Source organism: Trematomus bernacchii, unplaced genomic scaffold (assembly GCF_902827165.1).
Source record: "Trematomus bernacchii unplaced genomic scaffold, fTreBer1.1, whole genome shotgun sequence".
Lineage (NCBI taxonomy): Eukaryota > Metazoa > Chordata > Actinopteri > Perciformes > Nototheniidae > Trematomus > Trematomus bernacchii.
In genome coordinates this window covers 15,905,643-15,977,485 of record NW_022987564.1, presented here as the reverse complement: position 1 = coordinate 15,977,485, position 71,843 = coordinate 15,905,643, and the positions used below count along the sequence as shown (strand labels likewise).

Here is a 71,843-nt window from a genome sequence, read left to right as displayed (position 1 = left end):
GGTTCTTTTTATTTTTATTTTTTTTCCTGTTTTGGCCCGTTTGACCCGGTTCCTTCTGCCGGGGGCACTGCCCGGTCCCGGGTGCCCCCCCCAGGGCTCGCGTACAGCCGTTTCACCCCCCACATTGACGGATTTTGACCCCTTTGCCCGGTTCTCACCAAAGTTGAGTGTGATGATTGCTGAGTCATGATGCACTATTTTGGGGTACATTTCCCCCATTATCAACACGGACTAGAGATGTCTCGGAGATGGCTCGGAGCCCACACCCTGGTTCTATGTAACCCTGGAGGAATGTCACATGAGTCGACAGGGGACTGCTGCTGGCTAATGAAGGACTATTTTGGGGTACATTTCCCCCATTATCAACACGGACTAGAGATGTCTCGGAGATGGCTCGGAGCCCACACCCTGGTTCTATGTAACCCTGGAGGAATGTCACATGAGTCGACAGGGGACTGCTGCTGGCTAATGAAGGACTATTTTGGGGTACATTTCCCCCATTATCAACACGGACTAGAGATGTCTCGGAGATGGCTTGGAGCCCACACCCTGGTTCTATGTAACCCTGGAGGAATGTCACATGAGTCGACAGGGGACTGCTGCTGGCTAATGAAGGACTATTTTGGGGTACATTTCCCCCATTATCAACACGGACTAGAGATGGCTCGGAGATGGCTCGGAGCCCACACCCTGGTTCTATGTAACCCTGGAGGAATGTCACATGAGTCGACAGGGGACTGCTGCTGGCTAATGAAGGACTATTTTGGGGTACTTTTTTTTCATTTTCACCCAAATTTCCCTGGATGAAATATTTTTTAGTTTTTTTAGTTTTTAGCCCAGTTTTGGCCACAGCGTTGCCTGGAGGATAGGACCGAGATATGACAGACTCTCTGGCCGCCTCACAAGTCACTATTGTCGGACACTTTCTTTGCTTTACCCCGGTTCTATCACTCTTTCCTCCTTTGACCATACAACCCGTTTCCTGCTGGGGTGGTGCCTGGTTCCGGGGTACCCCAAACCCTCTCATGGTCGGGGCACCATGTATTGATGCATCGGACCCAATGTTGCCATCACCAGCCCCGCGTTGGTGCGGAAGTGGGACCATCTGACCCGGTGGTAACCCAATACTTCCCTTCGTCCATGCACCATGAATTGATGCATCGGACCCAGTGTCGCAACCACCGCTCACGCTAACGCATATAAACGGAGAACTATAACATAATTTTGATCAAAATCATTATGTGTGTTTCAGGAAGGATGTCATCTGAATGCCCGGTGTGCAGACTCTTCTATCTGGCATTGAACAAACACCTTAAGCACAAGCATGCAGTGCGGAACTTGGAGGAGAGGGGAATCCTCCTGAAAATAGCCAGTGGAAGGATAAATGTTCGGACCAAACCCTGTCCCATCGCTGGGTGTTCGTACGCTGGGAAGAGACTGGACCGTCATGTAAAACATGACCACCCTGAGTTGTCCCGACATAAGGCACATCAGGTCATGGCAAGGCTGAAGCATAGTGTGGCACTGCAGTTGCTCCATGACCTCCGTGAGACTAACCCCATCATTGGAATGGCTACATCATTGGATATAGACAATGAGGAGGAATACCCCGGGCACCCTCCACCCTTCTCCCCACATACCGAGTGTGACAACGAGGACTGCAGGCAGGTGATGCTGGAAAATGTGGCATTGAGGGCTCAGAAGGATGCCCTCAATGATGAGGTGAAGACCCTGCGCTCCAGGCTGAAAAAGGAGCTAAAACCCAGGAAGCAGAGTGCTGCTGTTCTTGAGGAAGAGGACGAATGTATACGATTTAAGGGCCTGGCAATCCCAAATACCTCCGGCATAAACACAGTAGCCTCAGGCAGCAATACCCCTGTGAAGAGCCCGGTGAAGACTGTCATGCAGTCCCCAGTAACCTCCGGTAGCGAGACCCCTGTGAGGAGCCCGGTGAAGACTGTCATGCTTGCAGTAGCCTCCGGTGGGAAGAGACCGGTCAAGAACCCTGTGAAGAGCCCAATGAAGACTGTCATGCTTGCAGTAGCCTCCGGTGGAAAGAGACCGGTCAAGAACCCTGTGAAGAGCCCAGTGAAGACTGTCATATTACCAGTTTCCTCCGGTAGCGAGACCCCTGAGAAGAGCCCGGTGAAGACTGTCATGTTTGCAGTAGCCTCCAGTAGCGAGACCCCTGTGAAGACCCCGGTGAAGACTGTCATGTTTGCAGTAGCCTCCGGTAGCGAGACCCCTGTGAAGACCCCGGTGGAAACTGTCATGTTTGCAGTAGCCTCCGGTAGCGAGACCCCTGTGAAGACCCCGGTGGAAACTGTCATGTTTGCAGTAGCCTCCGGTAGCGAGACCCCTGTGAAGACCCCGGTGGAAACTGTCATGTTTGCAGTAGCCTCCGGTAGCGAGACCCCTGTGAAGACCCCGGTGGAAACTGTCATGTTTGCAGTAGCCTCCGGTAGCGAGACCCCTGTGAAGACCCCGGTGGAAACTGTCATGTTTGCAGTAGCCTCCGGTAGCGAGACCCCTGTATGCCGGAAGACCCGTGCCTCTAAGCTGGCTAATGACTTGCCCTCTCCCTCAAATTACTGGTCCACTGGGTGTGGACGGGGGAATACCATGCGTGAAATCACGTTGCCTAGAAGCATGGAGGCGTACCTTCAGACATACTTGGATCACTGTTTGGGTGTCGCTCCGACAGTAAAACAGAAAGACAATGTTGTGTCGAAGATCAGCCGGATAAAGAACTTCATAGTATACATGGCCCATGGTGTTAACCGCCTGTCAGACTGGCTGTTCCTAAGAAACATGAAGATGATCCGTGGCTGGAGCGAGTATATTGTAAAGCCGGGCCGGGCAGTCACAACATCAGAGTTCTTCCTGAAGAATGTGCACCAGTTCATGGGGTACATGTCTGAGTCAAAGCCCCGGGGGTGCAAGCTCACCCAGTCTGATATGACCCACATAATGAGAGAGGTGAAAGCCAACATGAAACACTTGAATAAGGCAGTCACTCTACATCAGTTTAAGGTGAAGAGGAACAAACTGGATCGTCTGCCGAGCCAGGCGGAGCTTCTCGCCGCCATGGCGGCCGCTGAGAAGCGCATCCCGGAGCTCCTCGACCTGATGGCCGGCACGCCGACCTCAACCACCCAGAAGCTTCTCTATGGCTATCTCACCCTCCATTGGAGCCTCCTGTATGGCCACCGTACGGGCGTGTACGCAAACATGAAAAACAGTGAGGTCTTAGAGGCAGCCATAAGGGGAACTGCTGAGGGCTACATCATCCATGTGCAGGATCACAAGACGGCCAAGACATATGGCGAAGCACAGCTGGCGCTTACAGTAGAGGAGTTTAGCTGGGTCATGCGGTGGATGGGGATTAAAGAGGCATTGCTGGGTCCTCAGAATGAATTCTTCCTTTTCACAAGGGGGAATCGGGCCTCCAAGAACCTGAACGCTCACTTGAAGAGGGCATGGGCTGATGCTGGGCTAGAAACAGCCGTCACCTTCACAATCCTGCGCACTGCCCTGGCTGACAATATCAAGCATCACCAAGATCCAGAAAGCCGGTCGATTCTCGCCAGGTTTATGTGTCACGACGTAACCACGGCGGACCGGTTCTACGCGAATGCGCCAGGTATAAAGGAGGCATTGAGAATCCGCTCCATGTTCAGGGCGTCATCAGATGCGGCAGCAGCTGCATCATCATCAGAAGGATGTCTACCGCTGTCAGATGGGGAGACCTCCGAAGAGGGCTGCTATAACAGTACAGCTCTATCATCTTCACCTGATGGGTCATTGGAGCGGCAGCAGCAGCGGAAGCGGAAGCGGGAGGGAAAGAGGCCAATGAAGTCGGGACCGGGGCTGGTTGACACTCCTGATGATGGGGCAGGGGCCGTGGACTCAACCTGTTTGCCCTGGTGCACCGTAAGAATTAGACGCCTAATTTGGTCCCCTGAATCCCGCTAAACATTGTGAATATGTATACCGTGTATATAATTATTATTATAATCCTGTGTATACATTTTGTAAATAGTACAATATCTCCAGGGCGCATAACTGCACTTTACAAGCCAGGAAAGGTGCCAGAATCCTGGGCATACATTTTGTTAATAGTGCAACACCTCCAGGGCGCATAACTGCACTTTAAAACGTAGGTTAAGAAATTTAGTAGTACTGTTATAGTAGCAGTAGTACGTGTAAATAGTTTATGTTTTAGCCTCTCTGTACTGTCTACTGTGTTTTTTGTTCAAATAAAATAAAAAAAATAAATAAAACAATAACCTTGATGGTTACCAGGGGCAGAAAAAGTGCCACTTTCCATCAGCACCGGGGAGGCACTCTCCTTGGTGCTGAACCCTGTGATGAGCGCTCAAGTGTTGGCGGAGGAGGTGTAAGCCAGAGGAGGGTGAACAAAAGTTAAAGTGTTTGAACCTCCAGCCCAGAAGGGGGGGTGATGCCGTGAAGAAGGCCGAATATGGATGCTGATGGGCGGACACAGAAGCACCATAAAACCACCCCCTTGTAAGGTCACCAGGGGCACGAGAATACCCTCCAGCCCAGAAGGGGGGGTGATGCCGTGAAGAAGGCCGAATATGGATGCTGATGGGCGGACACAGAAGCACCATAAAACCACCCCCTTGTAAGGTCACCAGGGGCACGAGAATACCCTCCACAGAAGGGGGGGTGATGCCGTGAAGAAGGCCGAATATGGATGCTGATGGGCGGACACAGAAGCACCATAAAACCACCCCCTTGTAAGGTCACCAGGGGCACGAGGTTCTGGTGGGTGTGAATACCTGTGTTTAGTCCGTGGGGGAGTGCTTAACTGTGGGGGCCCGGGGACTCAGGGTGTGCAAGGTTATGGAGGTCCCACTGTTAGGGGCCCATGCTGGAGGTAATTAGTCCGTCCTTGGGGCTCTGTGAGCGGGCAAAAAGAGGTGATTTCCCCCTGGTCTCTGCTGGAGGTGCAGAGTCCCACTGTTAGGGGCCCATGCTGGAGGTAATTAGTCCGTCCTTCGGGGCTCTGTGAGCGGGCAATGAGAGGTGATTTTCCCGGTCTCCGCCCTGGAGGTGTGAAATAAACAGAGTCCCCCTGTTAGGGACTGGTGCTGGAGGTCTCTAGTCCGTCCTTCGGTGCTCTGTGAGCGGGCAGAGAGAGGTGATTTCCCCCTGGTCTCTGCTGGAGGTGCAGAGTCCCACTGTTAGGGGCCCATGCTGGAGGTAATTAGTCCGTCCTTGGGGCTCTGTGAGCGGGCAGAGAGAGGTGATTTTCCCCTGGTCTCTGCTGGAGCTGTGAAAGAAACAGAGTCCCACTGTTATGGGGACATGCTGGAGGTCTCGAGTCCGTCCTTCGGTGCTCTGTGAGCGGGCAGAGAGAGGTGATTTTCCCCTGGTCTCTGCTGGAGCTGTGAAAGAAACAGAGTCCCACTGTTATGGGGACATGCTGGAGGTAATTAGTCCGTCCTTGGGGCTCTGTGAGGGGGCAGAGAGAGGTGATTTCCCCCTGGTCTCTGCTGGAGGTGCAGAGTCCCACTGTTAGGGGCCCATGCTGGAGGTAATTAGTCCGTCCTTGGGGCTCTGTGAGCGGGCAGAGAGAGGTGATTTCCCCCTGGTCTCTGCTGGAGCTGTGAAAGAAACAGAGTCCCACTGTTATGGGGACATGCTGGAGGTAATTAGTCCGTCCTTGGGGCTCTGTGAGGGGGCAGAGAGAGGTGATTTCCCCCTGGTCTCTGCTGGAGGTGCAGAGTCCCACTGTTAGGGGCCCATGCTGGAGGTAATTAGTCCGTCCTTGGGGCTCTGTGAGCGGGCAGAGAGAGGTGATTTCCCCCTGGTCTCTGCTGGAGCTGTGAAAGAAACAGAGTCCCACTGTTATGGGGACATGCTGGAGGTAATTAGTCCGTCCTTGGGGCTCTGTGAGGGGGCAGAGAGAGGTGATTTCCCCCTGGTCTCTGCTGGAGGTGCAGAGTCCCACTGTTAGGGGCCCATGCTGGAGGTAATTAGTCCGTCCTTCGGGGCTCTGTGAGCGGGCAATGAGAGGTGATTTTCCCGGTCTCCGCCCTGGAGGTGTGAAATAAACAGAGTCCCACTGTTAGGGACTGGTGCTGGAGGTCTCTAGTCCGTCCTTCGGGGCTCTGTGCGCGGGCAGAGAGAGGTGATTTCCCCCTGGTCTCTCCTGGAGGTGTGAAATAAACAGAGTGCTACATTTTGTAAATAGTGCAATATCTCCAGGGCGCATAACTGCACTTTACAAGCCAGAAATAATGTTTAAATGGTCGGGGAAAGTATTTTTAAATGTCTGGAAGAGAGTTTTAGACAGTCATTTTGCACGAAATCATTTAACATAGACGCTCTCCTGAAAATGCACAGAATATGTGCTTTTTCAGGAGACCGTCAATGTTAAATGATTTCGTGCAAAATGACTGGCTAAAACCTCGGAATAAGTGTTTGAAAGGCGGGGAAAAGTTGTTTAAAATAGTCTGATACCTCCAGGGCGCATCACCAAAAATGTACAAGCCAGGGAAGATGCCTGAATCCCGGATACTTTAGGTCTGTCACTTAGGGTGACCGCACCACTCCGACGCTCCCGAGAGTGGACGTCCATTGTTTGTAAGGCACCTAAGAGGGAGGAGGGTAGCCGCTCAGCATAAGTTACCATGGAGATCTAGCCCGCTAAAAAGAGAACCAGCGTCGTAGGACCGGAAAGCCCGAGTTTTCCCTGAAGTCAGCCGGCTAAGCGAAAATCCAGCTTCGTAGTACAGGCCTCTGGTCAGATGGTTGGTTAATTTAGCCACTCTCATATTGTTGCATTAGGGTTAGGGGTTAGGGGTCAACCCTAACCAGCAGTGGCAAAGTCTTTCCATCACACAAAGTTAATTTCTGAGAAGCACAAATGCTTGTTGTACTTCTCGCCCATAAACGTTGGCTTTTTTAGGAATATATTAAAACCTCAGACACTCGACAAGTCACTTCTGAACTCAAAACGTATTTTGTGAATGAAACAAAATATGTTAACAGCAGCAACAAGGAACACATCATCATTAAAGTAACAACTATTTTCCAAGAGCAACAACAACACAATAACCTTTGTTATTTTACAACTTTGCCATCGAATAGCCCTAATGAAACGCATTTGTATGCATAAAGAACTTGTATTCTCTCTCATTTATCTACAGGCTGAGCTTCTCAGAGGTCATGCCCTTTTAATAGCTTTGCAGTTTGTGTAAGCTGTCAATCAAATGTTTTATCATACAGTTTTCTATTTCAAGGTTCAAGGTTCAAGGTTCTTTATTGTCAATCTGACATAGCTACAGAGTAATTATGCAGTTGAAAATCTTATGTCACAGGCTTCTCCAACAATGCAACATAATAACATAACATAATAACAATAAGAGCAAGAGCAATACAAAAATAATAATAGTTATAAAAATGAAATAAAGTTATGATGTGGAATAGTGCAGTATGAGTCTATATACAAGTTATTGGAATGATATATATATATTAGGTATTAGATACATACTACTGAGTAGCAGTTGAATGTTTGAAGTTGTTTCAACAGTTCAATTTTTTTAACAGTCTCACTGCCCGCGGGAAGAAACTGTCTCCGAATCTTCTTGTCCTTGCCAGGATGCTGCGGTAACGTCTGCCAGACGGCAACAGAAAGAACAGTTTGTGGCTGGGGTGATGGGGGTCTTTGATAATCCGTAGTGATTTCTTCCTGAGCCGCTGGGAGTAAAGGTCCTCCATGGATGGCAGCTCCGTCCTGGTGATGTGCTGTGCAGTTTTCACCACCCTCTGTAAAGCCTTACGATCGAGGTCGGTGCAGCTGCCGTACCAGGCCGTCATGCTGCCAGTGAGGATACTCTCTATCGTGCACCTGTAGAAGTTGCAGAGTATCCTGGAATCCATTTTGAACCTCCTCAACCTGCGGAGGAAGAAGAGCCGCTGTCGAGCTTTCTTGGTGATGGTGGTGGTGTGAAGAGACCATGTCAGGTCCTCAGTGATGTGGACCCCAAGGAACCTGAAGCTTTTGACTCTCTCCACCGTAGTCCCATTGATGGCGATGGGGGCGTGTCCCTCTCCCTGCTGCTTCCTGTAGTCCACAATCAGCTCCTTTGTTTTGCTGATGTTGAGATGGAGGTTGTTCTCCTGGCACCAAGATGTCAGGTTTTCGACCTCCTCTCTGTATGCCGTCTCGTCATCGTCTGTGATCTGGCCGATGACGGTCGTGTCATCAGCAAACTTCACGATGGTGTTGGAGCTGTGTGTGGCCACGCAGTCGTGGGTGAACAGGGAGTAGAGGAGAGGGCTGAGCACGCAGCCTTGAGGGGCACCGGTGTTGAGAATCAGGGTGGAGGATGTGATATTTCCCACCCGCACTGCCTGGGGTCTGCCCGTCAGGAAGTTCAGGATCCAGTCGCAGAGGGCGCTGTTGAGCCCGAGGTCTCTGAGCTTGATGGCCAGCTTGGAGGGCACAATGGTGTTGAATGCTGAACTGTAGTCAATGAACAGCATTCTCACATATGTGTTCCTGTTCTTCGGGTCCAGGTGTGAGAGGGCAGTGTGGAGGGTGAGGGCTATGGCGTCGTCTGTGGACCTGTTTGCTCTGTAGGCAAACTGCAGGGGGTCCAGAGATTCAGGGAGGGAGGAGGTGATGAATAATTTGACTAACCGCTCAAAGCACTTCATTATGATGGAGGTGAGTGCTACTGGGCGGTAGTCGTTGGGGCAGGTGATGATTGTCTTTTTGGGGACAGGAATGATGGTGGAGTGTTTAAGACATGTGGGGACTACAGACTGCAGCAGGGACCTGTTGAAGATGTCTGTGAACACCTCTGCCAGCTGAACTGCACACACCCTGAGAACACGGCCAGGGATGCCATCAGGTCCAGGAGCCTTGTGTGGGTTAACCCTTTTAAAGGATTTACACACATCTGCCCTATTTAAAACAAAAGGGCAGTGTAGCTCCTGGTCCCTCTGTACCTCCACAGCCTGGCTGCTCTCAAAGCGTGCAAAAAAACTGTTTAGCTCATCTGGGAGAGATGCGCACGCAGACACTCCCGCAGCACCCCCCGCTGCTCCTTTGTAGTCAGTCATTGTCCTTAGTCCCGCCCACATATTCCTAGTGTTACAGCCTTTGAAGTCAGATTCCACCTTCTCTTTGTACTGTCTCTTTGCATTTTTTATTGCTCTCCGGAGATCATACCTAGACTTCCTGTACTCCTCCAAATCTCCCGCTGTGTGCGCGAGAGTGCGCGCTTTCAGTTTGCCGCGCACCTCACCGTTTACCCAGGGCTTTTGATTTGGGAATGTCCGTACAGAAACCTTCGGTACCACGTCATCGATGCATTTCCCAATGTAGCAGATGACAGTGTCCGTGTGTGTGTTGATGTTATTGTCCTCAAACACACTCCAATCCGTAGATGCAAAGCAATCCTGCAGTGCTGAATCTGACTCCTCGCTCCATCGTTGTACTGTCCTTGTTATCGGTCTGTCCCTTTTAAGTTTCTGCTTGTAAGCAGGCAACAACAGTAGTGAGATATGGTCTGATTTGCCGAAGGGAGGGCGAGGGAGAGCCTTATATCCATTCCGGAAAGGGGAATAAACATGGTCCAGTATGTTTCCCCCGCGCGTCGGGAAGTTGATGTGTTGGTAATATTTTGGCAAAACCTTCTTCATGTTGGCGGTGTTGAAATCTCCGGCCACAACGAACGCCGCATCTGGCCGTGAAGTCTCGGTTTTATCAATAAACCCAAACAGCTGATCGAGTGCCGTGTTGTTGTCGGCGAGTGGCTGCGGCGGGATATACACTGCTGTTATCACAACAGATGTGAATTCCCTCGGCAGATGGAAGGCCCGACATGAGATCATGAGGTGCTCTAGCTGTGCGGAACAGTCCGATGAAATAATCTTCACATCTGAGCACCAGTTGTTGTTAGTCATTACACACACACCGCCTCCCTTACTTTTCCCCGAGTTTGCAGTCCGGTCCTGACGAAAAATAGAGAATCCGTCAGGGACAATAGCGGAGTCCGGGATAGCGGGGTTGAGCCAAGTCTCAGTGAGAATTAACACGTTACAGTTCTTAATGTCCCGTTGAAAAGCAATCCGGCTTCTGAGTTCATCTAGCTTATTTTCAATGGATTGAACATTAGCCAGAAGAATACTCGGAAGAGGGGGCCGATTCTCACGTTTTCTCAGTCTGACCAGCAACCCGGCCCGGCATCCCCGCTTTGTCTTCTTCTTGCGTCTCTCAGGTAGAACAGCAACAGGTAGCCATGGTGAATCTCCATTGTCTGTCGGAGGGTTAATATTGTCCACGAAGTTTCGCAATTGGAAAAGTTCCTCTCTGCTATATTGTATGGCAGAGTAGGTGCGGTCGGCTAGCATGTTGCGAACCATGTTAAAAGTAAAACGGCAAAAGTAAAAGAAATATGTACAAAATACGAAAATGGGCAAAGTTGGAGAGGAGCACAAAGACGATGCGGCCATCTTCACCGGCGCATCACGCTAGTTTTCACATCATCATCACGCTAGTTTTCACAGTTTTCATTTCACAGTTTGAACAGAAATATTTTAATATATTCATAGTTATATTTCTGTGTGGTCGTGTTTGGAATGTGCTCATTCTCATTCTGAAACATTAAACGGGACTTATTGTGCAAAATCCACTGTTTCATGTATTTTATACATAAACATGTGTCCCCTCTGTGTAAAGAGATTCTGAAAGTTTCAGGAAAAAAGATTCGCTCACTTTTTTCCTGATCCATTTATATAAAAACCTGTCTGAAAATGAACTGATCAGATTTTGGCCACTTTATGATGTCATAACGATTTTTTGGCTAGTGTAACCATTAGCCAATAACCAACCAAGGTAACCCCCCCCCACCCACCTTATCACCTGAATCTCCTCCTAGAGCACCATTGTGTTCTTTTTAACCAAATATCTCTCAGAGGGGCATGGGGAGTGGCTCCTTATTTTCATCTAAAGTAACAGACACAGAATCAGCACATTTGAAACAGGGCTGAAACAGAGGGGTTTATGGGATGCTACAATGGCTAATCTGTTTGGTATTTGGAGTCAAACACAGAGACATGTTTTGTATATCTGAGACCTATAATATATTGATGTTGAAAAACAGTATAATAGGAGACCTTTAATGTATCTGTCAGTCGTACAGCGACTGAAATGCTTTTACCACACAAAGAGCTTTGTTCCATTCCGCCATGAATACATTTGCGGTTAAAATTATATCCTGGCATCTATCGTTAAAAAGCACTAGAGAAAGGGAGAGTAGAATAACAGCATCATTTTTTTTAACCAGGCACTCAACGACTATCTGTTGGAGAACAATTATAATTATGAAGTCCCGTAATAGAGAATCTATCATCCACAAGAGTCATTTGATTTTCACACGTACTTGAAAAGAGGGACGGTGATGGTTAAAAAACATTATATGTATATCATGGTTTCTGGCTTAATAAATGTTTTACATTTCGGCCTATCCTATCCCAAAGTTCCCTCCAGATGGATTTTCTCTCTCCTGCCCTGCCTGAAACGCCTCCATTGTAGTCCTTTGTTTACTTCCATAACATAGTGACATCACTATGTAACACTTGTGCTTCGATTGGCGAGCACTCCAACAAATTGTACGTGAGGGGTGCACATCTGCAAGCAGTTGACCAATCACAACAGAGCCAGCCATCTATCCAATCAGAGCAGACTGGGCTCTGGTTTCAGACAGAGGGTGAAAAGAGGTGCTAAAACGTTCATAATAAAATGGCTACTTTTATTGTAAGAGAAATCTTAAATGTTTATTTAATGCCTGTCCCATATTTTGCATTATTAATGTATTCAGCATACTCTTGTAACCTGGTTTTCAAACACAATGTCAAGATAAACTGTAGATATCAGCATGAAATAATTGTCAGATTATCTTCAAAAACATGCATTTTCTAGGGATGTTGATAAGGTGAGGTAACAAGATAAGGCAACAGCAGTGCTGCAGAATATCCTTAGAGTAAAGTAATTACACTTTGGACTATTTTAAGGCATTTTTCTATATTTGGCACAACCCATAGTGGACTTTACTATGATGTCCTAATCTGAAACTTGCAATAACAATCAGGTGGCTGGCTGGCTTTCACTGTGCTGCCATAACCAGAATAACATGGGTCAGAGAAGGGGACAGGACCTCGATTTAGCCTGCACCGGGGTCAAGAGGCGAGCCTCAAACAGGCTTATGAAACATGCTTAGGTGGAGGATAAGGTCAATACCTTCATGTAAGCTTTCAAACATAACTGTAACCACTGTCATCTCCCTGTCTCATGGAATAATTTATTATAAACAGAACAGTCTTCAAGGTCTGGGGTTTAAAGTTCACACACATGTACAAACAATATTTAAATACTTGACAAAGAGGTACTGTATATTATGTTAAAGCTTAAAAGCTGTGTAACATGTAATGCCTTTTTAAAACGTAAATTTGAAGAATTAGACTTCAACAAGTCCTCCAACTCATACGACCAAATAGGTCGATTGTACAAGCGCTTATTACGACCAAATAGGTAGATTGTTCAAGCGCTTATTACGACCTATAATTACGTTTGAAAGTTTTCAACCTCTAGTACTCCCGTTGACTGCAAACGCTCCGGTGGGTCGTATATTCACAAATAACCCTCTCTGGAAAATCCTAAATTGTAGGATAGTTTGGCCATTAAAATGCTTTTTGATTCGATTTCTAGCGAGAAGTGTATATTGTACTTTTAGAATCCACGTCCAGTGGATGTGTAGGAGTTTGATAGATATTACGAAGATCATTTGAGGTCTCGCCAAGAGAACGTGTATATACGACGTCTTTCCAGTGGCTGGAAGCACCCCCCAGGATAGCCATAGCACCCCCTAAGCACCCCCAAGAAATGTTTTTTTTATGTGTGAAATTCATAATTTGAAAAAGGATTGATTCGAAAATAATATGCTACAGTACAGTACAAGTAGCCTACTTCTGGGTCTCTATTTTTCATTCAAGCTCTGCTCTGTGTGTGTGTGTGTGTGTGGCACGAGCCATTTTGTGTGCGTGCACGAGCGAGAGAGAGAGCGTGCACCGGTACCGGAGATCGTTGTGGTTAGCATCTGGTGCTAGCTACGCTAACGGATATAAGGAGCTTTTTCAACAACAAGGTGGAGGGAGAACTCTCTCCTGTCAGACTGAGAGGCTCAGATAACATCAGCTCAGGTGAAGTAAAGAACTCTCTCAGTGTTTAGATAGTTAACTTTAGTCTAAGTTATCTCAGTGGGTCTCAAAACGGTTTGGTCACGATTAATGTAAATAAGTATTTCTGAGGCACACGTTTATATGATCATTATAGGTATAAAAAAATAAGAGCATAAATGAAAAACAGGTATGAAATACTATATGACAGTAAAACAAGAATACAGTTTAAAAGGGGAGTGATTTGTAAAATATACATAAAGAAAAAGTAAATCTGTTTACAGTTCTGTAAGAGAGAGGTATCCATAGATCTCTTAATGTTGCTCTCAAAGTGCTCCAGATTGATGCATTTCATTTCAATATTTAAAAACAAATCTTCCCGGGGGAGCTTGCCCCCAGACCCCCCTAGAGGATGTTAGGTCCACCCCCCACTTGTAAAAAAAATAGCACTTTACCCCTGCTTACACCTACAGTACATGCCGTGAGCTGATTATCGAGTCTTCATTGTAACGGTTGCGGGTACACTGTGCGTGTGGGGAGTGTTGCAGTAGAAAATTAAACTATAGCGCCCGGGACATTAATGGGAAACCCTAAATGTTTGGGCACTCTCTATGAAACGTCAAGCTACCCCACAGCACCCCCAAAAGAAAATATCTGGCGCCGCCACTGCGTCTTTCGCCCTATTCATTTCTATGGACGGCAGCGTCCATGTAAAGTTAGCTTCAACCCTCACGGGGTGAAAACAGTATTTCCGGTCTCGAAGTTTTCATAATAAAACCGTATTCCCCTCACTGTCAAATGATTTTACAGTGATATCTGCCGTACTCATCCACTAAAAAACATCAGTGTAACCTTGTTAATTATATGACATTAATTGGTTTAAATTGTGTACACTGCTTTTATGTTTTTCCCATAGATTTTTCCCTTTCGATTCTGAGAGACACATTTCTTTTTTCAGAGGTTTTGATAGGCTAAAACATCGAACTACCCATAATCCTCAGCTATTGTTGAAGCTTGGTGCTTGGATGTTTTAGCCGCAATGCAGGTTCGGATATGGTGTTTATGCGATGTGAAATCCGAAAACATTTAAAAAAAAATTATAATAATACTTTATTCCGAGTGTGCTTGCTTTTCTCTGTGAAAGTCATCACATGACGGCATTGTAATACACGGTTCGGCTGCATTAAATATTACACATCTGCCGTAGTTCTTTATTTATAGAGCCCTGATGAGAAGACCTTTGGACAAACTGGAAGAAATGCCGCCAAAACTGGTAAATAGGCTATATTTACACCATAACGGTGCACAGCTGATAGACAGGGACTCAACTGAGTTGAGAGAATAGTCAGGGGTTTTGGGTGATGGGAGACACATCTATGGAATCAGAATTTCAATAGCTTACCATTAAATGACGGATATACCTTTCTGTCTATGATGTTTTACAAATCAGATATTAATGTGTAGAACTACAATATGTGAAATAATATAGCAATATCCTGTAAAATTATGTGAAAACATGAATAAAACTACACATCTTCAGATGTTATACACATACGTGTCCTACACTAATAATATAAAGTTATTATGGCATTGTATGCTGTGTGTTATTTGTAACATCTTCAGAAACTACCTATCCAACTCCTCACCAGTTGACTTTTACTGGTCTATACAGGTTCATGGTACAATGCATAAGCTTCAAATCGAGAGACTGAAACTGTATTTTTCTTTACCGTTCTGTTTTAATTTCACAATAAAGTTAATAGTAATATTATGTTTGATATTATTATGTTTTATTAACTAGACCACTGGGTCATGTTGTTAAGACCATCTTTTCTGTCGGTTTGGTGTTACAAATATCAAAACAATATATGTGTGGATAACAAAATAAATCCATCATAAACTAAACTGGAAATTATACTAGAATCCACTTCAAGACACTGGTACTTGCGTACCATGCTGTGAATGGATCTGGCCCTTCCTACATCCTGGACATGGTTAAACTGTACACCCCAGCACGTGCACTCCGCTCTGCATCAGCCAAACGGCTCGCTGCACCCGCACTGCAAGGGGGACCCAAGTTCCCATCAGCAAAAACACGTTGGTTTGCTATCCTGGCTCCAAAATGGTGGAATGAGCTCTCCATTGACATCACGACAGCAGAAAGCTTACACATCTTTCGGCGCAGACTGAAAACTCATCTCTTTCGACTCCACTTCGAGCAATAAAATTACTAACAAAGCACTTATATACTAATAAAGGACTGGTTTATCTAAAGCCAGTTGAGTAGCACTTGAAATGTTTTGGCTCTATGAAACCTGATGTACTTATATGATTCTGTTTTCTTCAAGTTTGTATCTTCTTGGTCGAATGCACTTATTGTAAGTCGCTTTGGATAAAAGCGTCAGCTAAATGCAATGTAATGTAATGTAATGTATCATTCCATTTCAAAGAGCGGTTTGACGCTCTGCGTAACCTTGTCGCACTGCCACTCCAACATCCAATCACAGAGCTTGAGGACTAATCACGGGGTTTGTCAAGCAAAGCGGATGTTGTAGTCCCAAACGATAGCTGAGGATTATGGGTAGTGTAGTGTCTTCGGCCATCCTAAACTCAGAAAAAACTATTTGTTTCTCCGAATCGAAGGTTAAGCATTGTACACAATTTAAACGGATAAACTGATGTTTTTTAGGGGATGAGTACTGCAGATATATCACTGTAAAATCATTTGACAGTGAGGGGAATACTTCCGGTTTTATTATGAAAACTTCGAGACCGGAAATACTGTTTTCACCCCGTGAGGGTTGACGCCAACTTTACACTGACGCTGCCGTCAATAGAAATGAATAGGGGAAAGATGTAGTATATACACGTTCTCCTGGCGAGACCTCAAATCATCTTCGTAATATCTATCAAACTATAGATCCTACACATCCGCTGGACCTGGATTCTAAAAGTACAATATACACTTCTCCCTAGAAATCAAATCAAAAAGCATTTTAATGGCCAAACTATTCTACAATTTAGGATTTTCCAGAGAGGGTTATTTGTGAATATGCGACCCTCCGGAGCGTTTGCAATCAACGGGTGCATCAACCCATATGCCGCAAATTGTTGTTTCTTACACGACCACTAGAGGTGCTAAACTTTAAAACGTTACTATAGGTCGTAATAAGCTGCTGAACAATCAACCTATTTGGTCGTTTTTTGGAGAAGGACAGGCTGAGAGACTTATATTTATTTCCAGTGGTCATGATCTATCAAAGTTAATATTCCTTTGCTTAAATGAAAGTACAGTAAGTGTTTATCCCACACAAATAAAACCATTGTTTCCTTCAACCTGGTCTCACCAGAATGCGTGACTCCACCACGACTCCTTAACACCGCAGTGCGTGGTGGAGTCACGAACTTTGCTACATTTACGTGTCGGCACCACGCAAACAACCCCAATGTAAAGTGAATGAGGCTCCTTTGTCGTGGTGCACACACGCATTTCTACAACGTCCCGCAGTGAGCTTTTATTCTATAAAACGTTTTTAAAATCTACACGTAAATGTAGCAAAGTTCGTGACTCCACCACGCACTGCGCTGTTAAGGAGTCGTGGTGGAGTCACGCATTCTGGTGAGACCAGGTTGGTTTCCTTCTACAGCTAATACAGATCTTCAGGGAGAGATCCTTTTGAGAAACACAGAAAGCTTTTTCTACACCCACATTGCAGAAAATAGACAAGAAGAAGAAAGACACACAATACCTTTTTGTGTAGCTCTCACTTTTTTGTGGAGTTGGAATAGGCTTTCATAGTTCTTACTATCAATACGTCTCTCCACCTACAGTACATGCAAAACTCGCAACCTAATGCAACACATTTAAAAGCTGGGGAGTTGTGGAAAATCTAAAGTGCTGCAGAAGGGCACAAGGTAGCTACTTTACATCTACTTAACCACTACTCAGCCAGTCTCTTTCTGTCCTATGCTTTATTCCTTAAACTATTAAATGATGGTTTGTCGTATAAGAGTTGTGCAGAGGCAGTCATTCCAATAAGTAAAACACCATTAGTTGTTTTACCAAGTTCCCCAAAATGAAAGATGTTTGTGTTCAAATAAGAAAGCCCTACTGTATAGAAGCTGTAGTAATTTCAACAGAATACAAGGAGAAAGTCAGGTAACATTACAAAGCGGAAAGAGACCAAACAAACTCTTTTAAACCATGAGTATAATTGTTCCATAACAATTTTCATTACAATGATTGTCCCCTAAACATTTATAGATAGGAAATTATAAAACAAATTATTTGTTATTTAATCTGGATGACTTGTTGGGTGGACCTCAAACTCTCTTCCTCCTGTTCGATGCCCCCCATCCTGATCACAGTAACTAATACTTCATTTCCAATGCATGGTTTGGCTTAACTTGACTCGACTCTAGGTACCAAGTCCTTTTCTCTATTTCTATTTTCAATGCACTGATCAGCTGATGCACACTGCATTAACTACTGTTACATCATCTTTAATGCCATACTTGTTGAGGCATGCTTTGCAACACTCTCTGAACGCTGTCTTCAGCAACGGTTTCTGCATTTGTTTTAATTGTACAGCAAACATCGACACAGACCAAAAATGTTTACCACATACAATCCACATGTCTTAAGAACAAGTCAAATTGAGTAGAACCTTTTTTCTCCTAAATAAGAACATGAACTGTCACACAAATTGCTGCATGCATGTACTCTGGTGGCATCATGACTATAGCTCTGTCATTCAGCCAATCGGTGACGTGGGTCTTCTCCGGATTAAATCCGTGACGGAGGGCCGGTCCAGCTCCTGGGATACACTCAAAAATGTAAATAGATGGGCGTAGTTGACCTTCAAGGTGACATGGATCCAGGCTAAAGACTCAACCCTAATCTTCAATTAAAAGGTCTTCAAAGTGATTGGAGTGACTTCAAATACAGTTTGACCCAGTTTAAACTAGGTGTTTAACAGCAAGCACTTACTGACAGTTTAAGACATTGAAATGTATTTACGGTCAATTAACACAGTTTAAATATGTTGAGTAGAAACTGAAAAAAAGTATTGAACATCTGGAGACCTATGTCAGTTTACTAGCTTTACTTAGAGCAGCTTGTATAAGTACAACAACTGTTGGTGGTCAATTCATCTTGAGACCTTTTTTTTGCTTTTTTTTTGCTTTGGCTTTCTTGCTAGGTAAAATAAATCTAATTCATTCACGGAGGACTTTTCTGCTGAAAACATGTTTAGCTTTCTTGAAAGAAGGACAAATGTCCTTTTATTGAAGTACAGAACTGCATGTTTGCATTAAAACAAGTCACTAAAAAAAGTAAGAAAGCCTGACACAAAATGGCAGTTATGAGCATGTCTGACTGAAGATACAGTTAAGAGGTGTGAGTGGATGAGAGAGAGAGATAAAGGGAGAGAGAGAGGGAGAGGAATTATCCACCCTAAAGCCAATCCCTCTCAAGCTGATAAGTGTGCTGAATGGACTAACCAGTTTGCGGACCTCAAACTTGCAGGCAGGTAAGAAACATTTGTTTTTCTTTCCTATAAAATCATTTCTTATTTCCTGTTAAGCAAGTCTCTGGATCTGGGAAACATTTATTTGAATGAATTGTAATTGCACTGCTAAAACTTGTTTCAGCAGTGCTTGTCTGGGACTCAGAAATCCTCCTAAGGTAGTTTGTTTACAGTGACCCAGATGATGTAAATAATGCTCCGGCGGACTGAATGAGATGTCAGTATAATATGTTCAAATCAGCTGCCCTTTTAAGGGAAACTTCATCTATTTTTCAATATTGTTAGTAAAACATTTATTATGTAATGCACTCATAAGTATTTTCTCAAGTGGACCAAGTTGACAGTCGCACATAAGCTGTGAGATTATGTGCTATATGTATATATTGCATATTTAGCACAGTAAAGCAGCGATAATGATTTCATTGCGCCTGGAAATACATCTGAACTTTCTCTAAAATAAAATAAAACACTGAACTTTTGGCGATCAAAGTCGTTTTTGAGAAGACACTGGCAAAAGGTAAATGCATTTGCGTTTTTTCTGAACTGTGTGTACTTTTGATGTACTTTTAAAAGGTCTTTTAATAATTGGATTCCGCGTCAGATAATCATAAACATGCATTTATTGGCATTGACTCATTTTTATAAGGTGGGTTTCTTTTTTTCCCCTTGTTGGATTACCCAAACAGGAGCAATTTTTTGTTTTATTGTTGATATTATCTGGCTAATTCAACAAATATCCCCATCTCTACATGTGCAACACCATTGTATTCAATGCCTTTTCAGTAGATTTCTAAGACATGCTGCTTAAATCTTCAGGTGTTTGACACCTCGTCGTTAAGCCTTCATGCTATCGCCATATGTGTTTTAGCTCCCGTATTAACAAGTATACTATTAACACATTATGTGTAGTACTGACACTCAGAAAGACTGTACTGTAGCACATGTTTTCATTTGAAATCCAATGCTATGGTATTTTTTCATTTTCCACCAGAATTCTTTCTCAGAATTTGCCTTAGTGTTAGCAAACAAACTGTAATGCTTGAGTTAATTTACCTTTGTTGCACTTAAAATGTTCAACCAACGATAAATTAGCAATATGGGTCACACATGCATAGTCTTTTGTTGTGGTGGCCCTAGCATCCTTTCTAGTTCCCTTTCTGTATATCCTGCTGAGCTTTTGGCCCAGTGGACGCAGAGCGGATGGACTTGGGGTCACCTGCAGTGCTGGGACCTTGCTCTGACTCCTCTTCATCAGTTGCAGCTTGGCCAGAGACAGCTTACAGGATACAAACAACATGTGACATCCATCACCCCTTACATCTGAAATCTTGACAAGTGTGGTGGCCAACCAATAATTTGCATAAAGGATGGTATAATTTCTAAGATTATTTCCAGTATTGTAGGTTCTACAACTGACCAAACTTTAAGCGCTACCATCAGTCATCAACATGCTTAGGATGAGTACTTTCTAATTCTGGGTTTGCAGAGTAAAATATGTGACTAATGCATGTTTAAGTGGCTGCTGCAACTTCACACCAAGGGCCTGTTGAACTAGAGCACTTCACAAAACGATACAATGGATAAAAACATCATGATTAGTCCCTTGTTGTGTCCAGAATGTGAAAGAAGCAAAACTCTGTGTCACTGTTAGTAAGCTGTTGACTTTTAACCCTTTTGGGATAACAACTCATTGAAGTCTCTCTGTTGAAATAGACAGTGTGGACCTGTTGAGAAACCTGAGCTGCCTGCATTAAGCCAGCATATTGTCACATTAGCCGCTACTCTTCAACAGCATCACAAGTATTCCCAACTGGATTGGCGAAGGCTTCCCCAGGCAGGAAGGTCTGCGATGTAGTCCTCACTGTGTAAACTCACGGCTGTCTTAACCTCAGGGTAAGGGCAGGGCGCTGACCTCAGCCTCACCCAAACTAGCAGCAGGATTTAGCCTGAGTTCACTTAAGGCCCTGACACACCAAGCAGTCACCAGAGAACTCGCCGACGCCGAAGCCGACTGTTGCGTCGCTGTGTTCTCCTGCGTCTTGGCCATGTGTCGCACTGGAACACACCGCAAAGACTTCAGCCGAGCATGTACAAACTGCGCATGCGTGAGTGGCAATAACTCTCCTTACCAGCAGGCGGCGGTAGTGTGTATTCGTCATTCAAAAGAGGCAACAACCGGAAGAACAGACTGCGTGATATAAACAAACAACAAATAGCGTGTGCGTTCCATTTTCACTCTCGTCCATCGAAAACATGTTTCGTGCGGTACTGGAGCTATCAGCCATTGGAGTGTTGCTTGTGGAAGACATTCTCAAGCAACCGTTTTGCTTCTCATGCACTGATTCGCTAGCTGAACAGCCAATCAGAGTGATTTCTTTGTCCGAATGCCTGTGGCCGACGCACGGCCGATTCAACATGTTGAATCGGCCGTGCGTCGGCCATGAAAGGCCAAATAAGGCGTGTCACGGCCGACGGTGCGGGACACACCAAATTGAGTTTGGGCGACAGGGCACGCTTCGTCGTCCGACTAACGAAAACGGCCGATTTCGGCCTGGTGTGTCAAGGCCTTTAGGCCAGGGGTCGGCAACCCGCGGCTCTCGAGAGAAGGAAATAAAATTAAAATATTTGTAGGACTATTTATATTTTCTTGCACGGTTGGAAATGTTTCGTATCTTGGATTTTGAGGTGATACTGTGACACATAAATAAAAAACAAAACGGTTTTAATTAGGTCAACTAAAATATGCGTCATATCCTGCTACGGTCCCGCACCAGCGCCTTTTCTTGCAGGTGAATAACCTGACCCCCGGCTCGATGAGCGAACTATGGATAAATCAAAGAAAAGTATCGGAGGAACACAGCAAACGATGCTGGCTTACCGGTATGTTTGATATGTGGAGAGGAGTTGTCAAAGGTGCTGCAGCCTTTACGTATTGGAGGAAAAACACGGAAGAGGAAGACAGCTGACGATCTTCAGTCATAATTCAATCAGTTAACTCTTTTTAGGGTGCAGCTATTAGGGCTGTCCCGAATACCATTTTTCGCGCTCCGGATATTCGGTGGGTATCTCAGCAGCGAACCGCTTCAACACGTGTATTTCGGTTTATTCACGGCATTCATTTTGTTATTCTACAGTATTGTTGTTTTATAGTTATTTTTTAATGTATAAAACCCAATTTGCATTCTTTAAAATTGAAAAGGATATTGCATTGTGTTTGTTACTTTCGTTGCAGTTGTATATGTCTTAAGTGTAATTTGGCTTGGCTTCCTATTTGTATGGACATGCTTTTATTTTGAAGGAGAGTTAGTGCTGTTGACAGGAAGTTGTTGTTGCTATGGAAACAACGTGACGGAGATTAACTGAGAAAAAGTCATATCTACATATAAAGACGGAGAAAGTAAACAATAAAGTTTATGGTTAAGTGTCAGCACCCCCCGAAGAGGCACAAGCTCTTATGTTGATATTGGAGTTTTCAATCAATTCAAATAAAAAAATATATATATATCCGAATAACGAAATTGAAACCCGAATTGTACTCCAACGAACGAATATTCGGATATTCAGGTACAGCCCTAGCAGCTATATGTTTTATTTATTTCAAAGTGGGCCCATTTGAATTATATTCCTTTTCTTCAAATGTGCAGAGGACTCCCCAAGTGCTGTGCTGATTTATTTTAAAGTAGACCTGTGTATTTTTTTTAATTCTCCTTATAAGAGTTATTTGTTTATTATTAGAGGTTAACAGTTTTCTATAATGTAATAAATAATAAATACAAAAAAACTGTAGTTTTTGTCTATGATTATAACTTTATAAACAATCAAGCTATCAAATATGTTTTGCGGCTCCAGACAAAAGAAATTGGTGGAAAAGGGGGCAAAATGGCTCTTTTGGTCAAAAAGGTTGCAGACCCCTGACTTAGGCCAAGTGCACATTTGCAATAAAGCATCACTCCACAACCATGTGCTTCCAGAGAAAAAGCTGAATTCTTACTGCTTTTTCTCAAAAAGCTGCTGTAGGCACAACATTTTAACTAGCAGTACCTTATTTATTACTTTAGATGAACTGATTTGTGTTCTGTGTATGTATGAAAATGGGAAAATGTATTTTTGATAATTAGAACGATCTAAGTTGTACAGAAATCTTATTTTATATAATAGAACATTTATTTATGTTGGCTTTATAATTGCAAATGAGTGAATTAGGATCCTCTTGATAAAGCATGTATTAATATCCCGATGTTCTATTGCTTTTTAAATAAATAATAAAATGGTAATGGTTAAGCCGAGGTTTGGGTTACAGTCAAGTCTTGATGCTTTGCTTGTTTTATGTAACTTCAGACAGTTATAGAGGGATGGCAAAGCCAGGAGGTGAGGAGACATTTGAGCGTTTTTTATTACCAGTCAGAGAACTACTGTCTGCTGCTTCTGTTACTTTTGTCTGTTCAGGCTAATGGATGTGTGAAGTGAAGTGAATGACAACACTTTGTGAAATCACAAAAGTCCCAATTACTCAAATCCAAATGTGCTAAAATAAGAAAGTGCAAAGGTGTAGTAAAAGCACTCACCAAATATGGCACTTAGCGGCTTAACAACAGAAGGCTGTTGACCCTCGTCTAGCTCTACACTGTGATTACATTTAGTTGTGGCTGTGTAGCTTTTGGGCGAGATTGGGTTCCAAAAAATATGTAAATCGTCTTTGGCCCTTTTTCACTTTTCCTGCTATATACTGAATTTTCTAATTTATTCTTTTTTATAAGAAGCGGATATTGTCATTCTTGATAGTGTTTGTTTGTCTTTCAGCTGGTTATAAACTCTTATCGGAGATAGTGGAGATATGTTACAGTGTGTTAGATTTCTCTGGTATACAGAACACTTTTAAAATATATAGAATGTATTAGCTTAGGTGCCAAAACACTGCGAAAACAACTAATCAAGGAGTAATAGCATTTATTCAGTATTATAGCCATGTTAGAGTATTTCTACCAAAGGAGTACTGCACGTTTTATAACTTAAAATGAATTATAAACTACTGTTTTATTATGCTGGTAAACCGTGTTGGATCCCTCATGTGATCATTTGTTTTAGCTTTTCTGACAATACTGAAATATGGAGGACATATGTTAAACAGGCAATATGACACCAAGTCATAAATCATCACACTAATTTGTTGCATATGGACTTCTTAAATTAGGTCATATTTCATCGCCCTCTTAGCATTGATGGACCGCACAGGGCCGTGGTAATTACCGACATGACAGAAGACGTTCTTTATGTAAGGGCATTTTTTTCATGGAAAAATGATTGAAGATGGCTTTTTCTGCCCTCACGACAAAAGATGTAGGCAATTAAACCGAAAACCAACCAAAAGTCTTCACCATTATTGGTCCTTTTGACAAACAATTGTCATAAAAATGATCACTTTTAAAAGATATTTAGAAACATGCACTAAAACTAAAAGTTCTCACAGCTATAATGCCCCCTAATTAAAGTGTGCACATCTAAAATTGTATTATTAAAAGTTCTCTCAAGCTAAAGTTCTCAGGATAAACGTACTTTAAATTGCATTTCCTCCAAACTTAACATTGTATTCAGGAAATTTCCAATAATATAAATCCTTTTATAAAACATATCATACTGAAAAGTTTTTTTTAAAACTCCTCATGATTAAGATTCTTCACAGGGGGAAAAAAAGAAATACATCTTATTATGAAATGTCTTAATGGAAAAAGTCCTATGGCCACTAAAAGTCCTCCAAATTAAAATTATTTTTAATATAAAGTTCCCGCTGTAGAATAACAACCCATACATTAGTTCCTCATAACTAAGCATTTTTAAATCTTCAAATAATTTATGGAAAAAGGTCCTCTAATTTTAAAAGCCACCATATTTGAAAGGTCATTTTACAACACAAAACATCTCCAAATTAAAGACACACAAATTATGCTGTTGATAAATAAAATACTTTCCAAAAAGATTAAATGTAAATTAATGTAAATGTTGACATTTCTGCACTCAATTAGTTTGTTTATAGAGAGTGCAGAGTGATGGTTTTATGTGAATAGAGAGACATATAAAACTGTTTATGAGTGAACACTACATATTTTGAACAACCATAATGCCTCAGACCCATTCACACACTCACATTTATTTGCAGAACATACTGAAAAGAAAGATTTAATAATGAAAATCCTCACAATAGATAAAAGGATACTTTCAGTAGTTTCACCGGAAAAGAGTCTGACTTCTGAAACAAGAGTTTGTTATACTGTTTCTCAGCAGTTCAGTTTTTATATAAGTAAGTTGGTTTAGGCCTGGAAGAAATCTCTTTGTATAAACATCATATGAAGTAGTGACACAGCTTGTTCTTTCTCATGCTGTTTGCGTGGAAAAAATACGTTTAATCTCATATAGTATGTTATCGATTAAATACAGTTATAATAAATATATCATAATGGACCAATCTATGAATTTTCTAAAATCTGCTAAAAGGAATAAAAAATTAAACGTAAGCCGCTAAATTGATCCGAAATTGTGAAAACATTAACAAATATATTCAACAAGTTCTACAAAATGAATCAAATGTATTCTCCTTTTGTTTATTGTTCCCTGAAAAAACGTTTTTTTTTAACACATTGTGCTCCTTTTTTGCCTATAGGTGAGATTAATGTCCAGCTACTGTAGGTGTTAAAACGCTCTCCCATAGTCTTTAAAGAAATTAATACTGTTAGTTCTGACACAGTGTCCTCGAGGGGCCGATGGTTTTAGTGTCACGTTGAGACTGACATGACTCACCACCATACCCAGTTTACCATCAAGCCGGGTCACCTGACAGGGGGAGGGAAGATTGACTCATGTGATGTGATGCGTGATGGAAAAGGTGAGGTTAGGGTAAGAACAGGAGGAGGAGGAGGAGGCCGCGCTGTTGGACGTACATCCAGTCATCCTGGATAATTGATCCGTGTGAGGGGGCTGGGATTGGCTTTGAAAACTGAACCATGTCCGGACACTGTACTCTATGTTAACTTGGATAAGCTCAAACAAAAGCAAGCAGGAGTTGGAAATTATTATTATTTTACCTTAAGTTTAATAAGGATTCAAAGGTGCATGCAAAATATCTTAGTTTTGGCTCCTCAAACATTGCAACATACAATATACTTAATATAAAAAAGATTCAAAGCCAATAGTATAGTGCAATCAAATATTACAAGATACTTAATGGAACAAGTAAGTTGTAAGGAAAAATATCAAATAAGATGTAATAAGATAAACAGGATATAAAATGAAATACTGTCAAAATATATAATGATGTGGATATCTCTGTATGTAGTATAAACAGATGATATAGAAAGCTAAATAATTATAATTATAGTAATAATTTAAAAAGCTGAATATTCATGCAATCTGAACATTATTCAATGTTTAAAAAACAAGATATGTGTTCTTTTTGTTGGTTGCTTCATAATGATCAGCGGCTGCTGCATGTCACGCACATGTTCTTCTTCTGCAGTGACACGTGTGGCAAGAATGACTTGACTTTTTGAGTGGGGGGCATGTTGCTCTAGCCGAACAAAGACCCTGCAGTCAATCCTTCGTTAAATAGCACTAAATCCAACCAATCCTATTAGTCCGTCATCCTTGAGAGGAGGGGGTAAGGCTCGATGTATTCCTGTGGTCAGCTCTGCCTCTACTTAGGTCAACATCCCACAGCTTAGTCCCTTTTACTTTTGGTCAACATTTAAAACAGATATCTAGATAATATTAGAGAAACTGACATTAAATAAATACAAACACGAAAAGAGTTTGAAACAACCAAAAAGGTCTGATAGGCTATTGTTCTCACTGCCCAGGAGAAAAAGCTATCAACATTATTTATATAGTGTCCTACTATCATGACCCATATATGTTTTGTATTGAATAAACACAAACCATATGGTCCACTAATGTTGTCCTTAAGTACCAGAGAGCAGGGTTCGCTGTCAGATTAAGGCTTTCATCTGTAGCGCTTGAACACCTTATTAAACTGCACCCATTGAACCAACTTGTTGTGTTTAGGGTGGATAAGAAAGGTCAATCAATGTTGGTTTGATTCTGCGATTTTAATAGTGATTATCTTATATTTATGCAACATAACAACCACGTTCCTTAAATTATTTAAATCCCAAATGAAGAGCAATCAGTTGGTCTATTTATTAAATGAGAAAAAATAGGTAATTCCTTCAGCATGTGAGATTTAAGTCATGTTATCTTGGTAAGATTGTCAGGGAAAATAAGCAGAAACTCCAAGACTGGCAACTTCCCATGACATATTTTAGCACAGCATAAAATCTCGATATTTAATTTGACACTTTCTTTCTGTACAGATTAAACAAACAAGGTATCACCTGTGCTTTGTCAATACAAGGGGGGCCTGTAGGTGGATTTTTCACCTTTTCACAAAGTCAGGCTAGCTGTTTCCTATTGTTTCCAGTCTTTATGGTTGCTGGCTGCAGATAATTCCCAGCAAAGTTGTTTTCTCCGAATTTGAGAAGCGATGCACTTGGTGTTAGGATGTGTAGATTATGACCTTAGAGTGAACGGTACCTGTGTGTTCTTCTTATTGGCTTTGCATCTTGTTCTCTGGCTGACCCTACATGCAAAACTTGCCATATGCTTTAAAACAGATGGGATGTTTAGTTACTTTTAAGCTGGAAACATTTAATAACATTGGTTGCGCTCACTTGTAATAGATAGTATTGGTGTCTTCAATAGCTGTCGTTCCTTACATTTTAAAAAATGGTGGTTATTGCGCATGCCTAATAACCTCAGCATCCCTGGTTTAAATTCGGCCTGTGGTCATCTTTATCCAGGCCATGGCCCTCTCTCTTGCTTTCCCATTTCTACACTGTCTTCTGTCAAATAAAGATTAAAGTTATAGTAAAATATAATGTTCCCCCTTAAAAATGTGAATTGACAGTCATGATAGAATACATGATTTCCTTGACCACTTACAATGAAATTGACTTTCCACTGACACATTTATAATAGCTTATACTGATATTGTCAAGAAAACTTCCGAAATGAGGCAGAATGGTGTGATTATTTAGGGTTTTTTGACTGTATGTGGAGCAGATGAGAAATAGTACTTGATGGGGACTTGCAAGTGGGAAAAGTTGAACCGAACAATATTCTGTTATTGTTAGGTAAATATGACATATTCATAGGAAGTGTCTTGAACTCATACAGTGGTTAAACGACCCAGCTATGTACAACTTCTGGATATTTAGTTTTGGTTCTTGGTTTGTTATCATGCGTTATCATTCGTCTGAGTTTGTCCTTCCCATGTTACACTCTCCCTTATTGTAATGTCTAAAAATATCCAATAAACATGCTGACCCCAGGCTCTGGCGCTGATTCATAGGGCCCTGATGTGATTGCCCACTCACCAATGTTTTAAATGAAATAAGCTTTTATTACGTGAACTGCTAAGTATGATTAATCGGCCATAATCTCATTACACTGTAGCCTGTTTATTGCCCGACCCACTACTGACCCTCCCCTTAATGTGGTCTACCTGCCTGTTATCGTCACTGAGCATAGTCTGCCAGGTCAGTTCAGGAAATGCTGACGGAGTGAATGAGCGATTTCATAATTGAAGTTGAGTTGTTATTGATGTAGATCAGCTGTCACTTACGCACTTACCTGTTTTCTATCTGGTTATATTTGTATCTATTTATAATTCGTCATGACCCAAATTCCCTTTAATCAATTTTCATTGTCTACCTCAAGTTTCAATCATCAAATGAAAGACCGCCACATCTTGACTAGTTTATCTAATGTTATCTCTAGTTGTTGTTTTTGTATGTTCTTATTGGTGGCAATATAAATGATAGATGGTTCAAATCAATCAGCAATATACTCCAACTTTTTAACCAACCAAAGTTTGACTAAGCCATTTATGATATATTACATCATAGTTTTTCTTATCTGAGTTTAATTGATTTTCTGTCCCACAGGTAAGAGCACCTTAGGATCTGATGGGCGGTTAGAAGCCGAAGTTAAAGGGATTACTCTTGGCTGTCGGACACAGAAGTTTCAAAAGGGATCACCTGGCTGGCGCCCAACACCGCTTCCCAAAAACAGCAGGACCTATCAAGATACATCGGTCCAGCTTTCACGGCTTGTAAACTTACCATGGAGCCAACAAATCTTGGGTAATACTGCATTGTTGTAGGCAAACAGCTTATGGGTTTGGCAGCACCCTTTGTGCGGTTTCAGAATACTACCATTTGAGTTTGTTTGCTTGACTTCTAAAATACATTTGGGGAGTAAGCCTGGGAGGAGATTTCATCAGTGATTTTAGGGTTGACATGAATTGCCCAACCATCTTTCAATCCAACGTTAATGACCTCCATTCATGGTGTTCTTCAAAACACAGCTAAGGCGGGGGAGGATTGTCTTTTGTCGAGGAATAAATTGGACTCAGGCCGAAAATGGCCAGAGACGTGAGTCCTCTGAGCCTCAAGCCTCTGTCTGCAAGACACCAGAAATGGCTTGGACCTTCTCTGGGGTGTATCCTCCCCTTCTTCCCTCGACGTCTTCTAATTTTCTACTACTTTCTGTCATGTGCAGTAGCAGCAACAGGAAGTTTGCCTAGTATAGAGTATGACTATGGGATTAGCCCCAAATTTGTCTGCACCCCAATTCCCCCAGAAGCAGACCCCAGCTGTTACTCCCCACCCAGTGTTCCCCATGGGCCAAGCAATAACGGCAACACTAATGGTCACAATGGCAGCAGCCGGCGAGGCATGATGTCCGACGAGGCCAAAGCCACCATCTTGCACATGCGTGAGAGCTTAGTGAGGCAAAAGGAGACCATCCTGGACCAGCGAGAGACCATCAGGGAGCTGACCGCCAAGCTCACCTTGTGCGAGAGCTTTGGTGGTCACCATGGCACAGATCACCATGAAAACCGTCACGACAACCATCACGATACTCATGACAACCATCATGATGACCACCATGATGATCACCATGGGCCTCACAGCACCCACCACACGCCTTCATCGTCACACCATGGGACGTATCACCCTAGTGATCACCACTACCCCCATGGCAGATCAGACCCGCACAGATCAGACCCCCACAGCAGGAAGGGTTCGTCGTATGGAAAACACAGCTCCTTCTCCCCTGAACAGACGGGCAAGACACTGCAGACATTGAAGGAAAGACTTGAAAGTTTGCAGGTGAGTGCAAAGATCTGAAATGCATGCTTTGCAATTCAAAGAGGTATTTTTTGCATCACAGGTAGGAAATAAACACAGAAATTAGTTAGCTACCTTTTGGATAGTCGGGTTTATATATATATATATATATATATATAAGGTTGCCTCTTGTGTAGAGTTTTAAAGTTTTCGATTCTGTTTACAATGTCAACCAGAAGTAAATAAATGGGTGTCATCTGCAAACAAAACAAACTTTAGCATTATAGACATGTCGCTAATATAATTTATCTTAACATATTTACCAAAAAAACTACTTTGGACCCCTTATGTAATGGGCAACAAAGAGTTGAATCAGTTAAAAAGTTAATCAACTACATAGGCATAGGTTTGCAGCAAGGTCAAGTTTATTCTTATTTATTTATGTATTTTTGATTAACCTTACGTTGGTGCTCCAGGGTTCTGCTCTTTCTCAAGTTGCTTCCTACATACGTTGTTAAATATATATTTTTTAATTAGTCAAATAGTTTTTTCCCTTAACTATACAAAAATGCTGAAGGGCTAGCAAGGCACAGCGATCTTCTAAATGTATTCATATGGCTGTAATTAAAGCCGTGATGCTTCAGGTGAAAAGGGTAAACATTCTGTGTGAGCTCCGGAAGGAGGACTTACTCCACCTGCGCTATACAAACATGTTTGAGATGCTTGGTAATTTGTAAGCCAGGAGAGGCTGAGAAGTCTGCAGGGAAGCCTATCAAAGGTTTGACTTAATTGGGGTCATATCTTGCGTCATTAAGGGTCAAAGGCTCAGTTGCTGAATAAGCTGTAAGTGCCTGCTGCTGCCAAAATACTGTAAAGAGGAAGTGTTTCATCAAGGCATGGTAACCCATTGGATACTGTTAGAGTACAATGCATTCAATTTTGTGGTGGCATAGTTTTTAAATTGTTAGTTTCACTTTAAGTGGATAATCTGTAGTTTTGGAAAAATCTAACATTTTTAGTAAGATTGAGAAGTTGGGGGAAAACCTCTGAAACACACATGAAGACCAATCCATGATAGTCATTGTCAGACCACTAAAGAAAATATCACAGCTGTTTGTCTGTTGTCTCTGAGCCATGTTCTCCCATAGGACTTCCGACTCTTGATCTCCCTGCTGGATATCAGTAGCAAGAACTCAAACAGGAGGCTAATCTAAATTAATTAGCCCTCACCCCTGACTTTAAACAACTACTGTATCCAACTATCACGTGTTGGAGTGAGACCAGTAAAGCTCAGAAAAGGAATAGGGAAGGTTCTGAGAAATTGTTATCTCTACATGAACTTACTGTTGATTCATCCTTGTTCATTCGCATGAGGTTAAGTATTTGTTTTTTTTGGCAAAACCAGGCTAAGTAAGTTAACTTTAAGTCGTTTTAAATGGTCACAGGCCAAAACCACTGTTTCAGACATCTAAAAAAACGTTTACAGACAGAAGAACTTTAGTAGCGGTTTCCATTTCTCTCTAAGAATTGGTATTTTTATTGTAAACATCGCACAGTTTACAAAAGAAAGTGGTACATTCTCAATAATTTGAGTTTCAGCACCTATAACAAGGGATGCATGTGGTTCTGTCTTGCTTAGTTTACAACATTTAATGATGCTGGTGGCATACAGCGAGACTAAACCCCTACTGCCCGCTGGCCTGTGAAATCCATGTTTTCAGTGCAAGTGGTCTCATGGAAAGTGTTGCCAGAAATCCCCTTCAATCTTCCTGAGAAGGTGTAAGACAAAACAGAAGCCGAGCCACGATTTAGCTTTCGTCACTCCCCCCTCTAACAGGATGTCTACACCTCTAGCCTCTGGCTATGCGCCGAAGGGCGCTAGCCAACCTCCCATTCAATTAGTTTCATCCTGCCTGACGAGGCTTTTAATCATTGCGTGCGCTGGCAGGGAACAAAGCCGGATTCGTTGGTGATGAAGACAAGGATGAGCAAAGGAGAAGAGGGAGGGACAGAAACTATTTTCCTGCAAGTTATTCCATATTTCTACTTTCAAAAGCAAATAACTCAATTTATTGCAAACATATTTTCTTCTTTATTTCCTTCAAACTGAGAGCCAATTATTGATGCATGAGAGTTTATCCTTCACCTTGGAAAATAGTGGTAAACAAAACAATTACAGCCCATCGTCCTCTACCTTTCTTTTTTATCCAACATTTTCATCAGCATATCATGTTTGCTCAGTTGTCTTGTCACTTGTAGGATATCTACATTGTGGCTTGAAATTCAACAATAAGAGTTCAAATTCCAAGAATAACTTTGTCAAATGTACAATGTTTGTGTTCAGACCAAGATGTTGTGTACTGTATGTGACAGTGGTCTGTTTAATAAGGTATTTCCTCTGATACATTATCTTCTTCTCTTGTTACTTCCTTAGAGAAAGTTCATATTAATGATGATGATGTTAAAGAGGGAGGGGAGGATTTGATCTATGGTGGAAGCTTTCCTTATCACTCTCTTGCAATATTTAAAAAACACTGACTTGTAATGTGAAACTGCTTTACTTTAGTTTTATAATAACGCGGTCAAAATGTTTCTGATATCAGAAGACCTCTGTGGATAATTTAGCCCCTACTATAAACGAATAACAAAAGAAGGAATCCTAACTGGGACAATCTGACTGCAATTAGAGCCATAGTAGAGATCTTCACCTGCGTCCAGCATGTCTTTGCATCATGATACAACTATTGACGTGAGTGACATAGGACATCAAACAAACAAAGTTAAAAGACATTACTGCTGTATATTCCTGTGGTAGAAATGGTATTTTGCATTAAATAAATCCCCCAATTCTGGGGGGTTTACAGCTGAGTAAGAAAGTAGAATTTGTGGATGAAAAAAGGTTAAAATTGTGCCGAAAAGGCTCAACAAACAGTTTTTTAACTGTCTGATTCGAAATACATCAGATGTGGGGCCTTTTTGCATCCACTGTATGCACAGAGTCAGATATTCTGACTTGTGTGTTTGTACTTCTGCAGGCCAGGAACTCCTCCAGCTCCTACTCCAGCTCCCTGAGAGAACTCCTCCAGCGGAAGATCACCGCCCTGGAAGAGCAGCTGAACAGCTACTACAGGGATCACCATGACGATCGCCATGATGACCACCACGACGACAATCACGGCAGCAGCCACACCGAAGACCACCATGATGACCATCATGGTGTCACTGGTCACCATGGAACTGGTCACAATGACAACCACCACGATGACCACCAAGGCCCTGGTCACCGTAATGACCACCACGATGAACACCATGGTACTGGTCACCGTGACGACCACCACAATGACCACCGTGGGACTGGTCCTCGTGATAACCACCATGACGACCACCACAATGACAACCGTGGGACTGGTCCCCGTGATAACCACCATGATGACCGTCATGGTACCGGTCACTCTGACCACGGCAGCCATCCTTACAACCAACATGGTAGCCACCGGAACAGTCCTCGCACTGGTCCCCATCATCGCCATAACAACCACCACAACAGGCGATCGAACACTCGGCAGCCTGGGAACTATGGCTCCCATCGCAGCACCCACCATGGTGACCACCATAATGACCAATATAATGATCACCACAATGATCACCACGGACCTGGTTACCACGATGATTACCACGATGATCACCACGATGATCACCACGATGATCACCATGACTATCATCTCGGACCTGGTTACCACGATGACCACCACGCGCCTGGTTACCACGATGACCATCATGAGTATCACCACAGACCTGGTTACCACCACGATGATCACCATGAGGATCTCCATGATAACCACCACGGCACCAACCATCACGACGACCATTATGATACTGATCATAACCCTCCGCAGCTGCCCTCCAGCAGCAAAGAGACAACTCTGCGGGGCGCAGGCCACAGCAAGCTGGAGGCAGTGCTCAACAAACTACACCATGGCAACACTGATCTTGGTACATACACGCACACACACACTGTACAGTTTAGGCTCTGTTTTAGTCATTGCTTGATAAATATAAATAGTAAGACAAGTATACTGTATAGTCAATGAGTAACGAAAACTGCTATAGAAATCTGCCTGGAGCGGTTACTTCATGAAACAGATGTTCAAATGAAACCAAGCGCTGGTAGGAGAAAGGTACATGTAGTCCTAACTGGATCTAAATGTTGCACCTTCTGTCTCACCAGGAAATAGCAAAAAGCTAAAGAGCCCCAGCGCTTTCATGCTCGACTTTCCCATGAAGACAAACTACATGTATGCTAGGATGAAGCGGGCGGTGGTCAACGAAGTCTTCGCCATGACCATCTGCCTGTGGCTGAAGGCAGGAGAAGGGCCTGGCCTCGGTACTCCCTTCTCCTACGCTGTGCCTGGACAAGCCAACGAGCTTGTGCTCATCAAATGGGGCACCAACCCAATGGAGTTGCTAATCAACGACAAGGTAAAAGCAACAACATATAAATCCTGAACAGTTGGAAGGACAGAAAATGTTGAGAACCCTACACTTAGAAACTCTTTGTAACTTCTAACATTACATTCCAAAGCAACAAAGTGCAATAAACCACAAAGATAAAAACTCAGAACAACAAGAAAATGCACTCATATTTGCTGGGTCATTTGTTTCAAATGGGCTTTGTTGCATGGTTCGGTTTAATGCCTAAGGTAATAGTGAAACAGATGAGGTTTCAGTTTGCGATGGAGGATATGTAGACTTGCTGTGCTCCTGATGTCAGTGCGGAGCTTGTGCCCCCATTTTGGAGCCAGGATAGCAATCAGGCGTATTTTAGTTGAGGGGTACCTGGGTCCATCTCGCAGTGAGGGAGTAGCAGGCCGATTGGTTGAATATTGGAGCGAAGTGCATGTGGTTGAGTGTAGGGCAGGAGTGTCAAACTCAAGGCCTGGGGGCCAAATCCGGCCTGTGACTTCATTTTCTATGGCCCCACAAGAGCTTGCAAAGAATATAATATGTTTATTATACGTTTACAGGCCGATTTACAGAAGCACGTTGCCCATAAACTACATGTCCCACAATGCATCTCAAATCTTACATTTTTCTCAGAATTTGACTTTTTTTTCTTCAAAATATGCCTTTTTTCTTATTAGTTGCCTTTTTCTCAGAATTTGCCTTTTTTTCAAAATGTTACTTTTTTTAAATGTCAGAATTTGGCTTTTCTTTTTAAATCATTTTGTGACATTCTCACTGAAAAGACTTGCAATTATTTGCCCTAGATTTCTTCTTTCAGACGTAGTTAATTATGAAGTTATTACCCTATCCGAAAAGAATCCAATGCAGAGGCAATAATGTAATATAATACGTTATTTTATATATATTAAATATTTATATATGTATTTTTATATAGTCTTAAAGTTACAACCGGCCCTTTGAATGCAACCATAATGTTAATGTGGCCCGCGATGAAATTGAGTTTGACACCCCTGGTGTAGGGTTTAACTGCATGTAGGAAGGACTGGATCCCTTCACAGCACGGTATGCCAGTACCAGTGACTTGAAGCAGATTCGGGCAGCCAGTGGTAGCCATTGAAGGAAGCGGAGAAGCATTGTAGCAAATTAAAGTTCACGCCTGTTTGTGGCGGGTGGTCCCTAATGATTCTGCTAGAGAAAACACTGGTGCTGCATTTTGGGATTAAAAATGTAGGACCAACAAGTTCTTATGATTGGATCTTCCGCTTCTTTAAGCTTTATGAGACCTGCGTATATAGTATATAGTTCTCACACATTCGTGCCCCGGGGTGTTACTAATCTGTGAGGTGTGATAGTCACAGCTCAGACAGAGAGGACAGAATCACCTCACCAGGGGAGTTCAGAGCTACAAGGACAGGGCAGCAGAATAGTTTCCTGCTTTCAGTCATTAGCCGCTTTCACACCAAGTACTTTGCCGTACTTAGTGCCGTGCACTAAGTACACCGGAATAAGTTCCCTGAGGGAAGATTACGCAAATGAGCCGCTGACGTCACTTCGTCTTCTTCTGCTTTGGGTTTACTGGCAGGCCGCAAACAACTTCACGGTGTATACTGCCGCCCGAAGTCCCCGGCCGGAAGTCCCCGGAGTTGGGGACTTTGTGTTGCCATAAGTTATTCTCTCTCCGTTGGTGCCCCGCGCACCAACAGACAGAGCTAATGCTAATGCTAATAATGCTAATGCCACAAATCCAATGGCGGCTTCACAAAACTTTTCAGAGTTTTACGGGGCGTGGTTTGTAATTCGCCCAGCCAATAGAAATTGGTACTTTTTTGGTACCACCTCTCTAGCAGGCACTAAAAATGTGGGTAAAAGTTCCCGGCACTAAGTACTCTTTTTGGTGTGAACGCAACATAAGGGGTACTAACGGAACTAAACGGGAAAAGTACGGGGAAAAGTACTCCGGTGTGAACGCGCATAATGGTTACTCAGGCCAACTTGTCAGTAGGCAGTGGAAGGGAGATGTAAAAGATGTCTAAGTGAATAAAACAATGTATGACACAAGGTGAAATAGAAGTTTTAAGCACGTTTAGCATTGTCGCTCTATTGCTGAGTCTCAATTAATATACTATTGTGCTTTTATAAACTTGCAATTTTGAGTGCACCTTAAGTACCCAGATGGTGGACTTATAATGGTCAAGTGTAGTGTACAATACTGGACACATCTAACCCTCAACAATCACCATCTTAGCTACGTTACAGGTGTTACCACCCACACATGTGAATGATATGGTGGACAAAGCACTATAGAAAAAAAATGTAGACATTGTTAGTGTTTTTTTTTTACTTATAATATACGTACAACTACTGTCTTGGAAATAATCCACCATTCTGATTCTGATTCATTCATTTAATTGGATTATATGAGCGGTCTGTAATGATTAAGCACCGTTAGTGAAAACATTAGCCCGCTAGTTAGCTAATTTATTTTCATGAGGGCACAGCTACAGTTTGTGATTTGAGTCAACAGCAGTGTTCGAATTACCCATTTGCTTTCGGGGGAGCCCTATTTTTCAATGCACATCCTGCTACTAAATAGGTCACACGCACGCTCTGTTGACTGGCGCAGCAGCGCAGATGCGATCAATTGCTATAAAAACACTCTGCTACTAGACGTTATTACTGCCAAAGCACAATAACATTTCAGAGAAAATAAATAACAACATGAGGCTACCGTTTCAAAACCAATTGATAGCCATTAGCCAACATTTATTTATTTTTTATGAAAAGCCATGGATACCTTTCATTCCACTCACTCCATCTTTTCTGTGTCCAGTTTCATGTGGCAGGTCATGGGCATCGTCAGGTTCGCTAGTGCAGGTGGCACCGGCGGCTGTGGCCGTTGTTGAAGCCTCTTCAGGCTCCGCATCGGCAGGCCTCTCCCTCGGTGTGGAGCTGTCAAACTCGACCCTAACGCCGCTTACAGCCGGCCAACTAAAAGTTGTTCCGTTCACGTTGTCATTTTTAGACTCCTTCGCTTCTTTGCTTGTGAATACAAAAGCTGCGAGGCTTGGCTGTTTTCGTTTTGTCATATTTTTTTATTACAAAGCCAGAGTTAAACAAATATCAATAATGAACATTTCAACATAACCATAGCAACGTAGCGTAAAGAATGCAGCGCCGCCACGTACAGATGGCAACACCCAGAAATATTCACAAATATAAAACAAATATTCAGAAACTGTAATGAACAATGACTATTATTTATTTCAAGAACTTTTATTTACAGAAACTCAACATTTCTAATCTGTGACACAAATATGCACAATTTTTTTGGGCTCCCCCTATTTATCTCAAAGTCAGCCTTCAGGGGAGCTCCCTCCCTCTTCAGGGGAGCTCCCTCCCTCTTTAGGGGAGCCAAGCTCCCCCTGGCTCCCCCCATTTCGAACAGTGGTCAACAGTATCCATTCAAAATTCCTGCAGTGCCATGTTGTACATGGTGAACTTGCACTGTGTATAAAGGGAAGTATCACAATTAGGCCCTGTATGAATATTTTGCTAAAAGAAGCCTACATGAAAGAATTATAACATGACATGGGTTATAATCAGGGGTGCACATAACTGGTACGCAGGTACGCATGCGCGGCAACAATCTGAAATGCGTACCGTCACTTGTGTCACAAAGCGCATTTGCGTACCGACGTAAATGTGAAGCTTTTCCAGAAGGCGGTTAGTTCACCGGACGACAGAGTCGGTCTCCGTGTGCACAGACAGGGCTGCTGTTAACGTCGGTCTGTACAGCAGCCCTGCGCTAAAACAGCTGATCACAACGTTCACACGCGCCGCGGTCACGAAGCTCTGTACTCCACTGACGCCACCCCCCCCCCCCCCCCCCCCCCGTTAACAATCGTGAAGCGCTGTACTCCACTGACGTACAACCTACAAACTAAAGTTAACTAAATTATGAAATTATTCTATTGGGCTTTTTATCTTTTATTCCCGGATAAGCTGATATCGGAGGACAGCTTTTCTTTCCTTCCTTGCCCTAGTTCTGTTTGCTGTGAGCTAAACAAACAAATCAGCAAAGCAAGTAATCTGATTACTGTAATTGATTGGCCTAATTTTCTGTAGGAGTGACATTACAAGGAGGGATACACTGTCATGTTTGCTTCCCAATCAGATAAATGACACAATATGCAGATGAATCTCTGTCTGCAATTGATTGTAATAGTTAATGAGGATGAAAAGTGAAGATGAAGAGTTATTTTATGGGGCTCATCCAATAAAGGTTCGTCATGGAAATTAGTTTTCACAATGATTTAGTGATGTTTACCAAAAGACTCCTACAGATGGAAGAAGAGGAACGTTCCCTGTCCTCACCTTTAATGGCATGTTTGTCTCTGTTTACCTGTGTTTTTAGGCAGTGACGTTGCCCATAAGCATGACGGATGGGAAATGGCATCATTTATGCGTAACGTGGACGACACGTGATGGTGTCTGGGAGGCCTACCAGGACGGGGTGAAGAAAGGCTCGGGGCAAAACCTGTCAGGCTGGCAACCCATCAAATCAGGAGGGACCTTCATCCTGGGCCAGGAGCAGGTAAGACATACGGTATGCTTTTCTAGAAAAGATCCAGTATGTACAAACACAGCTGAATCTTTTTTTTTTTTACCTTTTCTTTTTGTTACCTTGTATTGCCTATACACACAGAGGCGGGGGGTTTTGAGTCAATAATTTGCACTTCAATATGAATACTTTCTTAAAAAACGTTAGAATTCTGCATTAGTATTCTTCTAACCCAAAAAGCAACTTTCTTCTACTGGAAAAAGGTCTATTTTTCTTTATCTTTTGCATTACGAATGAAGGCATCGGCCAATCACGTTGCACATTGCGGATGTCGTTTTAACATAACATTAATTATAGTATTGTAGGATAGTGTTATAATTTGATATTTGTTATCATTTTCAATCTTGACCTGCTCCTTGCTTGTCCTCACAGGACACGATGGGAGGCCGCTTTGACATCACTCAATCCTTCATGGGAGGGATGTCTGATCTCCAGTTCTGGTCCAGAGTTTTGACGTCTAATGAGATCCACACCCAGGCGACCTGCGCAGGGCACCTAGTTGGTGATGTGATGTCCTGGTCCGAGGAATCAGTGGAGCTTCACGGAGGGCTCGCCAAGCTCCCCTTTGAACCCTGCCATTAACAACTATCACTGGACCCCAACACAGAGAGATAGCATCATCATCCTGACATTTTCCGTTTCATGCCCATACCACATATTTGAGTGGGAAAATGTTATTTTGTCATGGATCAAAGATGGGGGAATGATTTTTCTCCTCGCTTGCAAGCTGAGCCTTGGGCAAGAGGCAGAGCAGGAGGAGTTATTTTGCTTGTCCTATATATTTTTGCCATTCCTGTCCGATCTTTCTGCCTTCTCCACCTACACCCTCTTTTCTTCGCTCTGAGGCTTCAGCTAGACAACTTTGAAAGCTCCAAAGTGCGCAGGGCTTTGGATTTGCCGGCTGTGTGGTCATGACTATAGGTGCTCTGAAGGATCCAGAACACATAATAGGATTGCTTCCATCAGAACAGGTCCAAAGGTTTCTTGTGGCCATCGGCTCACCCGCACTAGCTTGGTTTCTTTTTTGCTATGTGAGCAACACAGACTGTACAGGAGGTGAAAGAGTGGCTTAAGGGCGCAGGATACAAATAAAGCCACACTGAGAGATGATTGGTGATGATTCATACACGTTCCTCGAGTACTGACATCCAATATCTGCTCAATGATTTGTGGAGAAAAAAGAGAAATGCTGTTGCAGGACTTTTTTACAATCGTCAAACTAAGCTTCTGTATTATTTTGATATTGCACGTTGAGAAGTTGGCGGATTGTTTTTTATTAGTATTTCATATTGAAAACTTAAAAAAAAAAAAAAAAGTATTTCATTTGTTACGTGTGCTCCATAACCGTAAGATTGCAGTACTGAGTATGATGTTTTAAACTTTAAGAAAAAAAAAGATCACTATGTCTGTAAGTGGATCTATGTCTCCGTTACATAAGAGCACTGGGCTCAATGTCAGACATGACATGGTGTGGCCAGGACTCACATGACCGCACCAACTCAGTTTAAAATGTCCCTTAAGATGTCACCGCGGTAATTCTGTTGTCCCCTGGCTACCGGTGGCTTACAGCAGGATTTACATGTGGACAACCTTTCTGATCCTGCCTATTTCCGACCAGCTCATGGCAGCCACACACACACACACACACTCGCAAAAGCTCAGAAAAAAATAAAGAGGTGAAAGGAGACATTATGGATTTCTGTTTGTAGCTGCAACTTAAAAAAAAAATAACAAAAGAGGTTTTTGTCCATGTAAATTATATCGGATAATCTGTTTTTAATTATTAAAATAATTAATTTTGGCATTCCTCACATTGTAAATAAGTACATAGCAATTTCTTAAGGCAGTGTTAACCCTGTGGTTATTTTAAGGTACATTTTTGGGTGTTTATTATGTGTTTATCATCCTATTTTCTCTGAGTTAAACTCAGAGAGTATGAGCTCTCTTTATTGATAGTAGAAAGGGGTATCTGTTGTTGCCATGGTAATAGAATCTCTCAGCATCAGGTCCACATCATCGCACACAGCTGTACATATCTGCAAAATGTTTTCTTCCACTGTAATGCCAAGACGAGCAGCACTTTAAAACCTTGCTCCTGTTTTTGTTCTACAGACTTCAGTTTATACACCTCCTGCTTCAACTGTGTAGTTCGTAAGCTGCTTTTTAACAAATAAGATATACAACTTTATGCATGAAGACTTGCTGATTCTCGCCTTTGGTGTAAACTTGAATATCAATTAGGTTTCTTTTTTTGTTATGTTTATTTGTGTGTCTTTGGCTGTAAATATTCAAAGTATTACAGTGTGTTCAGTCTACACTCCCTCCCTCATGTTTAAGCCAAAACTATAAAATAACTATAAAAGAATAAATAATATGCGCTGTAAATAATGTCAAATACTTGTAAAAATGTCAGGATTTTGAATAAAATATTTCAAATATTTCTGAATTGGAAACGGTCTACAAACTAATTTATTTTTCAAATTTCGCACTGACAATATCAAGTAGCAATTATGGTAAACACAGCCATGATTAAAAACCAAAATAAGTGCCACTCCAGGTGATAAGTGTAAGGGTAAATATGAATGTATCAGTATAACATCTTCGAATTAAAGTATTTGTCGATTTAGCTTTTTGTGCATGTACATGCCTTGATTGGACTCCTTTGTTTACATTATGAAAGCATTGTGTAACACTGGCGCTTCTATTGGCTATAAACCAACACATTGTAATAAATAGGCTAAGGGGCGGGACAAGTCTAAGTGGTTAACCAATCCCAACAACGCTGGCCAGCGTGAAAAAAGCATATGGTGAAAAGAGGTGGAGGCAGTATAAGGAAAATACAGGACTTTTTGAACATTAAAGGTCTCCTATTATACTGTTTTTCATCAATATATTATAGGTCTCGGATATATACGAAACATGTCTCTGAAGTGTTTGGCTCTAAATACCAAACAGATCACCCATTGTAGCATCCCATAATCCCCTCTGTTTCAGCCCTGTTTCAAAAGTGCTGATTCTCTGTCTTTTACTTTAGATGAAAATAAGGAGCCACTCCCCATGCCCCTCTGAGAGATATTTGGTTAAAAAACCCACAATGGAGCTCTAGGAGGAGATTCAGGTGATAAGGTGGGGGGTGTTACCTTGGTAGGCCAAGCCAAAAAATCGTTATGACATCATAAAGTGGCCAAAATCTGATCAGCTCATTTTCAGAGAGGTTTTTATATAAATGGATCAGGACAAAAAGTGAGCAAATCTTTTTTCCTGAAACCTTCAGAATCTCTTTACACAGAGGGGACACATGTTTATGTATAACATTCATGAAAAAGTGGATTTTGCATAATAGGTGACCTTTAAAGGATGTAAACATGTCACAGTAGAGGCACATAATACAAAAATGAACCTGAAAATGAGCATCATAGGGCCCCTTTAAATAATCAGCAACATGATGGAAGGACTTCCATGGTAGAGAGTTAAACTGAACATCAGCTGCTGAACTCTTCAGTTGTTTGGTTATCAGACAGTTGTGCTTTGCATATGGCTGGAGTGCAGCCAGTACTATCATGTGAGATAATTTTACATTATGGAACACTGGGCTGTTCTTTTGTTCCTGCTTCTGAGGAACAAAGGCTTGGAGGTATTAAAACAACATAAGGGAAACTGTTAACCCGGAGCTATTGTGCATACATGCATTCACTAAAATCAAACTATCATGCCGCCGGTTGCTGATGAAACCATGAAAGTCAACAATGGATCTGCTCTGCTGGAGGTGAAACCAAAGGAAGCATCTACAGAAAAAAGTAATTTCTTTATAATTTTTTGGCAAAGTGTTTCTTGCTGCACTAACATGTATGCATTTCAAGTTCAAATGTGTATAATTTAAATATATACATACATTTAAATATTTCTTAACACAGCCAAATACTTTATCTTAAAGGAACTTTGGAGTGCTTACAAACTCAGTGTTTTGTATTCATACTGTTATCCTTTGAAAATGGTTAAGTTTAAGAAGAATAATGCTGTTGATCCATAAAATAATCAGCTACTCGTGTAATAAACGTTTTCATTTTCTCTTTTAAAATGCAGTTATAAACAGTGATATTGATATAGGGACCGCTGCAGAATATCATGCAATCTAATGCAATCTAGTCCATCAGAACACCTTCTGTCTTGAAATCCATTGTTAGGCTTAAAATATGTCTTATTTTGTCTCAGGCTGGTTGAGTCGGTACAGACAGCTGGCTCATTACTTCTCTCTGCTCTGCTTTCTGCTCATCATGGTCACTCTCCTGCTGACTCTCAGCTGTGAGTATTTCATCACAGTTTGACTTTTAATACTGACCCCATGAGTAGGCACAATTTCTATAACTTATGTTAATTTGTCATATTAATCAAATTAATCCAGTGTTATCTATATAGCCCAAATTACACATTTGTCTCAGTTGGTTACAGTATGTTTGCGACCGCCTTTGTTTTTAGACCCTGTGGTGTTTAAGCATTTATGTGAAATGAATTGATCTTGTTCAAGGCTTGTCCTCTGCCTTGTCTCATTTGTTTAGGTTTTCCTTTGGATGTCTTGACAATGTTGGATATATTTGATACGTTAAACTATAACAGCAGCCATGACCTGATAATGTCTTCATCTTTGCTTTAAAGAAGTCCAGAACATTCTTTACTGTTGTGCCAGCAGATGTCATTTTGTCATAAATGTAGACTGAATGTCTTCGTTTTGAAGGTTTGAGCGGATCGACTCTTTATGATTCTTCTGAATGGTGCTTTATTTAATTTTACCTCCGTCAGTCAGCTTTGTTTCCTCTCAGACACATCCTTTACTATCCTGTATCCATGGAAACAGGTGATGGGACATTGTGTAACCTAAGTAATTTTCTGTCTTTCTGGTTTGTGTGTGTGTGTGTTTGGTATCGCAGTGGTTCAGATCACCTTCACCTTCCAGTCACAGTCGGCCCTGCAGGAAAACAAACTGAAATATTTGACGCACAGACTGGAGGAGCTGAACCAGTCCTATCGCCTCCTGTTCTCCCAGTATCCCGCTCTGAACCAGTACTGCTCAGTCAGCAACTCCAGCACCGGGGGTAAAGGTGTGTGTGTGTGTGTGTGTGTGTGTGTGTGTGTGTGTGTGTGTGTGTGTGTGTGTGTGTGTGTGTGTGTGTGTGTGTGTGTGTGTGTGTGTGTGTGTGTGTGTGTGTGTGTGTGTGTGTGTGTGCGCGTGTGCGTGTGCGTGTGTGCGTGTGCGTGTGCGCGTGGGCGTGCGCGTGTGTGTGTGCGTGTGGAACATTATCTCAAATGTTTTGGGTGCCAGTCATGTGACTTTCTACTGAGTCACTGTGACTTGACAAAGAAAAGTGACTGTCAATAAGGGTGTGTGTGTGTGTGTGTGTGTGTGTGTGTGTGTGTGTGTGTGTGTGTGTGTGTGTGTGTGTGTGTGTGTGTGTGTGTGTGTGTGTGTGTGTGTGTGTGTGTGTGTGTGTGTGTGTGTGTGTGACTCCAGGGTCAGGGTAGGAGAGTGAGGACATATTTAGAAAGTAAATACACATTTACAATATACAATATTTACGGGTTAGGTTAAGTTTAGACATATTGAAATGGTAGGGTCAGGTTTCGAACTAAAGACTGCATTTTGTCAAATATTCAATGTTGTCGCTTTATTAAAAATCCATAAATTTGGCGGTCAATCACGGAAATTATAGAATTTCCTTATTTAATCCAGAACCAGGGTTGCTTTTGGCTTTATTATGTATTATATTAATTAACATGAGAACCAAAACACACCATTAGGTATTTTTTTTTTTAACTTTGTCTATTTGCATCTCTATACTGTATGTCTCCTAACTTCACCAGAGTTAAACCATTTGCATATTTAATATTAGTAATAAGTCATCAGCTATAAGAATTCATGGTGATACTGTATTATTCAAATAGTTTTTCTATTCACCTGTGGTTTCTCCCCCTAAAACAACAATTTGCATGATTATTACAAAACTGCATAACATGATAGTACTTTTTTGATGTATTAGAAAAATGTTTATCACTACCAGAGCTATAAGAGATGTGGGTTCTGTTAGCATATTTCTGTCAGCTGAAACACTTCTTTTTTTTAACAGACTTACTAATTTGTACTATTTTGAATGGTCTCTTTTCTTTATTTTACCTAAATATTTCAGCATCTACTGTATTTGTCTATTTTCTGTTCTTTAAATGTGTTTCTTTTTTCATATTGTCATTTCTGTTGTCAAAGGGCCATTTTGAGCTTGAAAATGTAAACACATACTGATGTTTTTTTGTATTCTTGTTATTGTTTCTTCTTGTTTTTTCACCCAGAGACAGTGTGCACACCATGTCCAGCCGGCTGGACGCCTAATGGAGGAAAATGTTTCCTGTTCAGTCAGGACAGAGCTGACTGGATCAGCAGCCAGTACCGCTGCATGGCACTGGGGGGGGCTGTGGCCAAAGTGCAGACAGAGGAGGAGCAGGTGCACACACACACACACACACACACACACACACACACACACACACACACACACACACACACACACACACACACACACACACACACACACACACACACACACACACACACACACACACACACACACACACACACACACACACACACACACACACACACACACATACCTACTGTCCTATCATTTTCTACTTCCTGAATCATTGAACCCACTCTGATTGCTTCCAAATACATATTCAATCAATTCAGTGAATTATAATAATGGGTTTTACTGCAAACAGCCTTCTATTCTTAGTATGTATGTGTCTTTCCTGGAACTTCATTGATGATATATTCTGCGTGTGTCCACTTGTAAACATTTGAGATGCTTTCCTTGACATTTTAGCTGTAAGGACACACATTTCACACACCATCAGGGAGAGAAGTTAAGAATAGATTTAAGACTGCTATGAAATATGGAGACGTCTGCAGGAGCAGTCGCAGCTTAAGGTCATCTCAAGTTTTGTCTTTCACTGTTTATGTAACACAGTTTATGTCCTTGATGTTGTTCCCAATAAGGGTGGTGAAATGATGTTTGTAGAAAAGGGGTGATACATTGAAACCTTTCCTGACAAATGGATGACATTTCCTGACATGTTTCTCAGGTGTTTCTGTGGGGGAAGGCCCAGAGTCTGAGCCAGGGAGACTCGTACTGGCTGGGCCTCAGGGGGGGAGGTGGTGACGGGGGCTGGCAGTGGAGTGACGGCTCCCGGGTGGAGAAGGGAGCAGGGTGAGTGATGGCAGACAGGAAGAGGAGGGGGGTTGACCGGGGACAGACGGGGCTCCTGAGGTTAAGGGACACCCTGCCCCACCCTGATCTCTATTCCTGCAACTCAAGAGTTTGGTCACAGGTTGCTGGTTCACCAATAAGGACACACAAGTGATTCCATGTAAAGTTGTTTAACATTTCCTGAGTGAAATACATAGAAATAGGTACAAAAAAATTAACTTCATTCAGTTTGCTCAGGCCTGTATGAAAAACGTTCCTCGTAATTTCAACTTTTTAATAAAAACACGGGAAAAATGAAGTTACAAATAAGATGTAAATAGTAAATTGCACAATAAAATAGACAATAAGGGGGTCTAAATAGGAAGAAAAAGCATAGAATATGTGTTAGGAAATACATTTAAACAGAAAATGTAACAACAAAACATAATTATTTTTTGTAAAGATTGTTTGATTTGGTATTATGTTGGATATATTGTTATATGTAGCATACTGTTTGAAATTTAAAAGGAGTTTGAAGATTTTTGAACTTACTCTTCGATATTAATCATGAATTCTGATCAGAGTTATCCAAGTATTTTCTCATTTTGCATATGTGTAATCAGATTTCCCCTAATAAAGACAGTGGGTGGTTGTATTCATTTTATGATGCATTTTCTTATGGAGGAGTAGTGGTTGCCATGGTAACAGATTAAAGACTGTTTTTGTGTTTTTTTCCCCCTCTGCTTCTCCCTGCAGGTTTTGGGAGCGTGAGCCCGATAACGCAGACAGCAGAGAGCTGTGTGGACGCCTCACCCCGAGAGACGACTACAGGAAGAGCTGGTTCACCTACAAGTGCTCCAACCTACTGAGGAGGGTCTGTGAGAGGAGACAAGCTACTCTACAGTGAGAGGAGAGGGGAGGATAGGAGAGGAGAGGAGAGGAGAGGAGAGGAGAGGAGAGGAGAGGAGAGGAGAGGAGAGGAGAGGAGAAGAGAGGAGAAGACAAGACAAGACCATGTTGATGGTGATTATTATTAGAATATATAACTCAATACAAACATGTCTAAATTAAATCACACTTTTCTTTAACACACAGTAACAATAATGCTGGTAAGAAATCTCCCCAAAAATGCAAAAATAAATATATTTCTGTCCTGTTATTTATCATAAGATAAGTTTTGAATAAAATCGTTACTGTAATGTTAGTGTCTTCTGCTGTTTTTATGATGTTTATTTTAGATGTTTTTAGTTATTATTATTAACCGTTTTGACCACTTTTTCTATTTTATGTATTTGTGCTCATGGCAGAGGATGTTAAAAAAGTATATATGTCTTATAGGTTAATTTTGTATAAAGTGTATGTAGGCTATGTCTGTAAAGCCAGAGAAAAATAAACTATAATGTTCAATATTTAAGCACATGAGGTTTTATGTATGCCTCACACCATTTTTATGCTGCATTTGAATGTGTGTATAACCATTTTGTGTTACAATTATGCTACATTCATCATTTCAAACATCATAATGGCCATCATTAACTGCAGGTATAATCTGTCATACTTTGCTGCTGTTTCCATAGTGCAGTTGTACTTCCTCACTGTGTCCACAAGATGGCGGCGTTGCTCTTTTTAAACACACTTGAAGCGTCATTTCTGTTTCCCAGCATGCACTGCGAGTGATCAGTCCTTCAGACCTAAGGACACAGCGATTATAGCGGAATTTCTCTTTGAAAGGTACACTGCATTTCATATAAATAACTTGCTTTTTACCTCACTAGTACGTTGTTAATAATTGCATTTTAATGTAATTTTTCTTTGTCATTTATGTGTTTGTCCGGGCAAATGGCGGAGATGTGAATAGCGTCCATAGTAACACCTGACCAGGCTTGTCGTTAATGTATCTATATTTATCTCCAACGGTTAACGTCAGCAAACAGTCTTATTATTGTAAATATTGTTTTTATTTTAAATGTAATTGATGTATTACCTGCATTATTGTTATACTTCCCTTAAAAAAGCTAATTGTTAGCTCATACATGCCCTGAATAAATACTGACCGGTGGCTATAACGCTAGCCAAACAATGATTCACTGTTGTATCATGCAAGTGATACCCAACTCCTTTTGAATAAATGTGAATTTGAATATTTCTATCGTTAGTGATAAAAACATACGCACAACTGAAGGTTTCTAACTAGTCACTAGGGTCGTCTGTTTAATTCGGCATCCAAAACAGATACCAATACAAGCATAACATTAGCAAATGTACCATTTTGTGCGGTGTGCTATCCACTGCCCTGCACAGTGTGTTGTGAGGATAAAATGCCTATACAGCAGACCCACTGTCTTTCTGCTATGTCTACTCAATTTGGTCCACTGTTTTTCTTATTGTGTCCAGTCAGTGTGGTTTCAGTCTTGTGTCACATCCTGTTGGTCCTCTGCAGAGATCCAGCAGCCTGAAGATGTCTGACAACATCGATGAGAAGATCAAGAACTACAGGACGGCTCCTTTCGACGCCCGCTTCCCCAACACTAACCAGACCCGCAACTGTTACCAAAACTATCTGGGTAAATAAGATAATGCATTTACTTCACATCCCTACATCTAGTTCATAATGACTGTACCCTATCAATGCTGCTAAAGATTGATGTTATCCCTCAGGCTGTAGTTTTTCAAACCTACTGATGTAAACTGTATCTGCATGTTTCCTTATCACACACATACTGGGGAGTTCCTTTGTTTTGTCTCATGCTAAATCCAGCTCAAACCTTAAACCAAACCATGTGAACATGGACACAGATTAAATCTGCCTATGTTTTTATTTAACTTGGCTATAAGGTTTTATGTGAATGTATTTCCTTATCCTCAACCTCACCTTATTGTTTGATGAATGTGTGGATATAAACTCAGATTTCTAACTGCATAAGCTCAAACTGAAAAAGGTTATTTCTGACATTGTTTGCTTTATTCATTAATTGTAATCCCTTATCTTTTCACCTAAAGGCTTTTTATGTCACATTTACTAAGTATTTCCAATATTCAGTGTGGCGCTTAGGACCCCAAAACAGAGACTGACACAAATAAAGTTTCAATGTGTTTAATAAAGAAAGCTAGTCCAAGGCAGGTACTGAAGACAGGGAGCTGGCTGGCTGCAGAAAGGTCCAAAAACAAAGCAGAGGGAAAACGTCCCAGGCAAAAACTCAAAGATTTGCTCAAAAACTGCAAAGTGAACAAAACTAGACTCAAGGCTGCAGAAAGGCACTCTGGATCGTCGAACAGCATTTAATTCTCTGGCAGAGTAGTGAGGTGAGGGCCAGGCTCTTAAAGAGCAGGTTGATTACAGGTGTGCCTCATCTGCAGCCAGGAGAATACCAGCCACGCCCCCTGTCACACACCAGCCCTGCAGAGAAGGAGAGACAGTAGTGAGGGGTAAAAGGAGCAAACAACAGGAAACAACACAACAACAAAAAACCCATGCATAAACATAACAATTCAGTACATGTAAGATATTTTTTATTTTGTCCTAAGATGTATTGGGTTATTATAATCATTTGTATACGTTGTCATTAGTATAAATTGGTGTCTATCTTTCTTTCTGCCAAAATATCTTATTTTAAAGTGATGTGTTGAGGATAAGAAACTTAGCCTACTGCATCTGCTTGAACTTTGCGTCAAAAACAAGAACAACACTGAATACATTGAACAGTTCCTGCTTTTTAAAGGTGAGTTTAATGTTTTAATCTGCGGAAAAACGAACTGCACCCTCTGTTGATGTAGCAGCAAACTAAAGAGGTGCTACACTTTTATCTCTGTCTCAGACCACCTCAAATATCATTTGTATCTTCATTTAGATTCTTCTCACAGCTCTCTTTCAAAGCTCTTTAACAATTGAGATGTTTGTTCATCTGTAGTACTCATCCCATGCTGATTTTCAGATTTAAAGTACCTGTAGACGCTGTTTTGTGAATCTATTGTGAAACTGAACTACGCAAACATTGAGACTTAAAGGAATTATAATAATACGACCGCAATATGTCGTTCATTCGAATAGAATTTCCTATCAAAAATGTGTTTATTCTTTTGATAAAAAAAAACTGTCAGACTAATGGCTCACCCGAAGTAGCAGCAATGTCAGGGTGTTTATTTCCTGATTTGATTTTCTTCTTCTCTGTGTTCTCTGCAGATTTCCACAGATGTAACAAAGCTCTGTCCGCCAAAGACCAGGACACGGCTCCCTGCGACTGGTACCAGAGGGTCTACAAGAGCCTCTGCCCCGTGAGCTGGGTGCGTTTAAAACTGTTCTTAATGTCAGGAATAAGTTCCCATGTTCACCATAAACATAACATCTTAGTGCTTTCTCTGTTTTGTGCTTTTCTCTTACTCTATGCTGCAGGTTACGAAATGGGACGATCAGTTGGAGGCGGGAAATTTTGCTGGAAAGATCTGAACAATCCTCTGTCTTCATCCAAGTATAATGTGAAAATGCTTAAATGCTGTTTCTGTACAGAAGCGACTAAATAAATTATATAATGTTACTGTGAACCTTGCTGTCCTGCTTTATTTCATCATCCATGTTATACTAAAACTACGGAAATTCGAGCCTTGAATATGTGAGCTCAGTTTAAAATAATAGATGTCTCTTCAGGGGTGTGTTTTATGTTGAAAGGTGAGAGCTGTGTAACATGTACAGTAATAGGTCCCATTGTCTCCACAGTACATTTAAATTGTCAGATATTAAATAACAACGTTGTCTTTGAAACCACTTATATTCCCTCTGGTAAAAAAAACAAGATATTTTTTAAATATAAGAGTTATATATAAGTTGACAACATTCCTTTTTTAAAGATTGAAAGTCACAATATGGAGAAACATCATGGCAATATTATGAAAGTAAAAATTGAGTTTGGTGTAAAGAGATAATAAAATAAATAATATATAGAAAATGTTGAATCTTTCAAACCTCAAAGCTTTAGACCACTTTCAAAAGGACAAATGTGAGATTCAACTTGTCATTGTGCCAAGTAATCATAATTAGAGGACAAAATGCAGTTAAGGATCTAATCAGGAGTGCAAAAATCTACAAAGTAGAAATTAAAATTAGAAAAAATAAACTAGAAAATATAGTTTAGAAACTGTTCAGTATAAATATTGAGGTACCGAATTTTCCAAACTCATTCTGACTTGACTGAAATATGCCACATTAATTGCAGCATCATGTTATACAAACCTCCATGATGCAACATCAGCTGACTGTTATTTTCTGTGTCACGAGCAAATCATGGGACCAGGGAAACTGCAGTGTGCATTATTGGATATATCCGTTTATATTTCGCATTGTTATAGATATTTGCCCTGTCTGCTGGCTGCTCTCAAACCATTACTGTCTGCACATACTGTCAAATTAAATGTTTTTAAAAATGTGATTATTCCTACACCTGGAGCATCATCTAAGCTGTACCGCATGACCCGTTGCCTCAGTAACGGGCCGCGTTGCATCAGCATCCGCAGCGTCAGCATCGCCCAGCAGCTACTGTCAAGGTCGCCGGCGAGATGCATCATGGGAAGGAAAGGAGGACACCAGAGCACGTGGAAAGAAAGGGAGAGAGGGGGGCCACAATTATCCCCTCACGACCCTCGGGAGACCCTTTACCACGCATGCGCCCAGGCTTTCGACCAAGTAACCGAACAAAGGCAGCCCCCATAATAGGACATTGGACTCACGGGATGCGGCGATGATGCACGGATTTCTCAACGTAAAAGCGGAGGGGCGGGGCAACGTCACAGCATCCGATCATTCCAGTTTTTCATAGGTTGATGGAGTAGGCCTAAACGAAAATATATAATGAAAACATTTGCGTGCGGTTACGTGCGGTTCTCCTCGCAGCCCACCGTGTGAGACGAATTCTAAAAAGAGGGAGGCACTGCTGCAGCCCAGCGAGGGTATCTTTGTCTGCTAGTCACGAGAGGTGAGTGTCACTTTAATATCCCTTTTTGTCCGTTTCTTCCAGGATCTGGGGTTCTTTTTTGTGTAAAGAATGTACCAAATATGTTCAAGTAGAGGTTAGTTTTCATCCCCATCTATTTCCTGTCCTTTATAGCTTGAAATCTGCCCTGTACAAAATGCAAGTTATTGATTATTAGTGTGTGGTTCCCTGATGGGAAAGCGGTCGTGACTTGCCTGCCAGAGCCGGCTGGTACCACGGACAGCGCCTAACGAGGTGTGTTTCTTTTCCTGCAGCTGACAGCTCCGGCGGGCGGGTCCTGCGCAGCCTATAACCACGACCTGAAGATCTCTGCATCCTTCAGTTGGAGTAAAACACATTCTCGGTGATCATCCAGCTACAATCAGAAGATGGAGGGGCAGGCAAGTGTTTTTCTTTCTTCATACTTGAGACTCACAAAAAGGAGGGGATCTTTTTCCAGGGTGCATTTGTATGTCTCCATTTTTGTTTCTCCATTAAAAAAAGAAAGAAGTATTTGAACTGCAACTCCTGTCTGTCTTTACAAAGACTTGTGATTTGTGAATAATGCACGTGTGAGGAGTGTTTCTAATATAAAGTGAGTGTCTAAGCAGATCAGTGTGGGCGGTGTGAGCCGTATGTATGTATGCTACAATAACTCTGTGAGTCACCAGGAGCACTGCAGAGTTGTGTTAAGTCTGTATAAGAGACACATCTAAGGCTGTACGTTTGTGATGGATTTCAGTACGCATGCCTGCCTTTTTTATAATTTGTGTCTACTGTATATGTTCAGTATAGTGTGAGAAACAACATAGGTATGTAGCCTATGTATGTTTGGATCTGCATACAAGAGGCAAAAGAGGAAAGTAATTTCATTTTCTTTGTTTGGGGTTCAGATTTAGGCTATGTTTGAGATTAAGAATATTTTCATTATCTGATCAATAAATCACGGATCAAGCTTATACTGTATGTAACAATGGAAGTTTAAAACTCACATTTCTAGATTATATAATCGTTTTTACAATGCTAAACATCACATAAACATTTTGATGATAATATACATTATTGTAAAGGCCTAGACTGCTGTTTCTAGAACTGCAGAAGAAGTAGAAAATAGAGCAGAATGCAATGCAGCACCAAGACGCACCTCACTACTGAAAACGAACCTGTTACTATTCTTAAACTCGTACACAGACACACGCATTATGTTCCTCTGGGGCTGGCTGAAAAGGAGCTGTAGAAATATCCATTTAGAGGTAGAAGTAGATAAGAAAGATCGAACCTGAATTGATCTCTGTGAATGACTCTGATGCTGCGTGTGCTTTTGTGATAGATGCCTATGATTCGTTTTGTTTCTTGAATGTATTCATTCCATCCTGCTTTTTGTTTATTTGCTTCTCCCAGCTGTACGCATGTCACCTTGAAAAAGATATCTGGATCTCAGCATGATTACCTGATAAAATGTTGATCAAGTATAACAAAGAAGTGTATGAGGCCCTGTACAGAGAAGTGTGCTATTAGATTGACTGATAAAATAACGCTGTTTGTAAATTCTTGGGTCGTACAAATTCACACAATCTTTTATAAGTTAAGCAAACATTTAAACTTTTTTTTAACATCAAATGTAACTTAAAAGTGATGGTGAAAATGCTGTGAAAGTCAGGTTAAGTCTGTAAAAAAAACCAGGAGCATAGTGTTCCACAGAAGCAACGGCTAATGCTAAATTGCACACACAACCTTTGACGTTCCTCTGAAAATAGTCTAATATAGTTGCACAAATGTATGCCATTGGATTTGTGTGTGCGTGTATATTCCCGTGTCGTGCTCTGACTCGGCATCCTGCTCTTATCCCTCGTGTCAAACATTGACGAGCTCATCAATACACGACCCTCATGCTAAAATCCCGATTGAAACGTTTTTGAATCATCCCATCAAAACAGCTCGATGCATTCTCCCTTCCTCCTGGTTTCACTCCAAAGTTGAGTTGAAACGGGGCTGTCTGGATGTAGGTCACTGTGTGTGTGTGTGTTTCCACATGTATTATTGCAGCCCACTAGTGTTACTTTGGTTTATGAGATTAGCATTGTGCACGAGCGCCTTCGGTGCCTTGGTTACTTTCAGCCTGTGTCAATAATAATGTCACCTCCCGGCTGTTGCTATGGAAATGAAGAAAGGACGAGAGGGGGGTAGGGAGCGATATGGACACCACTGGGTGGATGGAGAGAAAACAAAGACAGAGATATCTTAATGGAGGCAAGGAGAAAGAAGCTAATATATTTAGGATGTGGAGTTTGAGAAGGACATTTGGATGAGTTATCTTTTTATATATTTATATTACGTTTTTTTTGTTGTACTTGAGACAACTTTAGGGTTGTGATTGTTTTAAAATGTTTTCTATTTGCACACAAACATACATTTATAGGCCTCACACGAGCAGGTTGGATCGATCGTGTGGTCTCATTATGTCATCATGGCACTGGTTACTATAGTAACGCAGCATCTGTGGGTGCTGCAACAGGCTGCTAACACAGAAGTTTGTCTGGAGCTTAATACAGACCAATGTAGAACAATATCAGCTAGTAATCCTGTTCGATTTAAATGGTGTTCCTGCTCTCCCTTAAACATTTCATATTTGTCATGTTTGGAGCAATGATAATAACATGTGGAAATCCAAATCAAAGAAGACAGATTAAGCTGAACATTGACAAGGAAGAAAAATAATTAATTTTGATAAGATTAAAGAGGATTTTAGCTGTAGCCAAAATATTATTTTATAACTGCATTGCATCATTTACACTCTGTTTGTGGAACATTATCTCAGATGTTTTGGGTGCCAGTCATGTGACTTTCTACTGAGTCACTGTGACTGTGTGTGTGTGTGTGTGTGTGTGTGTGTGTGTGTGCAATGAGTTGCATTTGGTGTCTGGTGACGCCCTGGGAGCTTTTTCCGTGCTGTCTCCTTTAATTCACTTTTAACTTGAGTGATGTTGATGAGTTTGGGTGGAGGGTGGAGGGTGAAGAATCAGTTCAAAGTGTCTCAGTGAAACATTTGAAATTCATCACATGTACAAATACAATTTCATAGTTTAGTATTGGACACCAATTTCTCTACCCTAATGCCAACTCTTTGTTATTGACTTTCATTCATTCAGCCTGACAGTGAAAGGTACAATCCACAGATTGTATTCATCATGAGGAAAACAACTCTGGTGAAGAAGTTGTATAATGTCTTCTGTGGCTCTGGTAGGAATTCCAATTGCAAAATCAGGAAGTTGCCATTTCAGTGTGCGTTTAGAATGACACAGGCATTTAGCAGACTAGCAATTTTTTTTTAAAAGATGGCGTATTATTAGACCATTTAATTTGTTTAATTATTCACGTTTTGAATGTGAGGGGCAGGCACATTATTTTCCTACACACTGGCCTGGGATTTGTGAATGAAGTATTGTTTTAATGTTAACACAGTGTTTCCCCTATATACATTCATGAATGTATGCACGCCGCTGCTACGGGGCGCCAGCCAGGTACCAAAACAAATATATATATATATTTTAATTCTTTTTTATTTTTATTCATTAAAATAATAATACGTGGCGCTCGCGTCATCGCCACGGAGGAGCACACAGCCTCTGTGAGTGAGCGAGACAGAGAGAGAGCGAGAGAGCTAGAGAGAGCACACCTTTATCTATTTAATATAATTGTAAAAAATAAAGTAAGAAATCATTCCAATGTGTACTATAAGACAGTAAAAACAAAAAAACAGTTTAAAAGGGGAGTGATTAGTAAAATATGCATAAATAAAAAGAAAGAATGCTAACTAGGTAACATAAGATAAGAATAAACTAGTTTAAATGATTTGTTATTTGTGATCATATTCTAAAGATGTTTGGATTATTGAAAAGTATACAGCTCTCTTTCATCTTGTTGAGAGCTGTATCCATAAATTCATTTTGTGCTCAAAGTGCACCAGATTGATGCATTTCACTTCAACATTTAAAAACAAATCGTCACAGGGGTGCATGCCCCCGGACCCCCCTAGGGGATGTGAGGTCCACCACCAAATAAAGCAGGTTAAAATAATTAAATTGCATACATTTTATTTAGTACATGAAGTATTTGTGTTACTGTATGTTCAATAAAGGTGATTTAGCAAAATACACCTGTAGAGCCTCAAGAGCCTTTCTTGTGCTGGCAAACACATAGAAACATATTGGCGGGGCGCACTTCGCACGCACACACACTAAAAGATTCCACGCGCTCACATTTTGCTGGGCCCGCGTGCCTTAGCACCGCTGCTATGACTCCATCCTAGGGGAAACACTGTAACATTTTAGTTATTTTAAAAGATGAGTTGTGCATTACCATGAGCGCAACAAATATAAAATAATAAAATAAAGGGAGTGGAATATCAGAATCAGAAATCCTTTATTTCTCCGCAACAGGGGATATTTACATGATTAAAACAGCAGAAAGTGCATATCTTATATAACTTATATACATGGATCCATACAACAATTTAAAACTATGTTGTGTTTTTTCACATTACTTATTTGAAGGAACAGTAGATCAGTTCAGAGCCAGTATGTGATGATTCATTAACATTATTATCAATTAACCTATGAAATAAAATATACACATTTTAAAGACAAAAGTTTCTATTTGGTCTCATTGATACTGAGATACAAAATATGAGCAGACTAATCCACATAAATCCATGTGCAGACAAACCCAGATACATCTAGAGCTTTGAGTCATTGAAGGCTCACAAGATTTATTGTTTGCTCATAAATGTCACCTAAATCTTCAGGGAACGTCTGCAAACCAAGGAAGGCAACAACACAGTGAAAAAGCTTTTTGGCCAAAGGGTAGATTTCATTTCCTAAAAGACTCTTGATTTGACTGAGTAAGTCAACGATTCACTCAATTGCGTACAGCCAAATGCAGGACTGGGTGGATGTTTGCTTTAATGTACCCTTGAAGGTTTTATGAGCATGCAATATTCAGTGAGCACACTGCCTCTCACTTCACTTCATAAAGTAAGAACTATCATTTTCTACTATATAAGACTTCAATGTTCCGATTTAAGTAAACGCTAAGAAACATGTTTTTTCCCCTTCTACGTCATCCATCCATTACCTAAAGGTGTCGTCATTCATCTAATGGCTCGTTGTTTTAATACAAGGCTTAAACACAGTTTCTTAGATGTTTATACAGAGAAAATGAATCTGATATTTGAAATCTGAAATATGCCAATAGGCGCTTTCACAACGCAGTACTTTTCCCACAAAGGTTAATCAGAACTTAGTTCATGAGAACTCTTTAGTTCTCATGAACTAAGTACAGATCGCGTTCACACCGGAATAAGTCCCTGAGGGAGGATTAGGCAAATGAAGCCGCTGACGTCACTTCTTCTTCTTCTGCTTTGGGTTTACTGGCAGGCCGCAAACAACTTCACGGCGTATACTGCCACCCGGAGTCCCCGGAGTTGGGGACTGGCTTCAGTAGAAGCTGCTGGGATTCCCAGCAGCTTCTACTGAAGCCTTCCGAGTAAATCGCCAGAACGCCGACACCTCCTCATCTCCACCGCTCCCATGTTTTCTTTTGTGTTGCCATAAGTTAGTCTCTCTGCGTTTGTGCGCTGGGCTAATGCTAATGCTAATAATGCTAATGCGAGGATAATAAAATGGCGGTTTTACGGGGTGTGGTTTGCATTCCGCCCAGCCAATCAGAAATAGGAACCTTTTTCTCCCACGAAAGTCCTTGCTCTCTAGCAGGGACGGAAAAGGGGGTAAAAAGGTTCTCATGAACTCATTTTAAAGTGGGAAAAGTACTGCGGTGTGAACGCTCCTAATGTCAAATTGCTCTTTTTAATCGTTCCACTTTGACCTTCAGATACATTCCCATACATATTTCTCTCTCTTTCTCTGATTGGTCCAGTGTGGCCAACACCCATCTGGCTACAGTGAATCTTGAGAAGTGCAGTCCATGCTAATATTATGTGACCTCGCTCCGATTATTTTGTACCAAGGGCGGTGTGTCACCTGAGGCCTCCAGGTCTCTACACTGTCTCATATAACAGCGGCACATTCTGCCCCGTCAGCAGCGAGTGTCTTTATGTACTGACTGCTTTGTAACAGACATCAGCAGAAACAAAGACACAATGGAGTTATTTCCAATGCTGAGATCCAGCTTAACCTCCCCGGAATTTCATATGTGGGATCAATTGTGAAGCGTTTATAAGCTTTGACCTTTTTTGACCTCTAATTGCTGTCCAGTAATGACATTAGAAAAAGTGCTGAACCAAAAGTGAAGATTTATGTTATTGCGATGCCTTAAGTGACCCTGTAGATGGAACATGGATTGTTTTACTACCTTAAGTAGTACAATAAGTGCCCTTGGAAACACAAATCTTTGTCAAGGCTGATTCGAGTAAGAAATGCCTGTATCTGCCCCTTGATTCTGATCTGCTCCAAAATTGAATGGGTTCTTCCGTTGCACATGCCTTACCCTTCAACTTAATATCATGAAATATAGTTTATATATATATAAGTACGAAAATGGACACTCTATTGGAGGAGTATTGAAAAACATTTTCGAATAGACATGATGTTATGATGGTCTCTTATGTGACGCTGATCCCATCAGTGCGCATTTGGCAACTTAAACAAATCCCAAAAGTTCATTGTAAGTTCCTTCATGAATGCATCGTGCCTCGGACGTTTCTATTGTCATGACGCCAGTGACGGCTCCTTTAATAGAATACTCACCCTGATTTCATTACTGAGATGAATCGATGGCATTATGGGAGCTCACACAGGAGCAGATGGACGGCTTCACTATTGAATTTGATCTGCATTTAGCCGATTATGTTGAAGAAACTCATAAAAACAATTGATCACAGTTAGTGTGTAGGGCAAAATAAACCATTATAACATCATATATAACACGTTTAGTACATTTTAGGTATTATTTTTAGGTTTTTAAATACATTTTCTTGAAGTACACTAATGTTTACAGGAGTTACACTGAGAACCGGTGTGTCATAGTGATTGCAGTACAAATATGATGAGTAATCTTGTGTGGCTGCATGTGTGGTGTGTTTATGGGCGCTCTGAGCTAGAGCTTACTGATACTGATATTATTGTTGGTGCGTCACTGACCTGCCTGCCATCAGCACCACCACTTTACTGCATCTGTATACCAGCTGCAATTATAGGAAAATGTATTTATAATCTCGGCTGACTCCGACTAATTTTGTCTCCTTCCTTCACCCTACCTCTTTTTTCCACATCTGTCACACTTTTCTGTTTCCTTTCTCCTACCTTCTTCTTTTCCTCTTCTTCCCGACATTTTCTCCTCCTGTTCTCCCTCTTCTTCCTCACAGAAAGAAAAGCAAGTCACAGGTTACCTCCTGTTCTCTCTCGGCACCGCTGTCATCGGCTCTCTGCAGTTTGGTTACAACACAGGAGTCATCAATGCTCCAGAGCAGGTTGGTGATTAAATGGTGACATCAGGGTGTGTTTGTTGCCCAGATCTAAGACTCCCTGTGTGAAGCTGCACACAGTTAGCACATCAGCTTCCCCAGCTGGGAACCATTTGTAAAGCTCATTTTCTGCTAATCATGTGATTTTATGCTCCAAAACTCTGGAGTTCAACAACCCAGCTAGTGTGTGGTTCTTGACACTATACTGTAGCAAACCAAAGAGATAATTGACAAATGTGGAGAAACACTAGAGATCTGCCATTTGAGCAACTCTAAACTGGATTATTAGAGAACAAATACAGGGGTAAAGATTAAGATTTTCAGAACTACCAGTATACAACGTTTAGATTTGTTTTAGGACCATGATATGTACTTTGTTACTTTGTTTGCTAGTTTGAAAGTTGAGTTGCTCCTTTGAAAATGTTTCATCATATCTGTCCATTGAGTGTATATGTTTGTAAGCTTAAGATACAGGCTAGCCGTTTTCTTATCGCTTTCATGCTAAGCTAATCGACCTCTGGCAACCTTGGTGTGTTTCTTTCCTTAAATACATCCAATATTTTTCTATTCATTAATCTGTCCCTGCCATCAGAAACTACGATCTTTCTTCAACGATACCTGGGTCGAGCGTTATGGCGAGCCCATCACCCCCGGGGTCTGTACCATCGTCTGGAGTGTCTCCGTCGCCATCTTCAGTGTGGGCGGTATGGTGGGCTCCTTCAGCGTGGGCGTCATGGCGAACCGGTTTGGCAGGTAGGAATGACTTTTCAACTATATAAGCAGCTTGTGTGAAAACTTTGGTAATGAGAAACTTAACCTGTTCTTGTCACATTGTAAGTGTAATGCACAGGTAGAAATGGTCATTTTTAAGGGTTTTTGTACATATTCAATGACAATTTGAACACTTTGGGTGTATTGATCGTCCTTTAATGGCTTTGTTTATTTCCTGTGTTTATTTCCTGTGTTTATTTCCTGTGTACTGTCAAAAGCCATTAGTCCTAATGGAGTTTATGAAGCGCGTCTGTTTTGAGCCCACTGCTTGGCCCTAATGTTCCCCAGAGTTGTTCCTTAATTGCGTAATGTCCATCTGAATCTCACCCTGAGCATCAAATCACAATGCTTTTGCCTTTCTATGGTGAGACTGTTGTTTTGATGACTGCCATAAATGGGTTTTCCACACATCTTTTGAAATGTGGTATTCATTTGGCCTGTTGTTTCCACAAATAAAATGGTATGATTTGTAGAAATAAGTCTTTAGCTTTAAAGGGAAAACCACTTCCTTCCAATTAGCTAAGCTAAGCATAAATACTTAAACCTAGCCTGTTCATGTATCTTCGTTTCTGTTTGTGTGAGACTAAACAAAAGCAGCATAGTGTGTTAATAAGTATGATTTTGATGAATTGGTAAACTTTTAAAAATATATATTTTAGTTTAACCTTGGAGATTCATGCTAGCTGTTCCTCTGTGCAGAAGCTAGCCGCCTCTCACTTTAGCTCCACACTTAAAACCAGACGTGCAATTTCAATTGGTGTTTTCATCTACTTATCCGAAAAGGTGCAAATAAACATAATTCCAGACATTTAAGGTATGTATAACTAGTGCTAGCTACTATGATGTAGCTATAAACAAAAACGAAACTCAAACCACAATTTACGAAAAAACGCTTAACAGAAAACACAAGAAAAACCGGCGATTTCATGATATCTTTTATCTTGACACTCAAAGTCATTCACAAATAAACCCACATGTGTTTGACCTGCAATTTGGACCAAGAACTATCTGTCGATGAACTAATTAGATGGGAGAGCATCTGACCTTCACAAACCCTTGTGCAGGTCAATCAGCTCTGACACCCTTATGGTAATCCCTCAGATAATCAATAAACTTGTCAATCTTCCTTAACCGCAAACCTCTCAATTATGTAACTTTTTTTTTTCTTTTTTTTTCTATTATATTTTTTCTATTTTGTATTATATCATAACTTAGTACTTTTCAATGCATGTAACATTAAGCTGTCTGTGGCTCTTTCTTTTCTGCTGTAACTTCGCACATTTCCCCTCTGTGGGACTAATAAAGGTATTCTGATTCTGCTCACCCCACCAACAACCTCCCTTCCTCTATTGTCATTCAAATCACTAAGCTACAAACATTTAAATTGCCATGCTGTTAGAAGAACTGTTAGCTAAGCAAAGCTAATGCTCTCTCTCCTCCTCCTCTTATTCCCCAGGCGTCGCTCCATGTTCCTGGTGAACGTTCTAGCGGTGATCGGCGGCCTCCTCATGGGCTTCTCCACCATCTGCTCCTCCTATGAGATGGTGATCGCCGGTCGCCTGGTCATCGGCCTGTTCTGCGGGCTCTTTACCGGTCTGACTCCCATGTACGTGGGCGAGGTGTCACCAACTCCACTACGAGGGGCCTTCGGGACTCTTCACCAGCTCGGTGTGGTAGTGGGCATCCTCATCGCTCAGGTCAGCAGGAGGTTTCCTAACATACATCACATTTATAGGAACACTTAATTGACATTAAAAAACAAACGTATTTTGCCTCTTACATTTAGGGCTATTTAAGTAGTTGAAATATTGGCCGTAGAGATGTCTGTCTTCTCCTGAATATAATGGAACTATACTTTTCAAATTAGATTTGAGAAAAGAAGATCCTTCTGCACGGTGATATGGTTGGAACGTTTGGTTTAGTAGAACAAAACTAGTTCCTATATGAAACTGCTCACAACAACGTACGTGGATCATCTTGAGTGACCAAGTCACAATTTCTGGAAAGAAACATTGCATGCTTTTTGTGCTTTGAGCATCACAAGCCAAGTGCCATCTAGTTTCTTTATATTTGATAAAAGGCAGACATCTTTAAAGCTGATATACTCAACACCCAGCAAGATGCACAAAATCTAAATATTGAATGGCCTACAGTATAAGCTGTTTAGTTATCTTCGAAATCTTAATATGTAAGCAACTTATCTGTGTGTTTGTCAATACGTTTAACAGTGTTGCCTGCTAATCGATTATTTAGCTATGCTGAAATTCTGACCCAGCTTTTGTGCCCCTTGGTGTTTAGGTATTCGGGCTGGAGGGTCTGCTGGGCTCATCCAAGCTGTGGCCCCTGCTGCTGTCCCTCACTGTGGTCCCTGCTGTGGTGCAGTGCATCCTGCTGCCCTTCTGCCCTGAGAGCCCTCGCTTCCTGCTCATCAACCTTAAACAGGAGGAGCAGGCACGCAAAGGTACGCACTAATACTGACTATCAGCTTACAATATCACTTTTTTTTACAAATGACACCAATGTCTATATTAACAAATATGTTACACCACTGCCGATACTGCTGGAACTACTGAAAATACTGTTAAAACAGTTTTAGAGAAAATGTATTTAATCTAAAAAAGAAGGTTGATGACATTCAAAGCTTTGTTAAAAAATCTGCTGATAAAAGTGAGAAAAGCACGACAGAAGGATCGATTCAATATAGAGATAGTATTAGTTGCAGGCAGGGGTGAATTGAGGTGAGTCTGGGCGATGTTTATCCTGCAGGAAGAAGAGTCCTTGAGCAGGCAGAAGGTTTTGGCATCTGTTCAACACGCAGGCTGCCAGGGTCGTCTCTCAGGCGCTGACCCTCTTCCTCTTCACACCTCTCCTCTGACACAAACACAAACAAACACGAGGCTCCACTCATGAGAGCTGCATCATAGTGACTGCCTGCAGTTTGTGGTGCTTTCAACTAACCTAATGCAGTTCTGTGACATAATACATTTCCTTAAAGTCAACCTTTCAGTTGTTTCAATGCAGCAAATTCGTTTTTTAGCTCCCGGTGAAGATAAATAACCTTGTTTAAGTTTCTCCTAACAACTGAACCAATTGCTTATATTATATTATTATAATTATGATGCATTATTATCACTTTAATGTTCATGTTGCAGCTGGGGAAAGAGGGGGTTATTGTACATACTCGAATGTCAGTTCACCTATAATAAGCTCTATACTAATAATAATAAGCTGGTATTAATTAATTATATTTTGTATTATTAATCCAAATCCGTGAAGTAACAAGTTCAATATTTCTCTCAGAATTGTAGTTAAGTAGAAGTGTTTAGAAGTACATATACAGTATATACTGTGTATGAAAATACTTAAATACAATGTAATGACCTTCATGGTTGTCAGAAGATTCTCACATGCGAACAGAGCATTTTTATATTCTCAGCCTAAATGTGGAAGACAAAGACACATTGTGATTGTGTTGTGTTGACAGCGCTGGTGCGTCTGCGTGGCAGTGAGGATGTGAGTAAAGACATGCAGGAGATGAAGGAGGAGAGCGCCAAGATGGCCATGGAGAAGAAGGTCACCATCCCAGAGCTGTTCCGCTCCGCAGCGTACCGCCAGCCGCTGCTCATCGCCATCATGCTGCAGCTCTCCCAGCAGCTGTCAGGGATAAACGCTGTGAGAGAGACACACACACACACACACACACACACACACACACACACACACACACACACACACATTTTTGTTCTTTTTAATTCACTTAATCAAATCCAGTTGTACACTACTTTCTGTACATATAAGTTAAACAAAATCTATATTTGAATACAGAAATCACCTGTTAAGCATTTATACTAATGTACTTAAGTGCAATTTTTAAGTGCCATTTTCTGCTACCTTTTACTTCAACCTTTAATATCTTAAGGATCTTAAATTACTCAAATCAGAACCACCTTTGCAAGCTTCAACTTAAAGCCATGAAAACTTTAAAACATCAATATTTGTATTCCAATAATATATACATTATTATAAAATGATATGCATGAAATCAGAACAGTCCCTACAGTACTTCTGCAGTAATTCTAACGATTACCAAACACATTTTCCAGCATGAATCATCTTTAACCAGACGAGGACTTTTATTTTGAATTAACTTACGAGGATTCCACCCCACCCCTTACTCGAATGCTGATTTGATCATTTAATAATTTCAAACTAAACTAGAGAACAAGATGCAACATTGACCAATTACTGTGTGTAACATTTTGTAACATGTTTTACTTCAAGTTATTTTATCTTAAAGTTCTTACTGCAAGAAAAATGTGTGGATCCTTATTTGCAATGTGATAATATGATTGAACTTGGACTGTAATTGGACAGGTTCATCTATGGTAAATAACTACTCTTCTCTGTGTCTCTTAGGTGTTCTACTACTCGACAGGCATCTTTGAGTCAGCCGGTGTGAAGCAGCCCATCTACGCCACCATCGGAGCCGGCATCGTCAACACCATCTTCACTGTCGTTTCTGTGAGTGACAGATTCAGTGTGTATGTCCCTGCATGTTTCAGAGTGTGTGTTCAGAGAGACATCACTGCCTCCTGTGTGTGTCCTGCAGCTCTTCCTGGTGGAGAAGGCGGGACGGAGGACTCTGCACCTCCTGGGATTGGCTGGAATGGCAATCAGCGCCGTACTGATGACCGTCTCCCTCCTGCTGGTGAGTGCAGCACCGTCACAGGGGGGTATCAAAATCACAAATAATCGTAATGTGTTGTTACCTCACAGTTGATCCAATCTGAAAAAGATATACTGTTTATATACAAATTATATATTTTTTGAAAGCTAGAAATCTCTTAGAATAAGAAAAACTTACGTTTAAGATTATTTTGAACACATGGTAAGGTCATTACAATATAATTGAAGTATTTAACTTAACATAAATCTAAATAAAACAACGTCCACCTTACAAATAAAATCACCACCTTTCTGAAATAATTCCTTTAACTCGCATAAACCTTTTTTATTCCTTGTTCGCACTGTTCAGCTCCCACCCAACATAATTATACATAAAAACATCCTATACCATTTGCATTACATTGCAGTGAAATATGTTGGCGTCACTAATTCAGTTGGTTAGACAGAACCCTGAACATAACTCCTTAACTTAACATAAGCTTAGAAATAGCCTTTAAAATTAGTAGCAATTTCAGTTGTTTTTCCTAATGATCACTACCTCATATGGTATGTCATTGTTCTTCTGCCTCCCTTCCTCTCCCTCTGTCTGAGCAGAAGCACTATGCTGTGATGAGCTACATGGCCATCGTGGCCGTCATGATGTTCGTGGCATTTTTTGAGCTGGGCCCCGGTCCAATCCCATGGTTCATTGTGGCCGAGCTGTTCTCCCAGGGGCCCCGCCCCGCCGCCATGGCTGTGGCCGGCTGCTGCAACTGGACGGCCAACTTCCTGGTTGGAATGAGCTTCCCCAAGCTAGTGGTAAGGGAGGGGCGGCCAACCCAGTTTGAACTGGTTTGGCTTTGTTTTAAACTAGGGTTATCATGATATAAGTATTGACAATAACTGTGATGTATAAAAAATGTCATCTTCAAAGCATGTTAATAATATACATATAATGATTTAATGTTAGTAATCCACAGCCTCTTAACTGTTTGCCATTATTTCCCATTTTGTATGTCCTTCAGAATATCCTTTTCTCTTTTCTTGGATTTAGCTCTTTCCTTCTCTATTTTTAAAAATATTTCTAAAGATCATACTCACTATTACCATGAGAATTTAACATTTTAAATCCAGTATTTCTCTAAAACTCTGCCTCTCCTCTCTTCTCCCCATTTAGGAATGGTGCGGGCCTTGGGTCTTCCTCATTTTCACCGGATTCCTCATCCTCTTTTTCATCTTCACCTTCATTAAAGTCCCGGAGACGAGGGGCAAGACCTTCGACGAAATCGCCCGCGAATTTGGCGGTCCGCCTCCAAACCTCTCCACTCCTGAGGGCCACCCTGCCAGCGCCAGCACCGCCACCACGGTGCCCGCCTCCCCGGTGAAGGAGAAGGTCCCGCTGGTGGAGGCTCCGGCAGCAACCCCATCACTTGCAGCTGAAAACACACCTCTTGAGGATAAATCTAAATCCACAGTGCAGGAGAGTATGTAGAGCGGCTTTAGATACGAGTTTTAATGAGTAAGGGGGTTCCAAATCAAGGAAGAATCACAGAGATTTAAAAAGTGCTGTAATTAAATATCACACCTTCGATCGGTAAAAACGATACAATGTTATAATACAGAAGGACAGCATCATCAACTTATAGGCTTTGACCTGTAAAAGGGTCATGCTTTCTGCTTCTTATTTTTCTGTGACATTTCCTAGAATATCTTCTTTGAAATACTCCCTTCCTTAACCGTGAAAGGGAAGCAGTCACTTTACAACACTGCAGATGAAATTAATAACTGTACATTCCTAGGAATTATTCATTAAAAAGGGTGAGTCTTTTTCAAGACAGCTGTGCGTCTAGTCAGGACGACACTTATCGAACACGGCAAACGTGGGCTGTGTAAAAGTAAGTTGTCTCTAAAAGTTGTTACCTTATGGTGTCCTGAAAAGATCCAGGTACATGTCCATCACTGCGGACTAGCAATATACCTTAGTAGTTTAGTTACTTTTGTCCATACTGTATTTTGTCTGTTAATTTGTGTTAATATTTTTGGGAAGCCTTCCAAAAATCACAGGTCTAAGAAGGGATTATTCAACCTTATGCTCTGCCTGCAGCTCCATACTGTACTACGAGCTGACAGGCTGGAGAACTTTTTAGCAATGCCAAAGTATTGAAACTATTTGCCAGCTGGTGAACACATGTAACCTCATATGTGTTGGCAGCATCCACAGGTCTCTAGTGTATTTATTCTGAATAGTAAATTGGTATTTGTAAACTGTAATCCAAAAGTTGATTGAACTTTTTTAAGATCAGAGCTTCCCTTGCTATCTCTCATGGTTTAACCAGGCTCAGTCTTGGATTGTGGTTATTGTAGGTGCTGCATTTATACCAAATACACAAAATGTACTCTTAACCAGATAATTTTGTTTAAGAAAACCCGTTAAATTCTGATTGACAAGCCAATACTGTATACATCGCAAATAGATCTTTACTTGTTAAATCTTTTTGGACTGTGACCTGTGGATAAAAACATTTAAGCTGATTTGTTTTACACAATTAGATTCCAATAGGGTAATGTGCAATGTATATTTTGTTGAAGAAAGATATAATATTTATTACGTTAGAAATTGATTTTTCTATAAAGTATATAATAGAAATACACTAAAGCTAATTTAGAATCGTAATGCTTTCCAACTAGGACCTTTGGGATTAAAGCGAAATATTGCGCTACTGTACATCACATAAAGTAAAATGATGTCAATCTTATGTGTTAGATGCACTTTGTTAACCTGAGAAGCAGCAAAGCGAGCATTAGAGCCACAATCAATAATGTAGAAAAGTACAAAAGAAAACCATATTTACCTGGCCTAGCTGTTATTAAATTAAATACTGTAAGAGTGATATACAATGTGCAATTAATAACGAAACTGCAGCTGTAACAATCTAGAGGCTGATCATGAAGAGAGGAAACTAAAGGGAAAGTGCTAATAATGTTTAAGCATAAGGTAATAATATGTTACTGGAAGACCCACTTGTCATTGAAATTCAGTTCCTAATATGGTTAATTAATATGATTTTTTTATTTCTCTTTTTCCACAAAAGAAATCACTACTCCCTTGTTGTGTTCACCAGTCACATGTTATGACTGACAGCACGACATTAAGTTAGTGGAGTTTCAAGGAAAGGTGCTAATGTTTTCACAGATGAATTCACAGATTGAAGTTTTAGTTTCTCTATTTCTTTGAAGAAATAAGAAAATATAGGTGTTTTAAAAAATATATATTATTAAAAGAAGAGAGGTAACAAGAAAAGTTATCTCAAATATTTCCAACTTCTGGCATTTAAGAAAAATAAAAAAATGAAATCTGTCTTCAGAGCAAACTGGAAATTGTTTAAGAACGGAAACTACAGTCGGGCTTCAAGTAAAAAAAAATGAAATACATTTTAGAAAAATAATTTTGGCATAAAACTCTGAGATGTGCTAAATTGTTCCATGCTGACATGTTGCGTGATACTTCACAAAGAAAGTGTTTGCGCTTTGTATGACATTTAAATTGAATGTGACTTTTGACACCTCAGTAAAGTGAGTGATGAGGAAGTACCGCTTTAGAAAATAATAAATAACCAAGTATTTGCTCCATATACCATTCAAACATCCTTGTTTGTTGTCTTTAGAGACTCAAAAGGAGAAGCTTCCCATGTATTTCTGGCTTTATTGGACAGGTGCTTTCTACATTGTGACTCTGTCTGAAAAGTTATTGTAGCATCATCAACCTTTTACATAAGTATGCATTCCCAACATTGTGCAGTATGTTTGGTGTATAAATGTATGACACAAAGTATATTTTCTATATTCTGTATTGATGGTAATTCATGCTGCACTTTGCTTTTATTTATGTATGTATGTGTTTTTTTTTGGCTACACTGGGAAGATATTTATCATGGCGAGTAATTCAAATGACTTGGACAGAGGTGTAACTAGTCAAGAATGGACTGATAACCTGAAGATTACCACTATTTTTGGAAGAAAAGTAAGCCTGTGGGACTAATTTGATGCGATGATATGGGCTTGTTAAGATAAATATCTCCTACAGTGATAGGAGAGTATATAATGGTCGGAGTCTTGGCTTCGTTGTGTATCGCTGTGTTTGTGGAAGATAGTGACTTGCTGTGTTTGCACCGGGGGATGTGTGACGTACACTCCTCACATAGTGTTTAGTGTTGTATTCATGCAAGGTCCCGCTTCTATCCCTGGCTACACCTCGATGCTCCTATAGGACACTAACACTGATCTTTACCAAACCTGAGTCTAGATTTAAAATGTTTTCTATTAGCTTTCCCCATGTCGGGTTTGAGTCTTTCAGTCTTTCACAATTTAATTTACCTCCGATATCTTTACTTTTTCTCTGAGGTCAAATGTGGTTATCTCTGAAGAAACGTTTAGGAATTGTGTAAAATAGGAAGTTTTAAATGTGCTAAAAATATGATTATTTTGACAAGAGGGGATTTTGCAGGTCAGGGTGCAATCACACTTCCAACTTGCATTCTCTTGTTTAAACTATTGTGCAGATGTTAATATTATTTGTTTGTTGGTAAAACTGCACATTTACGTAAATCAGGGATTGAAAATGAATCCAATAGACTAAGCATCGTTAATTATCCCCTGGTTTTAAAAAAACTGATTTAAACTGTTCAAGTAAAATAAAAGACAGCAGAATTCAGAGAGTCACAAAAGTATGTGAAATCATTTTAAACAAACGAAGGGACCCAGGTGCTTGCTGTCCCTAACCATAGCCACCAAACACCTTCATGCACACGTGCAAATTCACAACCCTTCGCTCACTGTACAAAGATATAGGAGAATATATGTTTTCATTTGTAAATATGTATTTTTTAAAAGAGTATTTATTTGTTGACCTGCTAGGTCATACGTGTGTTCTTCTTATTATTTGTTTGGGGTGCACACGTTCATTTTGTTGAAGAAAGGAACAGATTTTAGTTGATTAAAGGCACATTTAAGATTATTTTGTGTGTGTGAACAATATCACTAACTAACTTCTGTCTCCTCCATTTTATTTTCACGTGTTTTTAATCACTCAACCACAGCCATGTTGTTTTCCTGTGTGCCTCATCAGATTACACTCACAGCAGTAGATAGTAGTGAAGGTGTGTCATGTTTCTCAGCCATCAGCATATTGTCCTTTTGGGTTCTTTAAAAAAAGGGAATTGCCATAATGAGGCCTGTTGCCAACATTGTCAAAAGCCAAGGAGTTATTTACAAACCAAGCAAATATTATGGGTCAACAAAGATCTGCAACAATATCCAAACCATTGCATATTGATAAATACCCATAAAATGAATCATGTACTTTCACAGGCTTACATCTGACTCGCATTGAGGTGCTTTGGCTAGGGTGTTCTTTGTTTTCTATATTGTTTGGTCCTGATCTATGTTAATAATGTATTGTCTATACTGTATAATGTACTGTAGATCTGCTATTTGTGCCTCTCTGCAGCTCAACCTTCGCAGATTGTTATTGAATGTGTGTCACTGGAGTGATTTTAGACACAAACGATCATTGTCTTTAAGCTTGGCCAAGACAAGACTCCACTAATTGATACAGGATGTACTTACATGATTCTGTTAATGAGTTTTGTGTGATTAACCATGGCTAATGTGACGGTAATGAGCTGAGCAGATGACATTGTAGCTTCTGTGCTTTTCAGGCTTTTCAATATTTCCTTGTGTTACACCAGTGCTGCACCCCAGCTGTCTTTGTTTCACTTGTGTTTTTATTGTATAAAACAGATATAATGTTGTTAAATAAAATATTCATCATGTAACGAGACTTGGTGTAATTGTTTAGTAAGATTTGTTTTCCCTTTAGGATATTATACATTGAATTGAACATTAGTGATATAGAAGTATACTTAACAAAAATTCTGAAATTATTTTAGGATGTTTTTTTACCAGATGCTTATACCAAATATGAGGAGTATAACAAAGGCATCCATAAATGTATACTGCATTTTTTATTTGAGGGCACTATAGACAATAAATGGATAATAAAATGTAGACATTTTGGGTATGCTATTCTAAATCAATGACAGTAAAAATAAAATAAGGGATTACCTTTTAATTGGCTATGGTTATTGTTGATATTAATTAGTCTGTATAGGGCATAGTTCAGTAACAGGTAGACCGCGGTCCGGATCCGGACCCAGACGCCGACCTATAATCAATACATTAATAGGGGATTTCAATTTTGACGGGGCGATTCTATTTTAACCACCACCGACGGGGCGAAAGAGTGAGCGATAGAGGAAGAGAAACACAGAAGAAGAGGCGAGAGAGCGGCAGTAAAGGTTCCTAAGCTAAATGGACTATTCGACTGCAACCATTCTTCTGGATGTGTTTCATTGTGGTGATACTAGTGAGGGCAGTCAATCCCTTGTTTGGCACGACAGTAGTGACGTGTGTTGTTGTTGTGCGAGACCAGAGATGTAGTTCATTGAGTGGTTTCACACAAAAAAAGTAGCCTACTTCAAAGTTTTACGGCAAAACTTTTTTTTTTTACTTCCAAAATTACCTTTTAAATTGACAAACATCATAGTGTAATTCGTGGCACAATTCAAACGGGATCGAAAGATAACTTTTCTCTCGCCTGTGAAGTAAGACTTTTTTTGTGTGAAACCGCTCAATGAACTACATCTCTGGTCTCCCACAACATCAC

At 41.1% G+C, this 71,843-nt stretch overlaps 4 protein-coding genes across 5 annotated transcripts; all 4 read left to right on the top strand.

Annotated features, from left to right (window-relative positions):
* The first annotated feature begins 29,215 nt into the window (after window positions 1–29,215).
* Window positions 29,216–39,593, top strand: LOC117477782 (neuronal pentraxin-1-like). The gene is made up of 5 exons (XM_034124524.1): window positions 29,216–29,968; window positions 32,962–33,919; window positions 34,155–34,405; window positions 38,805–38,984; window positions 39,384–39,593. The coding sequence occupies exons 1-5, from the start codon at window positions 29,216–29,218 to the stop codon at window positions 39,591–39,593; spliced, it is 2,352 nt and encodes a 783-aa protein (XP_033980415.1).
* Window positions 39,594–42,657: 3,064 nt separating this feature from the next.
* Window positions 42,658–47,167, top strand: LOC117477781 (snaclec EMS16 subunit beta-like). Its single transcript, XM_034124522.1, has 6 exons — window positions 42,658–42,808; window positions 43,224–43,313; window positions 43,937–44,107; window positions 45,348–45,499; window positions 46,140–46,264; window positions 47,000–47,167. The coding sequence occupies exons 1-6, from the start codon at window positions 42,721–42,723 to the stop codon at window positions 47,148–47,150; spliced, it is 777 nt and encodes a 258-aa protein (XP_033980413.1). The 5' UTR covers window positions 42,658–42,720; the 3' UTR covers window positions 47,151–47,167.
* Window positions 47,168–47,880: 713 nt separating this feature from the next.
* On the top strand, window positions 47,881–50,782 carry LOC117478190 (cytochrome c oxidase subunit 6B1-like). Of its 2 annotated transcripts, none has more exons than XM_034125133.1 (4): window positions 47,881–47,974; window positions 48,684–48,807; window positions 50,424–50,524; window positions 50,634–50,782. In XM_034125133.1, the coding sequence occupies exons 2-4, from the start codon at window positions 48,702–48,704 to the stop codon at window positions 50,685–50,687; spliced, it is 261 nt and encodes an 86-aa protein (XP_033981024.1). In that variant the 5' UTR covers window positions 47,881–47,974; window positions 48,684–48,701; the 3' UTR covers window positions 50,688–50,782. The 2 variants fall into 2 exon arrangements, with proteins under 2 accessions (XP_033981024.1, XP_033981023.1); XM_034125132.1 differs by having other exon boundaries at window positions 47,891–47,974; window positions 48,638–48,807.
* Window positions 50,783–51,966: 1,184 nt separating this feature from the next.
* Window positions 51,967–70,953, top strand: slc2a3a (solute carrier family 2 member 3a). Its single transcript, XM_034125301.1, has 11 exons — window positions 51,967–52,206; window positions 52,479–52,604; window positions 59,585–59,689; window positions 60,276–60,436; window positions 61,911–62,151; window positions 62,753–62,915; window positions 63,939–64,126; window positions 64,871–64,975; window positions 65,064–65,162; window positions 65,735–65,938; window positions 66,297–70,953. Exons 2-11 carry the CDS (start codon window positions 52,593–52,595, stop codon window positions 66,609–66,611), a joined length of 1,593 nt encoding a protein of 530 aa, XP_033981192.1. The 5' UTR covers window positions 51,967–52,206; window positions 52,479–52,592; the 3' UTR covers window positions 66,612–70,953.
* Window positions 70,954–71,843: the final 890 nt, after the last annotated feature.

Bases quoted from the DNA above. Each gene is read 5' to 3' on its own strand.
- LOC117477782 (XM_034124524.1), top strand. From the start codon at position 29,216: ATGGCCAGAGACGTGAGTCCTCTGAGCCTCAAGCCTCTGTCTGCAAGA. The intron at 33,920-34,154 runs GTACATACACGC...CTGTCTCACCAG, and splicing joins CCATGGCAACACTGATCTTG to GAAATAGCAAAAAGCTAAAG. The intron at 38,985-39,383 runs GTAAGACATACG...TTGTCCTCACAG, and splicing joins TCATCCTGGGCCAGGAGCAG to GACACGATGGGAGGCCGCTT.
- LOC117477781 (XM_034124522.1), top strand. From the start codon at position 42,721: ATGCCGCCGGTTGCTGATGAAACCATGAAAGTCAACAATGGATCTGCT. The intron at 43,314-43,936 runs GTGAGTATTTCA...TTGGTATCGCAG, and splicing joins TCTCCTGCTGACTCTCAGCT to TGGTTCAGATCACCTTCACC. The intron at 44,108-45,347 runs GTGTGTGTGTGT...TTTTTCACCCAG, and splicing joins CTCCAGCACCGGGGGTAAAG to AGACAGTGTGCACACCATGT.
- LOC117478190 (XM_034125133.1), top strand. From the start codon at position 48,702: ATGTCTGACAACATCGATGAGAAGATCAAGAACTACAGGACGGCTCCT. The intron at 48,808-50,423 runs GTAAATAAGATA...TGTTCTCTGCAG, and splicing joins CTGTTACCAAAACTATCTGG to ATTTCCACAGATGTAACAAA. The intron at 50,525-50,633 runs GTGCGTTTAAAA...TCTATGCTGCAG, and splicing joins GCCTCTGCCCCGTGAGCTGG to GTTACGAAATGGGACGATCA.
- slc2a3a (XM_034125301.1), top strand. The intron at 64,976-65,063 runs GTGAGTGACAGA...TGTGTCCTGCAG, and splicing joins CCATCTTCACTGTCGTTTCT to CTCTTCCTGGTGGAGAAGGC. The intron at 65,939-66,296 runs GTAAGGGAGGGG...CTCCCCATTTAG, and splicing joins TGAGCTTCCCCAAGCTAGTG to GAATGGTGCGGGCCTTGGGT.